General features: G+C 42.5%; 1 protein-coding gene across 2 annotated transcripts; it reads right to left on the reverse strand.

Moving 5' to 3' along the window:
- Positions 1-5,338: 5,338 nt before the first annotated feature.
- On the reverse strand, positions 5,339-31,240 carry OPRK1 (opioid receptor kappa 1). 2 transcript variants are annotated; one of them, XM_054985193.1, is made up of 3 exons: positions 30,969-31,240; positions 9,112-9,464; positions 5,339-5,865 (listed from the first exon to the last, which is right to left on the reverse strand). In XM_054985193.1, the coding sequence occupies exons 1-3, from the start codon at positions 31,238-31,240 to the stop codon at positions 5,339-5,341; spliced, it is 1,152 nt and encodes a 383-aa protein (XP_054841168.1). The 2 variants fall into 2 exon arrangements, with proteins under 2 accessions (XP_054841168.1, XP_054841167.1); XM_054985192.1 differs by having other exon boundaries at positions 5,339-5,861; positions 9,102-9,464.
- Between the last annotated feature and the right edge of the window lie 40,849 nt (positions 31,241-72,089).

Genomic DNA, 72,089 nt, shown 5'->3' on the forward strand with positions numbered 1-72,089 from the left:
GGGCTATTGTAACTGCCTACAATTTGTACCTGTTTTGAGGATCAGCAAATATAGTCCTGTAAGGGAGGTCAAATTCGGAGACAGTTTAACTTCCATTGACACTTTACCTATTGTACCAGTCTGTTCCATGGCACAGAGTGGTAAGCTGCAGTACTGCAGCCCAAGCTCTGCTAATGACCTGAGTTTGCTCTTGGTGGAAGCTGGGTTCAGGTAGCCAGCTCAAGGTTGACTCGAGCTTCCATCCTTCTGAGGTCGGTAAAATGAGTACCCAGTTTCCTGGGAGTAAAGTATAGATGGACTGGGGAAGGCAATGGCAAACCACCCCGTAAAAAGTCTGACAAGAAAACGTCATGATGTGATGTCCCCCTGTGAGTCACTAATGACTCGGTGCTTGCACAGGGGACTACCTTTACCTTTACTTTTACCAGTCAAAATTAATCTCTGTTTTTGTTTGCCTCTGTACATTGCCTTTGATTGAAACCTTGAGTTCTAATTAGCATTTGAATTACACCTAGCATTTGTATTTTTACATTTCCCCCCCTAGATATCAGCCCATCTCATTCCACTTTAGAAGAAAGATTAAACAAACTTAACTATTTCTTTGTAAATTGCTCTGAGTGTGGCATTAAGTCCTAAAAGGCAGTATATAAATCAAATATTATTATGTTATTATTTCATAGAAATATCTGTTAAAAGTTTTTCCCCCTTTCTAAAACCAATTTAGTATCCAAGAACCCACAATATATCTTCAAACTTACCTAGAAGAAACAGATTCTGGAGCAGGATCTGTTATATATTACAAAGGTAGGATGGTATAGTTGTAACATATCAGCTTTTTACACATCCGTTGTCCCTTAAAAGCTTAAACTGGGAAGATATCTAACTAGAATTTTTATTGTACTCATAATTTTTAATGCTACAATTTACCTAAAAATGAAAAATGAACATAACCAGAAATTCTTGAAATGTAATGTGAATAATTTGGCCTTCCCTCCAGGCAGCTTCAGCTGCTCGTGGAGGGGGCCGTTCATTGCCCTCCTGGAAGGAGGGGAGACGACGCAGCTTTCCCGGGCATCCGGGGACTTTCGCGGGTGGGCGGAGCCAGATGCCTTGTTAGGCGGCTCCGCTCACCCAGCACAGTTGCGAACAACGCTCAGCCCACCCTACTCACCCTCTTTTGGTGCAGGATTAGCCGGTTGCTGTATTCAGAACCAGGTAGGATTTTTTCCCCCCTATCCTCAATTGGACCTGGGATTGGGTTTTTTTCGCCTACCTTTCACCTTTACTTGAGTGGTGGAAATTGGCATGTGGTGGTGTCTGTTGAGTATGTCCTGGTGGGATAGTGTTGGTTTAGAAACAGCGGGCCGGTGAGCACCCTTGGCATTTCCCTAATGGTAGGGAGAGTGGTCTGCTAGGAGTGGCTGGTACTGCTTGTGACGGCTGCCAGCACATGTGGGCAGACTGCCTGGGGGAACCCCACGTGCAAGTCCTTCCCTCACTGCTGTATGGCTGAGGCTTAGGAGCTCATGGAGGGCTCACACCCGGGGCTTCGGGGCTCGCCCAGACAGGTCAAGGCGGAGGTCTAGGTAGGACCCCGTGTCTTGGCCTGTACCGCTTTACCCTTGCCGCAGTTATGGTTAATGTTGTCGTTGAGGTTATGTTAATAAAAGTGGCCCTTAGATCCAACACCTGTGTCTGTCTCTTCATTCCAACTAGGGGGGCAATGATTTTTGTGGAACATTTTTAGCCATGTTATATTCTGTGTTTATAAAAAGCAAGGGTTTTTCCCAAAAGTGATTGCTATGAACAAATGTTTCATTCTAATCAGGTACCAGCAATTGTATGCAATCATGCTACTAGTTTAGGTGGAATAAAAACTCAACAACAAAATTTGCAAGTCTCACAGTTAAAGAATGATTGCTAAAGTGGATGAAGCAAGCTAAATTGCCCACACATATTGTATACCAACATAGTTTCCATTCAGATAGTAAGATTTCCCTCCCATGACAGCCCCAAATGTTCCCCCTCCTCAGTCTTCCTGGGGGGAAAAGGAGAGCTGGTCTGAAACAAGTTGGGGGGGATCAACTACAATTGCCACCATTTCATCCATGGAAAACCTCCATGGTATCAACCCACAGAACACACCTCTGATATGGGCCTTAGATCAGAAGATAGAGCATATGACCAGTTATAGATAGCAGCTCCAAATACTACTTTCAGCAATGTTGAGTGCTACACTAACAAACACTGAAGTGCTTTGAGCACAGCCCTGAAGAGGTTGAAGGCACACAGAAGGGGAGGCCTCCCTGTGTTAAAAGAAAATTAAAATGAAGGGAAGACTCAGCACTACTTCATAATTAAACTCTGTATTCAGCAAACATACACAGGAGCCTGGTTATCCACTAGCTGTTCATGTGCTGTTCAGGATTTTAATACAGTGAGTAAACACACAGAAAAATATTAGTCTCTGTATTACTTCTGGTGGTTTACGGTAAAATTGATAGTTATATGACTCAAAGTAATGGGCTTAGAAGAGAGTAACTGTGCATCAGAGTGCACTGTTAAATGGAGATAAACATTTGGCTCTTTTAAACATTTATCTTAGTTGATGTCCCAATTAACTATGGGGCAATTCTACACACACAAGAATACTTAAACAATACTGTATAATGTATGGCATTGACAATAAAAACACTGATAAAATTTGGACTGTGTGTGTGATTAGTTATAAGACAACCCATCTGACTACTATGAGCTAAACAGGAGACAGTGATACTGTTCTATAGTTTCCTTTTAGCTCAAGATCAAACCATAGCAAAAGCAGTATCACAAGACGGAATGATGTCTTTGCAAGAGGGGAAATGCACCATATTCTCCTGTAGATGATTTGATATTTCTTTCTTAACATCTCTAAATCGTGAAAGTATTGCTGTTATGTTCACAATCATTAGGTGCAGATATTTCAGGACACAAAAAACTTAAGTCATTAAGATATATATTCTGATGTATTTTAAGTGCTGTTATAAAAAACAACATTGTGACACTTTTGTAATGAACAGATACTAGTACAAAAGTTATTCCAATAATCATGCTTCAACCAGAAAGCTCAGAGTACAGACAGACATAAAAGGACAGCCTACGTTACAGTCAGAAGATCCTAATTGGAATAAATTATACATTTTTGTACATTTAATTTTGGCTGAAAAATATGTGTGGCTTTTGAGTGTGTCAGCTGTGGAATTTGGTAAAGGAAAAAGTGAGATAGGAGGCTAAGGAAATTAGGAAACACTGTATCTCAGGACACTGAAAAGAAGTTTGGGTAATAAAATGAAAAGGGAGGATATTCTCATCTCAGCCATTTTAAAGCCACACCCAGATTTCTTCTGATTGCTCAGACTTCAGCAATAGCCCGTTTCCAAGCTTATTTTACAAACAGGAAAGATCATTGGTCTTTCCTGTTTGTAAAATATTGATCTTTTTTTTTTAATCTATGAGTCACACGCCTTCATTTTTGGTCTTGGCACTTTGGCGATGAAATTTCCAAAAGAAGACTACCAGAGTCAGAAATAGTAACAGCTAACAGTGGAATCCTAAGGACACTTTCCTAGGATCAAGTCCCGTTAAGTAGATCTGAATAGGATTCCAAGTTAGACGACTAAGAATGGCACTGTTGGAGTTGCATTCTATCACTTCCTAGTACTAAGCAAATAAGTTTTTCTGTGCCAAAACAAGGTTCCTCACTTAACAAAAAGGACTGGGAGAACAAACCAATGTTTAGTTGGGTAGAATTTTTTGTAAACATTAGTCATTTTTTTTTATAACCAACCCTTGTATTTTACTGCCTTTCAATGGTGCTTTGGGAGGGAAGGCAGCATGGGATAGCCCAACCTCATTAGATCTCAGAAGCTAAGCAGGATCAGTTCTTGGATGGGATATCATCAATGATGACTCTGCAGAGGAAGGCTATGGCAAACCACCTCTGCTTCACACTTGCCTTGAAAGTCCCTTGCTGGGGTTGCCAGTAGTTGGGTTTTGATTTGATAACACATGCATATGTTAAAATTCACTGAAAGATGATTATAGGATTCAAGTGAATGTTTGAAATCTGAGGAATCGGGGTTTGTGAATGTCAGAAAAATCACTGGCGAGAACAGAAATTAGCAAAATGCAATTTCAGCTTTCACTGGAATATGTCCAAAACAGTGAGGAAATCTCTTTCTCTCTCTGGATTTCCATGATTTTTCATCTGGGATTGCAGAATTCACATGTGAATGTCAACATTCACCAGCATTTAGACATTCATTTAAAACATATCTTCTTTTTTCCCTATTGCCTTGGCCTTCCTAGATTAGGGTTACCAGGCTGTGCAGAAGCAGGAACATGGGGGCGAGGGCACTGTCCAGGAAAACCAGAAGTGATGCCGCATTGCTCTAAGAATCCCTGGAAACTCTGTGGGTTTTCCCCAGAAGTGATGTCACATTGTGTGTGACAACATCATTTTTAAAAAAAATCTTTCAAGGGTTGCTGGTAAGTGGTCTCCTGTCATAGTGTGAGGCCTGGCAACTTTGTCCTAGATGGGAGCAAAAATTAGATATAAATTGTGAGAATCAATAAAATTCAGACATTCAATCATTATATAATTATTCTCTAGGAGGTTCCTTCAGCATTAATGGTTACTTGCAAATAATTGATGTTTCCTTTGACCAGCCTATGAAGTAATAGATACAATCCTCATGTAAAATACGATTGTGTGTTGTCTTTCAGGAGCTCCCAATTTAAATAACAGAAGGCTACTTGCCATAATCTGCTACATGATTCACGCCTATGTAAATTTTTGAAAATATACTTTGCATACATAGAGAGTAAGGAAAATATTGATTTTGCAATATTTGCAGGTTTACAAGCTCAGAACTGACACCTTCTTCTTATAATGTACAAACAAGATTCTTACTCTTCAACTAATTTTTTTACCAGCCACTAAAAGCCACACTATCATTTCTACCTAGAATCTAAATAACAGCAGAAAAGTAGTATAAGAAAAACAATTTCCCTTTCCTCAAAGACATGAGCATAATGAAGAGCTTTCTCTGTTTTGCCTATGAAAAATTGATATGCAACTATGTACAAAGATCCATTTTCAATATGACCCAAAAGCACAGTTGAAGAAACTCTTATTATTAGCAATAGTGATGTATCAGTTCAGACTCTAGGGTTTCTTACATGGTATCAAACTGGTCTATTATTGTCCATTTCACACTGCGGTAGTTATCTGAGTTAGTCCAAGGTCATTGGACTCATCTCTTCCTGGAGGACAGTAAGATGACATTTCCACGGCTAGTCATACTGGTTTGTTTGTCCCATCAGCCTCTTCTGTGTAAGTAGGGTCTCGGATGGTGTTTCTGACTCTATTGGTACTTTGTCTATCTGTCTTCATCTTAAAAGGAAAGCAGAAATCTTTAAAACAACGCTTGAAGTTTTCATCCAGAAAAGCATAAAGGATGGGATTGAGACTGCTATTGGTGTAGCCCAAAGCAATGCAGAAATAATAGCTGGAGATGGCTGCAGTATTGTGGGACACATCCCCCAGGGCTTCAACTAATACAAAAATGTGGATTGGAGTCCAACAGATGATAAAAACTGCAACTACAACAAGAACCAATCTGGTGATTCGGCGGAGGTTGCGGTCTTTTTCTCGAGAGCCAGAAAGAAGTCTCACACTCTTCAAGCGCAGAATCATCAGAGTATAGCAAACGACTATAATCAACACTGGGATAATAAATGCAAAAACGAAGACACAGATTTTCATAAAGATGTCCCACCAGACATAGTCATCATCTGGAAACTGCAGTGAACACTCAGTACTGCCTGTATCAACAAATGAAAGGCCAATAAGAACAACAACAACAAACATGGATAGATTACACAAACAGAATATAGCACAAGATCGTTCATATTTTATTGTATTTTTAAAAAATGCTGTTCCAAGCAGGGCCATCAGCTTTTTGCAGCAATGCTACTCCTGGTGCAATGATTTAATCCCTCCAACATATAAAAAACAGACGTTTAAATGTTTGGCAGTTCCATTTACGGGGCTTCTTTTTAGGAAGGGAAAAATAATTGGCGATATTTTTTACGTCCACCAAAAGTGGTTGTGCTCTGACCTCCACTCACCTGACCAACCACCCTCTTGTGCACTGTGAATCACAGGCTGTATTCCTGTAACGCTACCAAGTTCCAATTGGGGCCTGGAGTTCTCCTGGAATTACGACTGTTCTCCAGACAACAGAAATCAGGTGCCCTGGAGGAAATGGCCATTTCAGAAGGTGGACTGTATGGCATTACACACTTGCTGAGCTCCTTCCTTTCCCCAAACTCCACCTTTTCCACACAGGAATGTCCCCAGCTGTAATTGGCTACTCTAGCCATTAGGCATGGGTAGTTGCCAGCTCTGGGGTGGGAAATACCTGGAGATTTTGTGAGTGGAGCATGGGGAGGACAGGGTTTGGGAAGGGGATGGAGCTTACAATGCCATAAGAATCCACCCTCCAAAGCAGCCATTTTCCCCAAGAGAACTGATCTCTGTTGTCTGGAGATCGGTTGTAATTCCAAGAGATCTCCAGGACACAAATTAGGGTTGTCAGCCTCCAGGTAGTGGCTGGAGATCTCCTGGAATTACAATTGGTCTCCAGGCCACAGAGATCAGTTCACCTGGAGAAAATGGCTACTTTTGGGGGTGGACTCTGGAATTATGCCATGCCAAGGTCCTTTCCCTCCCCAAACCCCACTTTCTCCAGGTTTCTCCAGGTTTCACCCCTCAGATCTCCAGGAATTTCCCAACTTGGAGCTAGCAACCCTAACACAAATGCAGGCCATCAAATCAGAAAATGAACACTGTAGATCAGCATCCTCTTGGTCCTGGGCAGTAGATGATTAGGGAAACTTCATCCCACAGTACTGTCTGCTCTATTGCTCCAGATCTACTTCCTTCCCTCTTTCTGGAAACTCATTGCTGAGAGAGCTTCAGACTGCTTCTCTCCTGCTCTCCTTATAGGAAAGAAATTCAACCATCCTGCCTGATCTCTTATAGGACTTGCCTCCTATCAAGATGGGAAGGACTGGCCTTTGTCCATGTTGGATTGGAGTACCTTGTTAATGATGATTTTGGTTGTCCAGTATTAATCAAATCCATTACACATCAAGAGAAGCAGAATGGAATCAGAATTGCTGTAAATTGACCATGCAGGGAAAAAACCCCATGTTTTAAAACACTCAGATGTAGGGCGCTAAATTAATATGGAGTATTTTTACTTTATATAGTTTCTTCCTAGGCCGCAGACTCTTTCAGATAAGATGGGAATAATTAGTGAGATTGATGCTATTCAACTAATACAGCAATTTTTTTCTCAGCTTAGTGGTAACAAAAAAGCCATTTCTTCACATGAAATGGGTTATAAAAGCAAGGTGGCAGCACACATCTGCTGCCTTCAGGCTCTTTATGCAAGTGCAAAGTGCAGTGTGTGTGATGGGAAGAGGTAGGGGCTTCTTTCCCCAAGCCCCAATTTTTCACCCTCTTTATAGCCAACAATTCGTAAAATGTCTTACATCAAGTTTGATACCGTTGCTGATTTTAGTGAATGAACCCACCATGGCCTCGCAAATGCATTTTATTGCCTCTTTACCTGCACACAACGTTGTACTTCCCTAATGCACAGAAACAGTCACATTTTTAGAGGCTGGAAAGTGAAGAAGCAGCTTTTGGAGGGAACGCTCTGCTAGTAATGGGGAAGAACTGCTGACAGGGGAGATGCATGATTTACAAAAACGTGAAATTTATGGAGCAGGGGAAAATATTATATGGTACTATAATAACTCCAGCCCACTTGATTGAATCGGTGAGTTAACAGTCTTTCCTCCTCTGCAACAAATTGTGCATTTTGCTTTTTTGACATTAAATTGACAGTGAAAACACAGAAAACTTAGGGCTGCTTCAAATGTTATAGCTGCCACACAGCAGCTGCTTGGAAAACATTCATATGGTAGCTTCTCCATATATAGGTATAAAATGGGGACTAAATCATATGTGGAGCACTTCCGTTGTTTTGGAAATCTTCACATCCATCTCTGGATGGGTTCAGGCTTGGAAGCTCTTTACACAGTAGGGGGAATCTACATAGAAACACATGTTAGTTACTGCATGGAGCATGGAGCATTTTTCACAGGAAATGTGTTTCTAGAAATCTCTCATAGTAGCATGAATATCTATGATTTAGAGATAGCTAATGTGCCTTACAGGCTGACCTACTTAATGAGGTGTGACATGCCAGCCTAATGTTTATGCAGGAAGAAAAAGGGCTGTTGCTCTGCTGATTCACAGTTTTAAAAGATCCTAGTTTCTCCCTCAAAGAAGAAGTAGCTGAAGGAAGGATCCAAGCCCTAAAAAGCAAACAAGTTCTGCCCATGAAAAGGAGAACAGATACTTTGCATAGCAAGTAAGAATAATTTATATAGTTGTAAGATACGTATATAAGCTTTCCATTAGAGAGCTAAAATAAATAGATCTTTTATGTCAGCATCACCTCTGTCTGATCTTAAATTTAGAAAAACTGCTGAACCCAGGATGATTGTAAGGAATTTGAGATAATGTTTATGGAGAGCTATGAACACTCTAAAGTGCTACATAAATGCTAAGTACAGACAATAGCTACTTTCAAGGAGAAAGAACTTGAATCCATCTTTTTTCTTTTTGAAATTCTGCAGTTGTATTACAAAAATATACCTCTACAATTCTGAGATGTCTAGAATTTTTTTCCCATCAAGTCACTGCCAACCCCATAGGGTTTTAAAAGAAAGAGTCATACCTCTGCATAGGAACTCTGGATTCCTTTGGTGGTCTCCCACCCAAGTACAATCCAGAGCTGAGCCTACTTTGCTTCTGAGATCTGATGAGATCAGGCTAGCCTTGGATATTCGAACCAGTGCTGTCTACAGTGTACCTTTCTTTAAAAAAAATAAAAAGTGGGACTCTCAGGATCCTACTACGAAGCAGCAAAAAAAAAAAAAATCTTTCCCACCAAACAGCGATCCCATGCACAGAGCAGAGCCTAGACTCACCTTCCCTGACCTTGGTGCCTCCAAGAACAATGGCCGATATGCCCACTGATGAAGATAATAGCCAGATGCAGATATTGATGACCTTTGCCTTCAGAGGGGTACGGAAGTCCAGAGCCTTCACAGGATGACACACGGCAATGTATCGGTCGACACTCATCATGGTCAGCGTGAATATGCTAGTGAACATGTTATAGTAGTCAATGGAAATGACTATCTTACACAGCACATCCCCAAATGGCCATGAGTTCATTAAGTATTCTGTGCTTTGGAAAGGCATTGTAGTGGTAACTAAAGCATCAGCCAGAGCCAAGTTAAAAATATAAATATTGGTGGCTGTCTTCATCTTTGTGTACCTGCAGCACAAGAAAAAAAGAACCATGAATCTGACACTAGGAAGAGTATTCCAGAACATCAGAGATGAGCTAAAATGGCATGAGGGCTTTTCATCTCAGCTTTCAGCCCACATCTCCTTTTTCAGTGGTGACATTAAAAGTAAATGGTATAGAGCAGCACTGGGAAGCATAGTGGCTACAGACTTCCAGTAGGAAGCAAAATGAAAAGAGTAACTTGGGTTTTTCAGGGGGGATAATTTTTGCTCCCCAAAGCCTCTTGGATATTTGACACAACTCTAGACTACTTTGCTGGCATTTACAAGTCTTGGATTGTACTCCATTTTTCATTAAGTCCTTTAACTGATTTATTGACTCACTGCTTACCAATTAAGCATTACTTGCCAGAGGCAGAACTGGATTTATGAGCAATTGTAATTAAGATTATGCAAATTAGTCAAGTTATTGTAAATCTGATAAATTTATTGCCATCCATTAAGACCAAGCAACAATTAAATGATAGTATAATTTTGCTTGCTGATGTTCAGTTGAAACTGTACTATTTTTATTTTGCTTTATAGGAATGGTAGATTTTAAACTTAGTGGTTGCCATCCTCCTGTCACCACTGAAAACATTTTTTAAAAATCCAGTGATTACCTTTGTATAGCTGTATGCTCAATGGACCTGCAGTACAATCCTAAGGATGAGGGAGTGCTTTTTTGGATCCCAAAGTTTCTTTTGAAAATTGGAGAGAGGTACTCTTTTGGGTCCCCAAAATGTTTCATTATTTTTCCAATCTTCCCTCAACCCCCTTCCCCCAAGGAAGCAGAAGCAAGGAGGGAGGAAAGGAGGGAGGGAGAGGAAGCTGGTCCTACCAAACAGTTGTTAGTCAGTAAATGTTTCTTGCCCTTTAAATGTTAAAGGGACTAGATGCCCCACTTAATTGATGCAGACTAATATTTGATAGCAGCTCTGGTTGAGACATTATTTCCTATAAGTAGATCTGGCCTCTGTGGTACCCAGGCCTTAGGGCATGCTTCTAATCTCTTTAAAATGTAAAAGGATGAAGACACCAACTAATAGGTGTTTGGTAGCCAGCTTCCTTTCTCTCCCTCACCATTTTAGCACCTCTCTGAAATTGAAACACCCTTGAAATTCTGGGAGATACCGAAATTTGGGATATATTTTGGATATCCCCAGCAGACCCAAAACAGCTAATTTGGGGGTTAATTTTGGCTCAGATATATCTGAATGCATGCACACCCATATATACACATACTATGAAACAATTTTCCATTCTTTTCCAATGATTCCAGCTTTGATATTAAGCAGACTGTAATTCAGTAACCTTTCCCCCCCAATGTGCATTGATGAAACACTACTGTAACAACACAATGAGCTGCTTCATATAGGTGCCTTACCATGTATTGAATTTCAAAGAACTATTATATGGCCATGTCAGCTAGGCTTAGAGCAGGACCACAAGTGACGCCTAACACAGGTTGGACACTTGCCAGCTTCCCTCAAGTTTTGATGGGAAATGTAGGCAGCTTGGCGGAATGTTGGACAAGTGACAGTTGAAAAGTCCATTGGACAGCAGTCAGAGAGTCAAGCTGCAAGACCAGGATGCCTACATTTCCCATCAAAACTTGAGGGAAGCTGACTAGTGTCCAACCTGTGTCAGGCGTCACTTGTGGTCCCGCTCTTAGATAACATGTATTTCGTACATATTGTACCTGATAGGAACCATGCTTCACTGGATGTTGTGTTACCGTAATAATGTATTATTTCATGGAGAGAATCTATGAGACAAATAATTACTATTGCCCAATATCCAATCACCTGTGTTTCCAGTCCAATTGCACTGCAGAAAATCTAGTAAAGCATCAGCTGCTTAATCTGTTGGAGAAATCGAGAGACTCATCTACATACTAATTTTGAGCAATTTGGAGATAATGGGGTTTAGCACTGCTTAAAGTTGGAAAATCCCAAAACAAAACTGAACTCTAAGTAGAACTGCGTGTTAAACTAAAATGTAATACAGTTCCAGTGGTCACTATAAATGAACTTAATGAAGGGGGCTGAACTCCAAAAGTGATGTCCATTGTACATTCTGAACAACAGGATAAGGTTCAGATAGAAAAGACTTTGTTCTTGGTCTTCTATTGTGTCTACTTACAAGAAACTAACAATGGAATCCTAAGAACACTTTCCTGGGAGTAAGCCCCATGAAATAGGCCTGAGTAGGATTCTGAGTAAATTTACACTTACTGTTTGCAGGCAGAAGGGGCAAACACTGGGTATTTCATGAAAGCTGAAATATGCATCTAACAGAGCATGCCTTGAGGATCTGAAGATTCAGATTTTCAGCATATTGGATGTAAAGTGACCACTGATGTTCAATGTTGTCACAATGATTTAAGAATAGCAACTGAAACTTCAGCCACAAAGACTCACTGTCCATGTCCTGCTTGAATATGTCATGGTGACTCAGAACTGTCCTAGCTGCAGTGACCCAGAAGGAAGAAGCCTTTTTCAAATGCTCTTTAATGACAAATAGCAAAGGCAAGGGAAGTACCATAATCCCCTTTTCAACCTACCAATGAAACTCATCACAATTCGGCCACACCTCCAGGCAGCTTTGCTGCTCAAGGAGGGGGCCGTAGATTGCTCTCCTGGAAGGAGGAGAGCAGAGCAGCGTTCCCGGGCATCCGGGGCTTTCTCGGGTGGGCGGAGTCAGCAGCCGTTGCTGGCTGCTCCGCTCACCCAACGCCAGTCGCGTTTGTCGCTCGGCCCACCCTCCTCACCCTATTTGGTACAGGATTAGCCGGTTGCCGTATTCGGAGCCAGGTAGGAATTTTTTCCCCTTACCCTTTATTGGAGTCTTGGGTGAGGGGTTTTTCGCCTGCCTTGTACCAGATTTTGGGTGTTGGAAATTGGCTTTAGGTGGTGCTGTTTAGTGGTGTCATGGGCAGAATAGAGTTTGGTAAAAGCAGCGGGCCGGTGAGCACCCTTGGCGTTTCCCTATTGGTAGGGAGGAGGAGTCTGCTAGGAGCGGCTGGTACTGCTTGTGACGGCTGCCAGCGCGCGTGGGCAGACTGCCTGGGGAACCCCACGTGCAAGTCCTTCCCTCACTGCTGTACGGCTGAGGCTTAGGAGCTTGAAAGGGGGGAACCAATTTGCCAGGCCGGCCGGGTCTCCTAGCCATCCAGGTGGATGGCTCGCACCCGGGGCTTCGGGGCTCGCCCAGACAGGTCAAGGCGGAGGTCTAGGTTTGACCCCGTGGCTTGGCCTGTACCGCTTTCCCCTGCCGCAGTTATATTAATGTTGTGTTGAGGTTAATTAAATAAAGTGGCCCTTTAGATCCAATACCTGTGTCTGTCTCTTCATTCCGACTAGGGGGGCAATGGATCTTTCCATATAGGGAATTTGTCATAAAATATTTTATTTTCTTATTGATATCGATCTCTTTGGGATTGTGAAAGAAAAAGGTAGTATTCAACACTTATTTTCCACTGGAGGAGGATGTGGTGGTCCTCCCACTCCAGACTCCCATGTCATGTACATCATAAAATATATTAAGGTGGCAAGCAGGATGGAGGAGATTCCTTATTTGCTGGCCCTCTTTGCCATGGAGAAACAGCTGATATAGTCAAAACTTTTATTGAACAGCATCAGTGGAAATAATCTGAAAACAAAACGAAGGAATGGGGTTGTTCTGGAATGGTTATGCAGCCTTTGAAAGCTGCATGACAGACTGCTGAGTAGCTGCTTTCCCTATCCTGTATCTCCATATTGGGTGTGTCACTCCAGCAGAAAATCTTGTACTCAGGATTGTTCTGCTGCTTGTTTCCAAGTTCTTATCCTCCAGCTAATTATATCTGAGATGGTTACCCATCTCCTCAGTTCTGGCAACCCTGAAAGCAGTTAACAACATTCTAAACTCTCAAATTCAATGCTCTAGAAGACAGTAACAAAGAGAAAATGAGTAACATCACAGTAATGAAATGCTAAGACAAGAAGTGGTCCTGTCAAACAGATGAATGGAGAATGACAATGACTTCAGGAGGGACAAGATGTCCTCCTTTCCTCAAAGGAAAAGGATCCTTCACAATAAATATCCAATGGTCCATTCTCCCCCTGAGGTGTGTCCAGCGATGCTGTCCTTCTGTCCACCACCACCCCCAGCCCTGCAGCAGCAGACACCATCTTCAGGCCCTACAGTGCGGCCTCTGTCAGTATCTCAGCTGCAGGAGCCTCTACAGGCCCCCAGACCTCCCTCACCCTTAGGTCAGTCGCAGCCGACGCCCAGGCACAACTCTGAGGAACAGCCTGCAGCCACTCAGCAGACTCACCCTTCTCCTGCAGATGCCCAGATGGCTCCACCTCATCCAGGCCCCCAGGAGATTGCCATCAGCACAAGCCAGGCAGACACAAGCCCCAAGCTGCCAGGGGAGCCACTGGGGAGGGTTCAGAAGCAGCAGGGGTGATCCAGGCAGAGAGCAGACCAAATGCCCCACCCTAGGCTGGGATGGAGTGGGTGGGACCAGGAGACTGCAGAGTCTACCCAGCCCTCCTATCAGATAGGCTGGGAACAGGGCCAGTCAGGGAGACAGGGTGGAGATTGGGGGCAAAGCCAGGGAGGTGGGGCAAGGGGAGATCTTTAGATTCAGGTTCCTGTGAAGGCCGAGGGGGATTTTGCAGGGAGAGGCAGCTGGAGCATGCTGTGACTCCCAGGGCAGGAGAAGGAACAAGGTGGTGCAACCCCCTTCCCTGCCCATCTCAGGCCAGAGGACACCTGCCTGGAGAGCTGGTAGGATGGCAGGCTGTCAGGTGGGGGCGGCAGTGAGGGAGGAGCCTCACAAGGTAAAGGGCATCTTGGTGAAACCTCCTCAAGCAGTGTCCTCATTTTCCAGGTGAGTCATCATGCTCTGATAGTAAAATATGTTGTAACACTCTTCTGCCAAATGGTGCATCAACTGAGTTGTAGATGTTCATCTTGTAGTGTGTTACAAATGTGGATATTGACAATCAGGTGGCTGCCTTGCAGACCTCTTCAAATGTTGCATGTTTGGTGAAGGCTCCCTGGTTATGGCACTTTGAACTGAATGGGTGGTAATCCCACCCAGTATGTCAAATTTTGAACTTCTAAACTTTGATAATGCAAGCCTTAAAGGTACTGCTGATAGTCAATTTTGACATCCTTATTCCTTATTTGGTGGTGAGATGAAAATGAATAAGGAATCAGTTTTCCTAATATGCTCTGTTCTGCAGATGAAGGTTTTTAGCGCACATCTTACATTTAATATATGCCACAATCTTTCCTTAGGATGAGTGGAATTTGGGTGAAACGTACAACTCAGGATTGACTGACAATGCGCCTAGGTATCCACCTTGCTGATTTGACTGCAATAAGACACAGTGTTTTCATTCTCAGTCACTTAAGAGGGATTTCCTTAATAGGTTTGAAGGGATGTCTGGTAAGAGCCAATAGCACAGTGTGTAATTTCCATGTTGGAAATCTGTGTGTCTGTGTGTTTTAGAGTAGTACCCTTAAAAAAGTGATGTGGGTGGGCATGTCTGGATAGGTTCAGTCCCTAAAATCATGGTAACACGGTCATCAGAGCTGCAACCTATCATCTTAGTGTAGAAGACTTCTGCTAATGTGACCACCTTGCAGAACAGATAGAATAGATTTGATCTTAGGTTTCAAGGGGTTGACACCTTTTCTTCTGCTCCACCTAATGAAGGCCTTCCATGATGTGTTGTATATTCTGTTAGTAAAATGTTTCCTAGAAGCTAGTAAGATGTTGGTCACCTCCCTAGAATAACCTAGTTGTAAGAAGTTGTTCTGCTTAATCTCCTGGCGGTTAAATGTAGCCACTCTGGATGTTGATGCTAAACTGTTGAAGTATGTCCAGAGATAATGGAAGGTTTAGGGTTTGACATGTTGATTGCTGCTGAAGGGCAGGAAACCATGGATGCTAAGGCCAATATGGTGTTACTAATATGATGTCTGCCTTCTGTGCTTGATTTTCCTGATCAATTTTGGAAGAACCAGGATGGGGGGAAAGGCAAACAGAAGATTGCTTGGCATTGGGATGTCAAGGTGTCAGTTGCTTTGGCATTAGAATGGTAATACCTGGTGAAGTACCTGTTCACTTGATGGTTGGTTGGTGATACAAATAGATCCACCAGGGGAAGACCAATGTGTGCTGTGATTAGCTGAAACATATTTCTTCAGGGATCATTCCCTCTCCTGAATGATCTGTCTGCTGAGCCAATTCACCTGGATATTCATCAATCCCTTGATGTGTTCTGCCTTGATGGATGCCAGGTTCTTCTCTGCCCATGCTAAGACCTTGATTGCTTCCTTGTGCAAAACTGAGTATCTGAATCCTCCTTGTTTGTTGAGGTAAGTTTTGGCTGACATGTTGTCTGTTCTGCTTAGGATGTGTTGGTCTAATATTTGTGGGCTGAAGTGTAGTAGGGCTAGATAAATAGCCCAAAGCTCCAGTAGACTGATGAGAAGGTTTGTCCTCACTCTTGGACCATCAAGACTGCACCGGTGAACCTTCTAGTATTGCTCTGCATCCAGATAAACTGGCATCTGTGAAAATCTGTTTCATTACTGGCCTGTAGTATTGTGTTGCTTGCAGAAAGTTTGACATTCTTGTTCACCTTACGAGGTTGTTTTTTTTACTGCCAATGGGACCCAAATGGAAAGATCTTTCTTGCTTATAATTTGTAGTTGAAAAGGACTCAGCAGTTGCTGTAAGGATCTTGTATGTAGTTGACCTCACTGAATGGCATTGTTGCTCAAAATCAGCAGAATTTAAAGACGTGGATATACTTCCCAGGACATATGCTGCTGACCATAATCCCTTAATGGTGAAAATAGCAGATGTACCAAAAAAAATTAGATGGAGACTGGATGTACAGATATTGAAGAACAAATTTTTTTGAAAGAGGTTAAGGAAGAAAGTAAAGCATACTTTAGAGGACTGGCGATAAGATATGCAGCTAAACGAAAACGAGGGAAGCAACATCGCTACAAACAAATATTGGAAAGCTTAGAGAAGAAGAAAAAGATTTAAAAAGAGATCCTTCAAATATAACTTTAAAAAGTAACATTAAAGCACTCCAGAATCAAATAAATTTGTTATTGACAGAAGAAATAGCACAGAATATTAAATTTGCTAAACAAAATTATTTTGAACATGCAAATAAATCAGGGAGCTGGTTAGCCTATAAACTCAGAAAGGAAAAGGAGAAAAGACTTATTTATGGCCTATATGATGAGGCAAGAAAAGAAATGACACAAAAAGAAGAACTTAAGAAAATTGTGAAAACCTTGTACAAAAAAATTGTATGGTAAAGCTGGAGTACCAATAGAAAAGCAAATACAATATATACAAAAACATGACCTACCTAAGCTATCAGAAGAAAAGAAGAAGAAGCTGAACAAACCATTCACGGTAATGGAAATAATGGAAGCCATACAAAAGCAGAATAATGGGAAAGCACCAGGACCAGATGGGCTTCCAGCAGAATACTACAAAGCATTGGAAGGTGTGATTCTTTTGCCATTTACAAGTATGATCATCACAGCAGTGCAAAAAACATCTCTGCCTGAATTATGGATGGATGCAACAATATCATTAATACACAAAGGGGGGACAGATGGGAAGATATTAGGAACTATTGACCTATATCCCTTCTTAACTGTGACTACAAAATATTTGCTACACTATTAGCCACAAGACTGAAAAAAGTATTACCTGATATAATACACCAAGACCAGACGGGATTCCTCCCTAAAAGACAACTGCGAAATAACATTAGAATTGTCTTAAACCTGTTGGAATACTATGAAGTACATCCTGAAAAACAGATGGTCATGGTGTTTTTGGATGTCAAAAAAGCTTTTGACAACATTAATTGGCAATTTTTTATTCAACAAATGAAAGAGATGGAATTTGGAATGGAATTCATAGAAGCAAGTGAAGCTATATATAAGAAGCAAAAAGCAAAAGTAATCATTAATGATGATTGGACTGAAACAATTTGGACTGAAAAAGGAACAAGACAGGGCTGCCCCCTCTAATGTTTATCTTGATGTTGGAAATATTGATGAGAACTGTGAGGAGTGATTCGATAATTAAAGGAGCCACCGTCAAGGGCCATAAATATAAAGTACAAGCTTTTGCGGATGATCTATTATTCATACTAGAGGGGCCTTTAGAATCAATAGAGCAACTAATGCACCACCTTAAAGAATATGGCTCGATGACCAGAATGAAGATTAACTACCAGAAAACAAAAGTGATAACTAAAAATATGACAATGCCCCAAAATATGGAATTAATTAGACTGACAGGATTTCAGCTAGAGAAGAAAGTAAAATATTTAGGGGTGTACTTATCATCAAAATGTAGTTCGTTAATGAAAGATAACTATGGGAAGTTGCTTTAAGAGATCAAAAATGATCTAGAGAGATGGAAAGGACTGCACCTTTCACTACTGGGAAGAATTGCAACCATCAAAATGAATATATTGCCACGAATTATATTTCTGTAACAAACTATCCCAATATGTATTAACAAATCCTTTTTTGAAGAGATAAATAAGGCAGTGTCTAAATTTATTTGGCAAGGGAAAAAACCAAGAATTAAGTTGAAAACACTTCAAGATTTGAAAGAAAATGCAGGCTTTGCTTTACCGTACTGGAAAATGTATCATAAAGCGTGTTGCCTAGTATGGGAGAGAGAGTGGATACTCCTAGAAAATCAAAGACTTTTGGCACTAGAAGGCACGATCTACAGCTAGGATGGCATGTTTTTCTATGGTACAGGAAAATGAAGGGACATGAATATTTTAAGAACCATTGGATTAGAAAGTCCCTCATAACAGTATGGGAAAGAACTATTCCACTAATTTATTCTAAAACTCCACAATGAGTATCACCTTTAGAAGTGTTTTTGTAACCAAATGTATTCTCATTTGACAGGATGGTTAGATATAAAGATCTGTTAGATGATAAAGGAAGATTAAAAACAAAAGAGGAATTAAAGAAACAAGGCCTTAATTCAGATTGGTGGTCAAGGGCCCAGATAGACTCCAGATACAATAAAGATTAAAAAATTGGGAGGTTTCCATCTAGAACAGAATACTTTTGAAAACCTGTTACATGACTCTGATGAAAAACTGATTAAAAAGATGTATGTATTTCTAATGCAAATGAAGAAGAAAAATGAAGGGGTAGAAGAATATAAGAATAAATGGACACAAAATTTAGGATATAGTATTGATCCAATGCAATGGAACAAGATATGGAAAGTGAATGTTAAAATAACTAAGTCAGTGGCGTTTAAAGAGAATTTATATAAGATGTTCTATAGATGGTACTTAACACTAGATAGACTTGCTAAAATGTATAAAAATGTATCTAATATTTGTTGGAAGTGTGAGAAACATACAGGAACATTTTATCACATGTGGTGGTCTTGCAAAGAGGTACATAAGTTTTGGATAATGCTCCACAGACTCTTACAAACAATTTTACAGATTACAATTCCACTGAAACCTGAAATATTTTTGTTAAACTGTGTACCAGAAGACTTGGATAAAGATCAGAAACACTTTATTATACACATAGTGACAGTGGCAAGAATTTTACTAGCATTCTATTGGAGACAACCAGTAATACCCCAGCAGGAGGAGCTAATAGTGAAGATAATGGAAAATGCGGAACTAGACAAACTAAGGGCCAAGCTACACATGACGAATGACACTTGAATGGCAAGTGTATTTCTCCCTGTTCACTTGCCCTCCACTCAATCGACTTGCCGTTCAAGTGTCATTCGTCATGTGTAGCTTGGCCCTCACTTTACTAATGAAAGGACAAATGGAAGAAGACTTTGCTGCGCCATGGACCCCCTTTTACAACTGGATGAGAAACAAAAAGACTTGAATGTAGCAATTATGTGAAGGCAATATTGAAACTTCTTACTAGTAATCACAGTTGAGTGATTAGCAGTGTGAAAAATGTAGGTAAGTACTATGCCACTATCCAACATCTTGATGAATTCAGGGAAGCTTTGTAGAACCTATCTGATGGGACCAGGCTATACCATGCCACCTTCCTTCTTCACTTTCACTATCTGCATAAACTTCTGTTTCCCATTGAGAGTTATCCCTCTATAGATACAATTATAGAATGATCATCACATTGAAACTATAGTACTATTCTTTTTGTAAAAATGCCTTCCTGAACAATTTCCATTTGACACATTTTACAGCCTGACAGTCATGTGGGGGCCTCCCTGACCTCTTCAGGCAAGCCATTTCACCAAATGAGTGTCACAACAGAGAATCCTTGGCGACAGGCAGGGGACAGGGGACTTCAAAAAAACTTGTTTAGATAAATGAAATTGTAGCAGCGAAGCAGATCAAGAAATATTCTGTTATCACAGTTATTTTGATGCAACTAACTGTACACCTATGGGAATGGCAAGATGGGAGATGTTTCTGGACGACTCTAACCGCTCCTCCAATTTTCCTGTACCATATCCTTTAAACCCATCAAATTTCTTCTCCCCTATGCTTGTGCTTGGCAAAATAGTATCACTTGACTTTCGTGATTTCATTATACTATCATAATTATGGAATTGTACCAGCATAGGAACATAGTTTCTGTAAATCCAAGTCTTTTATCACCCCAGTGATGATACTCTTACTCTTGTCCAGACACTACAACTTGAATAGAGGATTGCACTGCTAGTCTAATTAAGTTCATGGATATTTGTTCCTCCTACATCTGTAACCACTTGGGCCCTGAATCAGATAAAACTAGTACATTTTTAGTGTGATCCTAAACAGAGTAACATCCTTCTAGTTTTAGAATCTGTTTAGGATTGCGCTATTACTAAATCCCATTGAAATCAAAGGCACTTCAGTTTGTCGCAACTCACATGGCTTATTGAATTCCAATGGATTTGTCTAATGAGCCTTCTCTGGATCTGTTCATCTGGCTTCAGTTATTGGCTCAAGTAGTTTACAAATTCATACTGCTATCCTGTAATATCATGCTGTAACTGGTAGTGCCAACTACCACAAAGTTGAATGATCTAGACTCGCAATCTAGATTCACAGGAATACACAACCTAACAGATGTTCCGCCAGACATATGGTTCTGGCTGAGGTGCGGGTGAGCCATCTAGCCGGTCTCCTGCTGAGAGAGGATGGGGACCCCCCTCACCCCGGTTTCTGCTGACTCACTTTAAATCCATCTCCAACCTCACAGGGATGTGCTTGTATGGGTTGGACAGTATGAATTGATGCATTGAAGATGTTACTTTCCGGAACTGAGATTCTAATGTATTTTATCTCATTAATGTGGTTTTATATTTATATACGTGTTATCTGCTCTGAGCCCATCAGAGGTAGGTCCTTTGACCAAGCCCTCATGATCCAGGGGCTCTGGGTCTAGAGGGGCCCAGTGGTGTTGAGTGTCCGTTGAGCCTCCTGGTCTTTCTTCAGAATAATTTCTGGTTCGTTCTGGTCTTCACCCGAGGAAAATACTTCTAAGTCTGGCTGATTCTTTTTTGCCTTTTAAATTTTTTTAAAACAATCATGTTGCAACTTGGTACTCTAAAACAAAGTATCTGGAGCTCAGAGCAGCCCCTGGTCTAAACTCAGGCCCCAAGGATGCCCCAGAAGCTTGGGACCCCAAGGTGCCAGGTAGCACCCCAGCCACCAAAGAGGGGGAAACTTACCGGGTAACAAGCCCCCCCCCCAGGGTGGCTTGAGGTGGCTGCACGACCGCAGCAGTGATGCTCAAGACTGCTTGAGATGTGGCATTAGAGGCAGAGGCAGTATCTTGTGGTTCCACACCAGGACAAGAAAGACCAGCTACAGCTGGAGCAGGCAGGGCGGATACAGATTAAGCGATGAGGGCCACAAGCTGCAAGGGAGGGCCATGGACCCCTCCCACTTCCAGGGCAGGGAAAGAGGGAGGCCTGCAGTTGCTGGGCCCTGCAGGGGCAGGGCTGCAGCCTGGGATAGTGAGGGCTGCAGAAGCGTGCCCAGGTTGAGCCTGGTGTTAGTGTGGATGTGGAAAGGACCCTTGTTTACTACTGTACAGGTAACAGTGTCCTAAGAGAACAAAATGTGCATCCACTTCTCTATGCATTCTGCCATACAAACTTAAACTAGGGTTGCAATTTACTCTGGGGTTATCCCAAGGTTAAAGCCCCAAACAGTTTGGGTGCACTCATCTCAGCTTGGCAACATCCGTACCCGCAAATTTCAGTGGGCAATATCTGGGAGGAACTGGGGGCAAGGCCTGGCTCACCAGCATCCAACTGGTGCACTCAGAGCCAAGCTACAAGTGACGAATGATACTTGCCTGGCAAGTGAACAGACTCACGTGTATTCCTCCCTGTTCAAGTGGAGAGCAAGTGAATGGCAAGTGAACAAGGAGGAATACGCGTGAGTCTGTTCACTTGCCAGGCAAGTGTCATTTGTCACTTGTAGCTTGGCTCTCAGATTACTTCCAGTAAAAGCTGTAAGTAACACCTTTAGATGTTCCTGGATTTACTACTATAGTCATATAGAGTGACCTCAAGTCATAGTTGGCTTATGGTAACCCCTGGTGGGATTTTCATGGCAAGAGACTAACAGAGGTGGTTTACCATTGCTTGCCTCTGCACCCCTGGTCTTCGTTGGAGGTCTCCTATCCAATTACAAACCAAGACTGACCCTTCTTAGCTTCTGGCTCATGTGGGCTATCCAAGTTAGGGCATGGTTTTACCATGGGATTTTTGCTACCGTGCCTCCATGTCACTCCCAGATTTTAGTTTGAGGTGCCAGCAAGCAACAAGGCTGGATTCCAGGAGGCTTCCCACTACAGCTACTAGAGCCCTGAGGTAGGTGGCCGTGCCTTCTCTGGGGAACCTGGCTTGTCTGAGGTAAATTGCTGGGAATTTTTGAAAGGGCCTTTTCAGCTGTTTCCCCTCAGGCTACAGAAATCCCTCCTGTAGGAGGTGATGCTGATACTGTCTTTCCAGCCTTTCCAGAGAAAGGTGAAGAGTTCCTGGTCAGGAAGGCCTTTGAACCATTTGATGATGCTATATAGGGCTGCCAACTCCAAGTTCAGAAATTCCTGGAGATTTGAGATTGGAGCATCGGGAGGATGGGGTTGGAGAGGGAAGGGACCTCAGTGGGGTGTGATGCCATAAAGTACACCTTCCAAAGCAGCCATTTTCTGCAGGGAAACTGATCTTTGTAGTCTGGAGTTCAGTTGTAATTCTGGGAGATATCCAGGCCCTACCTGGAGATTGGCAGACTTATCAATGCCATATTCTCTTTTGCTGTTTCCTGTGACAGGTTTTATGATAATAAAACATTAAACATATTAACATTGGTTTGTTTATAAGTTTTTGTATCTGACTTGTAGGTCTCTAAATGGCAGTGAAAAGTGGTACAGAAGTTAACTAAGTCCAAGTTAGGCACTATGGGGGATCTAACTGCATTGCAACGGTGAATGGGGAAATAAGTTCCTTTTCCCTGAAGTATCATTAGACACAACTGAGAAATAGACATAGTTTATTCCTTTCCACCTAACTATATGGATCTCCTTGTTAAATTCATTTTCCCTAGAAAATTATTCAAATCACAGGTGGCTTGCAAGATAATATGAAAAAGTGGCCATCTTTGTGCTTGATAATAGTCAGCAGTTCTTACATTTAAATGGCATCCTGGGGCATTGGAGACCAGATACACTCAATGAAGCCAGAATCATTGGATGAGTCACACTCTGTTGATGGCAGCTATTACTAGTTGCCAAAGGCATCACAACAGTATATCCAATAACACTTATGCTAAGTTTCCATTACAAGTTGAAATTAGACTCCATACTAAAAGAATTTCAAAAATTTCAAAACACATTCAGTGAAGAGTCCAAACGTAAAAAAGAATTGGTCCACACATATGCTAAAAAAGGAAAGATTTTCTCCATATATGCTTTTTCAGTTTTAGAAATACATTAGAAATGTTCCTGTAAATCTTTGTTGAGTATTCATTAAAAAGCCATGCAACTGTCTAGGCTAACTTCTGTCCCTTCACTTCTTACATGGAGAGATCAACTTAATATTTCTCTTTTGTTTGACCTCAGAAATTTACCATGCTCCTAGTCAGACATCGAACTCCTCCAAGATATCTTTCACAGTCAAAATACCCATGTTTTGTACTCTTATCCAGTTTATACTATACTAAGTACCCAACCATGGATTATTCTTTAAGTCAGATGCCTGGATCATGTGAGGTTCCTGTACATGAGTTGACCATCTGGTGGAATTCTGCTGCCCTGTTCACAAATTACAATGAATTTACGAACAGTACATATATAGTGTACACTTGATTGTGCTTTGTATGTGTGTCAAGTAATTCTTGTGTTACAGTCAACACATGTACCACTAAACATGTGATATAAACCAAAGCATTTATCCAGGTATTGGTCCGAGGTTTCATTTATAAAGTGAACGTGCATTGACTCATTTTTACTAACAGATGTATGCATGAACAGGCAGGATGTAAATGCATTCACTGGAACTTGTGTACAGGGCTTGCATCATACCCAGATCAGTGGTATTTAATTAGAAAACTATGAGCCAGTTACAAACAATGTGGCTGTGTTTTCCATGTGGCAACATTCTGTAAGGACTACAAAGCCAAAACAAATTTACTGGTTTTTAAATATGTGGGTTTTTTGAGCCACATGAAGGTCATGTATTTGTGATAAATATTCAGAGGGAACAGGGACAGATATGCAGTTGAAAATTTACCAATCAAGATATTATCCAGGGATAAAGAAGACAGATTTTTCTACAAACCTGAGAAAGCCCCAGGTTTGCTGAAAAATCTGAAATCTGAACAGAGCCAGTTTGGTGTAGTGGTTAAGAGCGTGGGACTCTAATCTGGAGAACTGGGTTTGATTCCCCACTCCTCCACTTGAAGCCAGCTGGGTGACCTTGGGCTAGTCACAGTTCTCTGGAGCTCTCTCAGCCACACCCACCTCATAGGGTGTTTTGTTGTGGAGATAATAATGGCATACTTTGTAAACCACTCTGAGTGGGCATTAAGTTGTCCTGCAGAGCGGTATATAAATCAAATGTTATTATTGTTATTATATAATCTTTTTAAAAATGAAGGGGGAAGGCATTAATCACCTCCAAAACAACATAAGCAGCACTTGTACCCTTATGAAATGAATGTTCTTCATGGCTGTTGCTAGGCAACTACACAATATTGCCAGCCTTTTAACCTTAGATTCTCCTAGTAAAAGGGAGCCGGGGCCTTTCCAGGGTTGTTTTGCCTTTCAAGGTGGACTCATCAGGACCAGGGCTGGTAGCAACCACTAGACAACTTGATACCACATGTTTTGCATGACTCCCCTAGGCATGGGCTGTTCAGTGTTCAATAGCAGCTATCTTATGAAAGTCAGTGTGGTATAGTGGCTAGAATTTCAGACTAGAATTGAGGAGAACAAAGTCTGAATCCCCATTCTGCCATGGAAGCTCACTGGGTGACATTGAATCAGTCACAAACATTCAGCCTAACCTTCCTCACAGGACTGGTGTAAAGATAAATGGAGGATAATGATGTAAACCCATAGCAGAGAAAGGAAGAGTATAAATAAAGTAAATAAATAATAAATATAGCTGAAGATGAGCGTAAGATAAAAAGTAGGTGGTTGGTTGGTGGAAAGGACAGAAGGGAGCATGGAAAGGTAAGGATATGGGAGATGCCAGGAAGAGGAAAACAGCAAATAGGTTGGAGAGGGGGATACAGGGAAAGTGAGTCTTCCCTCCCCACAAGATCTTGCAGGTTTTCCATCGCATAACTGGTCCCAGCCTGAATTTGTTTTTTAGATCTGTGCTTTAGGGGAGGTACCATGATTTCCAGATAGGACATTACTAGTTCAGGATCAAATCCATCCAGTTTTTCAGGTCCTAGAGTTTGGACCAGATGTGGAATGCATTTGAAGGTCTGGGACATTTACAATGATAATGGCACCAAATTTGTGCAGAACAGAGTTATCCCTCTTATCTAAAGATCTCTTAAGTTTCAAGTCGGGGTGTGCATAATGAAAAACAAGCCAGAATTACACATAGAACTTGCTCATTCGGCTTGTTAAAGTGGCTTCTGGAACTCTGAACCAAATCCTAGAAACAAAGCTGTAATGACCAAGCTTTTGTTTTGTTTCAGTACTTGCCACACAAAGGCTGTGCAGCATCTTGTTTTCCTTAATGGCAAGTCAGGATGAACATGCAATTAATTGGCTCCAAAGGAGAGAGACGAAGCCCTTAGCATTAACTCCAGTGAAGGGCAGGGGATGTGCACGGCATGTATGAGTGCTTTTCCCCCAGTGGTTCCTGGGCAATGGTATTGGCATAGAGATCAATGGTTTGCTTTGCACCCAGTCTGTATGATGCTATCGTGCCAGTGTTGCCCTCACCCTTGCCATCCCTTTCTGTGTGCTTTTATGCACAATGCAAGGGTTTGAGGAGGGAGGGGTTTCCTGAAGACTCTGAACCCCCAAGCTGCCATAAAGGCTCATGTTTTGTAGATTAGGGTGAAAATTGGAAAGTGAAAGCAATTATTAAAAGAGTGCCAGGAGCTCCCAGGCATGTGAAGCTGGTTCATGTCCATCCAGTGGCCTGCTGCTGCTGTCCATCACTTAAGTACCATAGGGCCAGGGTCACTTACATGTCTTAGGAAGTCCTCCGAAAATAGTGGGTTGAGGAACCCCGGGAGGAATTTCATTTTGCCCAGAAATGACGGGTCATCTTGCATAATGTCGGGACTCTGTAATTCACTTTCTTCTGTGAGCCCAGTTTCTCCTTTTTCCTTTTCATTCAACTCTGGGTTAATGGTTTTAGTTAGAAAGGGAGACTGGCAGCCAGCAACTTTTCCAGTCTCCAACTTTTACTAGAAAAAAGTAGGGGGGTGGGAGGGTCATCCTTCTTCTACTTCCTTCCCCTTGAAGGAAAAATCCTAGACCTCCCTTTCTGTGCGTTTTTATGCACAGTGTAAGAACAGGCCAGCAGCTGGAAGTTCCAGCCTGGGCTCCTGCAGCAGATTAGGGAGGAAGACTGGTCTGAATGGCCCCTCATCTTGGAAATGAAACTAAAAGACACAGTGAAACATGGCATAACAGCTGAACTCAAAGGTAAAATATATTGTCTTTGTATTTGGTGTGCTATGTTGGACTGGTTGGCCATGGAGCACTCTCCTGCTTAAGCACCATGCTGGTGCTGCTTGTTTCCCTCCATTGTGTGGGCTAGGGTTGCCAGCTCCCCCTGTCCTCCTGGCAGGAGGTGGGGGACCAGGCACCTACCTGCTTAGTTGTCTTTCATGTGCTCACGGGTCTGCATGATGATGTCACTTCCATGAAGTGATGTCATCTCATGGGCCATGGCCACGCTGGGAGTGCTCCTGTGCTCCGCAGGGGGGAGGAGTGAATCAGGCCAGATCAGGCCTGAATCGAGCCAGATTGGGCTCAAATTGGCCCAGAATGAGCTGCTGTGGAGCATAGGAATGCTCCTGCACTCTAAACGGCCCTATCCAGCCCTATCTGGGCTGATTCAGGCCCAATATGGGCTGTTTTAGGCCCAAATCCACCCAAATTGAGCTGCTGCAGAGTGCAGGAGCACTCCCCCACTCCACAGCAGCTGAATCTAGCCTGATCTGGGCCCATATCGGGCCCATGGGAGCACAGCATGCCACCCAGGAGTGCACCCCCAGGAGGCCCATGCCTCCCCCACCAGCCAGGTAAGCAGGGCAGGGGGTAGAGTTTTGGAAGCAGGGGATCCCCCACTCCCAGCAGGGGGCTGGCAACCCTAGTGTGGGCCCAGCCACCACCAACATGGGCCTTCTTGGGGGCCCTTTGTTTTCATGGGCTTGAGGAGAAACTCATTAGATTGACAGGTCTGGGGATATTGCAAAAAGAACAGTGTGTGCATGTGCACGCAGCTATCCACACTCACCTTGGTGCACACCTTCCCCAAGCATTTCTTGGGGTCCATAAATACAGAACCTCGTTGCATGGTCTCAAATGTGGTTGTTTGATTCTTTAGAAGGAGGACTGTGTTTTCTGTGTGATTTTGGTGCTGTTGCTTGCAAAAACAGCAGCCCCAGAGCCTTGCACCCTTAAAAAGAGGAGTGTGCATTTGCACATGCACAGCCAAGGCACACACAAGGGGCTGAAATTCATGAAATGAAAACAACCAAACAGATCAGGTTCGAGCCAGCACCACCTCAGCCAGAACAAACTGGTAATGAGACAGGATTTTTCCATAACCCCCAGAACCAAAACTGAAATGGAAACTTTCTAGATACACACCCCTTGTTTCAAGCAGATTGACCAAAAGGGGTTGATTTTACAGACTTCTAAAATATGTATGTCTATGTGCAGCTGCTAATTCCTAAAATACTGGCAGCCAAGTGATGTCCTAGCAGACAGCATCAGTGGACCACAGCATAAAAAAAACCTTGTCTATATTAATTTCATCTTCCTACTCTAATAATGGCTGACTGATAATGTTAAAAATTACATTTCTGTTGAAAACTCTACATTTGCCATCTTTCCTTCTCATGGTCTGTTGTTTGTTTCCTTTCATTAATTGAGGAGGGCTTCCTTTGCAGACCCCTCCCTGTCCTGTGGGGGAATTTGGGGGTGGCTGGAGTGACATTATCCAACCAAATGACACCAAAGATGCAGCAGAGCTAGTGCTGCCTGTGCACCAAAGAACTATCAAGTCTCAAGCAAATTGGACCAAGGGATCTAAATCTATGAACAAGGTGCCCTCATCCATCCTACTTATTGAGGAAAAAAGGGCCCCACCCCCACAAAGGAGGGAGAGGACGAGAAAAAGCTCTGTCTAGAACCACACCTAGCTTTTGCTGGTCAGAGCCTCATTTCCCTGGGACTGCCTGGAAAATCAGTAGAATAAAAGAAAAACAAGGTGCCTGCTACATTGCTGTCAGTACACTCAAACAAACATACACATACACAAACAACACGGATTTTGGAGGGATGGGGTTTCATAATTTCCAAGCATCCCAGATTTATTATATCATTCTGGAAAACCATAGTAATGGCTCGAAACAGCAATTTTTGTATATATTTTCAGATAGAGAATTTGCACTGCACACCCCTACCAATAATGTTCAACTGGGCCCAGTGTTTTCCCAAGGAGAAGATGCCAGAGAGAAAAGAAGGAGGGAAAACTGAAAGGGGGCAGATAAAGGTATGTTAGCTGGAGGATGGGAAGGAGGGAAGGAAGCAAAAGGAGATGGGGGGCAGCAGGAAAAGGTGAGAAGCTAGTGGGGCTTTTAGGGAAAAGAAAAAAGTAATGGAGAAATGACTTGCTCCCCACAAGCCCTTGTTCCCCATTTGAGTGTATGATAGTATAACATAATGTTTATATACTGCCTTTCAGGACAACTTAATGCCCAATCAGAGCAGTTTACAAAGTATGTTAATATTATTATAATAATATATTATAAGTATGTCATGATAATAAATTATTATAAATCCTGTGGTATAGGTTGTTCGATGTGCGTAACTGGGTGTATAGACAAGAAGAAGAGAAAAGGAGTATTGCATTACATTGGTAATAATATGTACAACATGTAAACGAACATTGCTATGTTACTTTCTGCAATGAAAATATTTAGACTTTGTTAGAATAACCAAGTAAGGTAAGATGAAGAGAGAAGACAGCATATTGAATGTGTGTGTGTATATGCTGTCAAGTCACAACTGACTTATGACAACCTCAGCAAAGGGCTTTCAAGGCAAGTGAGAAGCAGAGGTGGTTTGCCATTGACTTCTTCTGCAGAGTCTTCCTTTGTGGTTGCCCATCCAAGTATTGATCCTGCTTAGCTTTCAAAATCTGACAAGATCGGGCTATAGCATGCCATCTTCCCTCCCTCATGTTGAATAAAATATTCAAAATGAATTTAAAACATAATTTCACTGATTATCCACTTATTTATTATTTATAATTACATTGGGAAGGTGGGGGAATCCACATTCTGGAGGCATTATTATATTAGGAAACAGTTTCTTCTCTCTCCATAAAAGAACTGATAGTTTAAAAGGGCCAAATATTAATAAAAAATTCTATTGCAGAAAAATGATTATAGCCAGATAACAAAGTTAGTTTTTTGCAAGGAAAAATTATATTCATTTTATTATGCTGAACTATAGATCCTTTGAGGAATTGAAATAATATGTAAATGTTTCACAGCTTTAAAATTCTGAATGTTTAAAACTACTTTATACTTCTTTGTCCACCCCACATAGATGAGTGCACAGACAGTGATAGGAACCATGATGGTTAATAGGAAATCCATGTACCCCTCCCATACTCCCATTCAACCTTTCTTTATATTCAGTATAAATTTCCCATCTGTTCCATGAATAATTTGCATTGTAACCAAAGGAACCACTGGTCGTGATAAAATCCCTTTGTACTGTCTGTGATTGCTCCTGTGAGCCTATGTAGGTGAGGAAGGGAGAAAAAATTGGGATCCAATGAACCTATGGGAATCTTCCTTTCATATGTGAGCTTTCAATGGAATGAATCATAGTCTTAATTAAACCCTCCCCTGTCAATATATAGTACTTTTTAAATATGAAATCATTTTCTTTAAAAGACTAAGGAAAAAGAACAAATTATGTAGACTGGAAAAGTGTATGTGTTATATAATCTCTCTCTCTCTCTCTCTCTCTCTCTCTCAATCACATTAACTAGTTTTTATCCCTGGGAGGAGCTCTACCCACATCTTTCCAAAATTTCCAGATTTTGAACTACTCTACCACATCATCCGGCCACAAAATGTATAACTTTCAAGTCAATTTTCTGTTCCAAAATCATAGCATCAGGATCAAGAGGGGACATTCTCTGATACTTAAACAGCTCTGATACTTAAACAGCTGTGTCCAAAGGGATGTTTTCTCATGGTTCCTTAAGCAAAGTAATGCTAAACTGAAAGTATAGAGCAAGGTATCTCCAGGAAGAAATGCTACACCATGTGAGTTTTTTCACCAAAATTACTCTTTTTGTTTGTCATCCACAAAGATCCTGCTAGACACCACTTTGCTATCTAGATCTGAGTATCACTACCCAAGAAGCATCCTAGCCTAACATCCAAGAGGCTCAGTAACTATACATCTTTTCCTAAGTTTTCAAAGAGCTCACACATCCTTTCTCTTATTGTGTTGTTTCATGAATTTTCCATTATTAGGGCTGCAATCCATGCACATTTAGCTGAGGGCAAGCCCTACTGGATATAACAGAAGTCACTTCTGAGAAGTCCCACACAGGCTGTTAGTCTCTTAGTGCATGGTTCAACACCTTTCTAATGCCATTGCTGTTAATGGGTTTGGAAGGGTTTAATTGGCTAGGATTGCACTGTTTGGCACCCAAACAATACATAATAAACCTCCCTCTTACCTTATGATGACAAACATGACTAGAGAGTTGCCAACCAAGCCAACCACAAAGACCATGGAATAGACAGCAGTGATGATTATGGGAATAGCTGGAGAGATGTTGGTATGGTTCTGCTGTAAATCCTCATAAATGCCACTGCTACTGTTGCCATATTCGGGCCAGTCTAGGAGCCAGCTGCTGCTGCTGCTGCTGCTGCTGCTTGGAAGCGGGCATAGTCCTGGGGAGCAAGTGGGGCCTGGTTCCTCACGAAAAATGTACACTGGGGATTCCATGGAGGCAACTTCCAGCAAAGGTTCAAAAGAAGAAGCAAAAAAAGAAATGCTGGAAAGAGAGAAAAGCTGTCACAAAAGTGTATATTAGAGACACTACTGAAAATCCAAAAGATGTAATTGGAACTGTCCTGAGTACCTCTAGAAACATTGGTTTGTATACAGAATTAGAGTTCAGGATGGAAAATCCAATAGTAGTGGAAGGCACTCTTAAATCATAGGTAAAAGAACATCATTCTTTAACAAAACAATTACCTAATCCACATCCCAGCTGTGCCAAAGTGTGCTAATGGAAACTAATTTATATCTTAGATTTCATTGAAACAAAACTAGATTAAATCTCAGCCCTTCAGATAGTGGGTTCTGGAGCGGAGCACTGACAATTAAACAGTTTGAAACTCTTTTGGACTTTTAATAAAAGGATGGCACCAGAGGACTGATAACTTGTCTAGATAAAGTGAATACAATCATTTTGGGTCAAGTCCCTTCCCCCTTTCAACCTCATTCCCATTAATCCCTTAGTGTATGTATCCCAACAAAAAGTGATTAAGTATGGTGAGAAGGTATGCTTTTCAGTAATAGATAAATAAATTTCCATGAAATAAAATGAAAAGGAAAGCAAGAGATACATAACAATATTACCTTTTTAAAAATGCAGAGAAAGGTGCAAAGTCCACCAAGAGATTCACACATTCAAAAGCATCCTCTCTGTCTCTGTATCAGCCTTGGAAATGACGCTTCTGTTACCTTGGAATCTGTAGGGTTTGAACTCCTGAGGTGCAAAGAACAGACTGGATCTCAGGTGTGCGCTGCAAGACTACAAAAGCCCTGACTGCTGCCTGAACGTTACCTGTGTACCAAGCGATCTCTCACTCACTCATTCTCTCTGCTAGCTCTGCACTCTGGCAGTCCCTACTGCACACATTCTCCTGGAAGCTCACATGACTTTTCTCTAAACAGCAAAAGGAAGGCAAGTATTAGACAAGGAAAAGGCAGCCAGCCCTAAAGCACCTGGAAATTTTTAAAGACTAATGCAAGTTTCCTTCCCACTTTTACCCCAGCTATAAGGGGGTATTTTAACACATTTGGATTTTCTAACTAAACATCCTCACTGTTAATTAGCATTAAACAGACACACACTAAGAAATGTCAAAAAAAGCAAATTTCACTGCCTACATAATACATCTTGAATTTATTCAGGATTTATTTGTCATGCTGATATTTTGTCCGCTGTTTCATTAAAACCAGATTAAGGAAGCAAGGCAGAAAAGCCTTCCCTCTCCTATTATGCTGCAGAGAAAGAATTGCCGTTACACAAGAAGATAATAATTTTCTCTTTTTTTCTGTTACAGCTTCAGACAATTGCTTAAAGAGTACAAAACTTTCTTTTTTGATTTTAACTTTTAAGTACACCTACAAAGTTAGGAATATCCTTATAATCCAAAGATTTCCACCTGCTGCTGGAATGAATTTCCAGACGTTTAGGGGTGAAAATAGTTTGAACTTTACAGCTAGTGATGATCAACCACAACATTGGTCTGAGAGCCAGTGTAGCAAATTTTTGGATGCAATTATTTTTCTACTAGTGCCATTATTAGATTGTAGGAAATGTGGGGAGGGGGGGATTACTGATCAGGGCACATGCCGTGTGAAATGATCCAGACTAGCACTATTCCAGACCCTGTACAGATTTTAGTAAAATGATTGTGCAGGCATTTGCTCTAGGATGGTATTTAAATCTCATAAATCAATGCAACATTCACCACAGGGCTACTTATTTAGTTTAGTTGGCTCCATTAATAAGACAGGGTGACTCAAAATTATACCATTCTTTGAATCACACACATTTACAAAACTTAGAAAGTAGACAGGGTAGAATGAAAGTTGATGGGACATCATCTGTTTTCTAGCAGCAACTCCCTTTCGCCCAGGTGTCTGCTCCAAATAGTGTGTAGGGGTGTGTGCTTCACTTTAAGCTACTCCTTTGCCAGTGCTACATGTCACAGAGATATGACTGTTCTATGGGGAAAGTATCTACCTTGTCCTGTATCATTCAAGTCTGTTCACTGAGTCCTGCTTCCCACTTTTAGAACCAGCACCAGATTACCAATCAGGATGAACAATTAAATCTCTGTACTATTGGATATCAAGACAGAAGACATTATTCAGAAAGCTCTTCAGAAGCCATTTCTCCTATTGATACTGGCAAGATCCCTAAGATTAAATCACCTTTTACCAGTGTAGCAGTTTGACTTGGTGGTGGAAAGTGATGTCAAGTCATAGCAGAGTTTTGGTGATCCCTGCTGGGGTTTTCAAAGAAAGAGACTGACCGAGGTAGTTTGCCATTGCCTGTATTGCCTTTGTCTTCCTTGGTAGTCTCCCATCCAATTTCTAACCAAGGCCGACCCAGCTTAGATTCCAAGATCTAATGAGATCAGTCTTGCCTGAGCTATCCAGGTCAGGGTGTAGTTTAACTTACAATTGCAAAAAGTAGTGAGGTTTCCCTTTAATTGGTAACGTGGGAAAGAGTCCACTGCAAAGCATCTCTTTCCATCTATAGGGCTATGTATTGCATCCTCTTGAACCAACATTAATCAGCTAAATAAAGTCACATTTCTAGCATCAGGCTGCTTAATATTAACATAATGATTTCTTTATTCTGGTGAAGAAAGAGTTTGATAGATTTATTGATTCATTTTTAAAATGACAGAGTGAAGTTCTTGAACCTCAAGAAGTACAGAGGTAGGAAGCAACCTCTTTCACATGCGGGCCTTATGGAAAGATTCAGAAGTGAATGAAGGGGGCCTTTGTCTATCTCACCTCTTTGCTGTGAGAGGACAAGCTCATTTTAATGAGGAATTGTACTATTGCTGAGTCTTTTTGTAACAAGCAATTTTATTTGCTTCTGTTTCCATTTCTATTTATTTGCACATACTTCACATACAATATAATATTAGTAATAAAAAGGATGAAAATATTCTTATCAGTCGAGTTGCCAAGAACCTGAAGAAAAAATGTCCTGTACATTTAGAGTCTTAATGTGTGGAAATGGACAACTGAAGCTTCACATGGTAAATAACATCCCATTAAGCATCTGTTAAAGGACAAGACATTTTTCTACAGGCCTGTTAGCAACCCCACTTAACAGTTGTACATACCTAGTTTTAGGAAGAAATATGGAGCTTGACAAAGGCTTGTTGTCATTGACACCACCCACCATGTTTTATCTGTTGCTCAACATATTCTGCCATATGTTGCAAATGGACCACCAGATGCTGCTGTAGGCTCCTCATTGTCCTCCCTGATGGCTTTTTCATTGAGAACCAGGCTAAAACCAGGATGAAAAATCAAATCTCTAAATTACTACTTTCTGCAACGTTCCATCAAGATCTAATTTGGCACAACTTAGTTCACACACACACCCTTACAAGGGAGTATGTTCCTGTTTCAGGTCAGCTTGAGTATGCCTGAAATCAGCTTAAATATACCTGAACATTATGGGAGAGTCTGTAATTAATCTCCTGGAATTTCTGAGGTGTTTCAGATTTAGGAGCAGGGATGTAGAAAAGAAGAAGATGGCCCAGTAAACATCCGTTTGGTACTCCTGGTCCTTTTAAATGTTAAAGCGTTATTATTTAAATGAGAGAAGACCCTGGGCCAAGTCGACTCTCATAGAAAATAACTTCTTAAAATTTAAAAGAACCAAGTGTTGCCCAACAGTTGAGCTGACTGCTGATAACTGGCTCCTCAAACCAAAAGGAAGGAATAAACTAGGCATTACTCCTCTGGAGACTCAAGAGCTGCATTTTGGTCCTGCCTCTCAATCTCCAGTCCCCACCACCGGCACTGAAGGCAGCAGAGCATACCCTGATTGCCTGGAAAGAGCAGGCTCCACTGCTTTGCTGCCCTTGGCTGCCCTACCCAGAGTGGCTGGGCTCCAGGAGCCCACTTGCTGGATGGCCATGTTCTGCCACTTCTGATGCCAACAGCAGGACCTGGAAGTGAAGGGCAAGAACAAAAGCATGGCTCTGGAGTCACCATTTGAGCAATGCCAGGTAAATTCAGACCTGGGTCAGTCCAGTCCTTCCTTTTGTTTTAAAACATAAAGATATGGGGGAAGTTAAGTATCAGGTATCACCTCAGCTGTTTGGCAGTGACTTATCCCTTCAAATTTCATTTTTTTATGATAGTGGTACTGAAACCCCTCAAATTGGAATTTCAAAATGGTAAGGGCACCCTCCAAAATTCTGAGTAATAAAGCAAGTGTCCAATAATCTGAATCCAAAACAATAATGGATTTTTAAAGTGCTCACCCCTTTCCTCTTATCCTACTAATGGTCAGTATTTGTAAAATGCTAGATAACTGCCTGTTCTAAGATCATATATGGTATGAAACAAATTTCAGAGCAGTAGCCATGTTATTCTGATGCAGGAAAAAAAAGAGAGAGAGAGAGAGCCTTATGGCAACTTAAAGACGGACAGATTTATTGCAGCATAAGCACTCGTGCTAAAGTCCATTTCATTACTAATTGATTCTCAAAACATGAAACTAAATATGACAAAATTAATTTCTGTAAAAAAAATTGCACCACAGAACCAAACACTGTGATACAATTGATCATACAGGTCTAATGATCTCAACTATTTGCAGACTTCATCAAGAAACTTGCCATCCAGAAATTTGGTGAGAACATCAACAAGAAACATCTTCCTAGGACTAAAAAACAATGGAAAATATCAAAGGCATGTCTTCTAAGGACTGCTGTCTACAAATATAATTATATATATATATATATATATATATATATATATATATATATATATATATATATATATATATATATATATATATATATATATAGTATGTAATTATACACTAACCAGTTGGTTGCTTGGCACACCAACCGTCTAAGTATGTTAGTGGTATACATTTAGACCCTAGAGAAGTAAAAGTCATTTGCAAGGAGCAGACAGATGGTGCTCAAGATGTTGGTTAACCTTCATGGCCCTGTGCCACTGAGAACCTTGCTGTGTAGACAGATAGCAAACTTTTTAATCCTGCTCAAAATACCCTGTATAACTATAGTCACCAAGAGAGCTTTTAATTCATTAGAAGGCAATCTGTAATTAAGCATCTCTTCACATTTTTTAGCCCAGCAATGCATAATACTCTTACTAATTTGTTCCAAATAATATCTCTTGTGCAATCTGTGCTTCAATTTCAGCCAATACAGAAGAACTTTATAAATATAAAATCTAACTGAACAAACACCAGTGTCTATGTAAACCATTGTTGAGGAAGAACTATGTGGGACATGTTGAAAAATCTTCAACAAGGAGTTCTGAAGAATTTCAGTCTCAATGGTTATACTTTGCCTCACCCCAAACTGCAGCAGCAAAAATCAACCAATGGACCATTTTTCCCTCAAGAAAATTGAGTGCTTCTAAATTACTCCTCCTCCTCTTTGGACATAATTTAAAATAGCTGTAGGTATTTTAGAGCTTGACAGCTGGCTGTTTCACTGAAACTTTCTGGCTAGATTTTCATGCGATTGTACATTTAATGTCAATACTATTGTTTTTTAGCTAATGTGAATTTAACCGTTCCACAAAATATAACTTTGGAGCTGCCTGGCTAGAATGGGCCTGGATATATTATCCTACATTGGTTTTAATCATTCCTGAAAATCAGGTCCCAGAACGTATTGCTTAGGGGATTCCTTTCAAACCCTTGGACATTGTCCTATAGGGCTCCTTGATGTTTCTTCTTATCTCCCATGCTTTTATACATAAAAATGAATTACTTGTGAGGTATCATCCTCTTATTTGGACCACAGTATCATGAATATATAGAGAACACCCAATGTACTTCTCCTCTCTATCTAAATTCAGAGGGGCAGTGGAACTACTGAACCTGTACTTGGAGATAGTATGGAACTAGACTTTGACCTTTAAAGCCTTGTGTAGCTTGGGTCCTCTTCAATACCTGAAGGATTGTTTCATCGATCAACCTCCCAGAGCTTGAAATAGATGAGTGAAGCTTTCATGTGTGAGGCTTATCTGAGGTAAGATTTGTGGGGACTAGTGGGGAGATGCTTTCAACTGCTTCGCTCAGTTACAGAACTCCCTCCCACAGGATAGTAAAGTCTTGTGAAAAGGGATTAGACATATTTCTTTGTATATGCAAAACCTCCATATTCAAAGACAGTACACCTCTGAGGACCAATGATGAACAAAGGCAATATACCTTTGAAGACCAGTGATAAGAAACAGGGTATGTTTGATTTTCATGCCCTGATCATGGTGTTTCTGAGAGAAGTTCTTCACTACCATGAGAGATGGGACTCGGAACTAGATAGAGTTTAAATCTGATCCAACAGGCCTTTAAGCTCGTTATGCTCTTGAGCTCTCTCTCTCACAGTCCCTCACCTTTGAGAGAAGGATGGTACTGTGGGCTAATACATAAGAGTTAAAGCATTTTAGTGCTTTACTATTAATGAGAGGCCCAAGTTCTCTTCCAGTCTCCATGTTGCCAGCTTGGCAATTTCTTGGAGGAAGAGTAGGGTTTTTATTATTTATATAATATGTACACATTTAGCATAGCATAGTATCAAATGGGAGATTGGGGAAGCTGAGTTCATATTTCCTCTCAACCAGAAGGTTCACTGAGGGACACCGAACAAGTCATTCTGTTAGCAGATGACCGTCACCATTTTGTTGACTGATCTTAGCTGAAATATTTCAACATTTCCTTTACATAGAATAAACCTTCAAGGATCCCCCTGTAAATGTTGTAGGGCCTAGCTTTCTCCTTGAACTACCCTTTATCTACCAGCATTTTTTAATTTCTTGTTTGTCTGTATGGCCTATTGAAGTGAAAGTCCCCTACTTAGGAAATCCTTGTTGGACCTGTTTATTAGGCTGATCACTCTGAAACACCCAAAGATTCCTCCTCAAGCAGTGCTGCTTCATAACGATACCGACGAACTCCACAGAAGGGCCCATCCATTATTCTACTGACTCAAAGATAAAATGCCCATAACAGAAAAACGCGTATTTTGTTAAATACAAAGGCAACACAGCAATGAATCTCTGTGTTAGAAAAAAGTACCACATAATACAGAACTCAGATAAAAGAGCTCAGTCTACTGATATTACTCTTTGTATCAGCAAATTTCCTGAGGCTGGTTCACACATGAGTAATATCATAAGTCTGCAACATTTGATTTGCTTTACACTTTAGTGGGACTAGAGAGAACTGATTTGACTGGAAAGCCCTGCATTTGAAGTGATAAAATTATACAAAAGTTTTTTCCCCCATGGTGCCCATGATGATGCATTCACATAGGTACATCACTATCTCATGCTGCCACATCCTGAAGATGCATTTGTGAAATGGACCTGAATTAAAGACAAGTGCCAGGATACAAGCAACTATGTTAGGCATGCCCAGAAGATTTCTCTTTCTTTTAATAAGTTGACTCTTTACTATACTGCAGTGTGTTTTAAAACACAGCTCATTTTAAAAAGTGCCTGCACTATGGGGATGGCACTGCTTTTCAGAAAACAATATGGCACAACTCTAAGAGCCCCTTTTACATTTTTATTCATTCAAGAGAGCAACATCACTGTTGAAAAAAGAAACAGCAGAAAGTATTTTTGTTCCAGTTATAACTTTAAAGGCTATCTTTCCCTTGCTCTTTCTTCACCCCGAAATGTAGTCTCTCTGTCTCCTTTTTAATGTACTCATATCACACACATCTCCTTCACTCTCTCCACCATTGCTCTGCATCCCTATATTATTTATATATTTTCTTATTTATTTAGCTGGAAGATCTGTTTGCTGCTGCTCCAGGCCTGTTCATGCCCACAATAAAGTGGAAAAAAGCAAACAACTGTAAAAACAAATGTATCTCCACTACCTCTTGATTTCTCTGTTTCTTTAAGCCAGAGATCTCTGTCCATCATGTAGACTTTTTTCTCTGGCTTGGGAAAGTCCTGAAGATTTAAGGTTGGTGCTTGGAGGGGGTGAGATTTATGGATGGAAGGGAGCTCAGCAAGGATGTGACTCCATAGAATCCACTTCTCAAAGTTGTTATTTCCTTCAGGGGAACTGATCTCTGAATTCTGGAAGTCAATTGTAATTCTGGAAGAACTCCAAGTCCCACCTTGAAGTTAGTAACCAGGAGCCCCAGGATATTGAGCCAGGAATAGCCCTGTGGTGTTATATGGGCTGGTCAGTGGGTGGCTCAAAACATGCCTGCACCATGCCCAGGCCACCTGGCAACTTGGAGTACATGGGTTCAAGCCAACTGGCCAACAGGCAGCTCAGAGAGAGTATATATCCAAGTCAGCCAGCTAGGTAGGGCATTCCCAGGCCAACCTGTGGGAGGGGGGGTGCCTGGGCCAGCTGGTGTGTGATGCCAAAGGTCCTTGGACTGACCCTGTTGGTAACCCTATTTTATATCTACTTGTTTAATTCTGGACATTGGTTGAACTGTACCACTGAGAGTAATTGTAACATGTCCTCTTTGTGGAATAAATATGTGTTGGTTGGTTGGCTGGCTGGCTGGTATTCAACTATTTTTATCAACAGGAGCAAAAGCAGCCTGGTATGGCAATTTTATGAGAATGAAGTTTTAGGTGGTTATATGTAGACATGGGCACGAACAGCATTACGAATGCAAAAGAACCATGAACAGCCCATTCGGCAGTTCGCGAACAAGCTGTTCGTGAGACCCCATTCCAGACGAACAAGTGGTCATCACAAGCCTCGTTCGTTGCGTTCGTCTGCTGTTCGTGAAGCATGATAGTCAGGCACCTTCAATCAATTCCCTTGGCAACGGAGGCAGGGACTGCCTGAACTCTGTCTGCATTCTTTCTGTCGCCCTTAGCTTGATGGGCAGGTCTTCCTTCCAAGTATGGAGCTCCAAATTGGTTACAATTGGTTACATGGATCCAGAGACCAGGGGGGAGGGAGGGGGAGGAGTGGTGTTCTGTAGCCATAGGCACTCCAATCTCATCCCTGCAAACCCTGTTAGGCAGTTCTGACTGCCAGCCACAGACCTCCTGCTTTTCTCTATGAGACCTCTGGTTATAAAAGGAAGTGTGCTCCAAGCTCTGGCTTTTCAGTTTCAGCAGGCAGGGAAGTGGGACAGAGATGTTGCTAGCCTTTTGAGAGAGAGACAGGGAGAGTGCATTGAAGCTGGGATTTTTTGTGTGTGTGGTGGGATAGGGATCTATCCCCTCTGGTTCCAGGGCTGCCCCGGGGCTAAGCTCAATAGGCACCTCGGCTGAGAGCTCACACTGATTATTAGTGCCTGATCCAGTCAGGTATCTGGGAGTACTGAGCTAGGGCTCTATCCCCTCCCTCTGGTTCCAGGGCTGCTGCCAGGCTCTGGGGCCAAGCTCAGTGGGCACCTCGGCTGAGAGGTCACAGTGTTCTCTCCTTTTCTTTCCTCCTTAATTCTTGTTTGCTGGCACAATGAGGCTTTGGGCAGGGGCCAAGGGTCGTTATGGGGGGAAGTGCAAAGATTGTCTCGGTTGCCCTGCGGGAAGCAGTACTGGGCAGGGCTCTGCAGGAGCAGAGATTCCCGCTCCCCAAAAATCACCTGTGGGGGCTGTGGAGGAGGCTGAAGAGCTTTTGCCACCGAGGGAAGAGGAACTCTTTAAACTGTTTGAGGAGAAGGAGGCTGAGGGATCCATGGAGGAATGGTTGGGGTTTGACGAAACATCCATCCTGTCCCCATCCCAAACTACTGGTGCTGTCCTTGCCTGCAGTCCACCCCTCACTCTGTCTTCCATTGCCAGCTACACAGCACAGCCAGTAACCCTTCATTCTCCTTCCCCTGGAACAGTTAGTGGCCATGGTTCAAACTCACTGTATGGAAGAACTTTGGAGCCCTTCCAAATGACCACCATGTGGTGTGGTGCCATGTCTGTGATGGGCTGGTGTGCAGGGGCAATGACCCGAAGCACCTGTCATCGACGGTCCTGACTAGGCACCTGAATATGTGCCACCTGAGCCTCTGGTCTCCATTCTTAGCCAGAGAAACATCCAGTGGGGGGAGACAGAGGCCTACCAGCTCCTCTGATCTGGGATCAGTGGGAGGGTCACTGGAATCCACCCCACACAAGAAGCCTTGCTCTGAGGGTGCTGTGGGTGGGAGCAGAACAGTCAGGTAGGCCGCCCTTGGGGAAGTTGTTCCATTGGGGTCGGGGATAGTGCCATTGTAAAGGGTGAGGTCAAGGGCTCAGGAGGTGGGCATTTGTGTCATGGCAGAGATGATTGCCCTGCAAGGATTCCCCATATCTGTCGTGGAGGGTGTGGTCTTCCAAAGGCTGCTTCAGCACTTTCCCCCATGGTTCTCCATGCCATCAGGGCGCACCATTGGGCATCGAGTCCTGCCTGCCCTATACCAGTCCATGTGAGACATAGTGCTCAGGGAGCTGTCGGCCGCCAAATGCCATACAGTACACTTCCTGGCCAACCTCTGGAGCAGCTGCCATCAGCCGCCCTTGCCATCATTGCCCACTGGTGGCAACCAGAGAACCTCCGCCACCCAAGGCTAAGAACTGGCACCCAGAAAAAGGTGCCATACTTGACACAGGGCTACAGGGTAGTTCTTTTCCTAGGGGATGGACAAGGTCCATACTGGGAAGAACATCACCACCACCGTGAAGGTGGCTCTGAGGGAGTGGATGGCAGGGGTGGAAGAGTTTGTCCACGGCTTCATGGTGACAGACATGGGAAGCAACATGTTGGCAGCCCTGAAAGAGGCATCCCTCCTGGGCCTGGTGTGCATGGTGCACATGCTGCACCTGGTGATGAGGGACATGCTCGGGCTGGGGAGCAAGCCAAGGGACAGCTGGGGCAAGGAAACATTATGGACATGCAATCTGCTGGACAGTTGCCGCAGCATCATTTCCCACTTCTCCCACAGCATCAACTCTTCCCGCGAGCTGTTCCAGAGGCAGGGGGAGGGGGACCCTGAGCACCAACTCTTTCAGGACCTGCCCACCCACTGGAACTCCACCTACAATATGATATGTCATCTGGTGGAGCAGAAAGGCCCATTGCAGGACATCCTGTAATCTACGGACGTTCTGAGGAATGGAGAGAAGCTGAGCCTCAGCTCCATGGAATGGAGAATCCTTGCCCAGATGTCCCGGATGCTGAAACCCTTTAAGGAGACCACTGAGCACTTGTGCTCATATGAGGCCAGCCTGGGTCAGGTAATCCCCCTGATCCAAGGACTCGACCCGGCCAAGGAGCTCGAGCACAAGAAAGAGCTGCTCCCCAGGGTCCAGGACTTTGTGAGGAGGATCCAGGCATGCGTGGCCGAGAACTTGCATCCTCTGCACCACGAGGTGCCATACCAAATGGCCTCCCTCTGTGATCAAGGGCAGCATCGCCATGCGGGCGGGTCAGATGCAGCACTGGAAAAAAGAGCACTGCACAGCAGTGTTTCGTTTCCAGAAAGAGAAGGCAGGATGGAAGGAACTGGGCAGGGTCCAGGGACAGGTAGCAGAGAAGGAGGGGGAGGGGGAGGAGGGGGAAGAGAGCCACACCATTAGAGACCCACCCAAACAGCCCCACTTGATCTCTGGGCCTCGTCAGTGGGCTGTGTGGTTCGCCGCAGCACAATGGGCGTGTCTCTCTCAGAGGAGGACTCGGTGGGGGCTGTGGTGCGAGAGCACCTTGCAGAGCCCCCCAAGCTCCCCCATTCCAACTCCTTGGAGTATTGGGCAAGGAAATCTGCCATATGGCCGGACCTGTCCAGGCAACCAACATCCTGTACTGCCCTCTCACCAGCGTGCAGAGCGAGCGGGTGTTCTCCCACTTGGGAGACCTCCTCCATCCCCGCCACGCACATCTGCACCTGGAACTGGTGGACATGTTCACCTTTGTCAAGGTCAACCTCAACCTACTGGGTATCCCTCCGTACCCCAAGTCTACTGTTGTTCTAGACCAAGCTCCTCTGCAGTGGGCTCTAGCCCCCCTCAGTTCTCAGGGCTTCTTCCACAGCTGGTAACCCTTTGTCCTTTCCCAGACAAGTTCCCATTCCCTCTTTCAACCTCTCCATCTCTGGATGACACCAATTCAACCTTTCCCCACAACTTGTCCTGCCCATCGTGTTCTCTCCCTGACAAGTTTCCAGATGGTCCCTCTTTCGTCCTCACCCTCTGTGGATGGAACCAATAAGACCCTTCCCAATGACCTCTCCTGTCCTGCCCATCCCGTCCTTTCCGCAAAGGCAGGAAGGTGGGTGATGTCAGTTGCCGCCACTTTTGGCCACAAGGGACAGCTCTGCTGTTGCTGATAGAGCTGTACTGCACGGTGCCCCCCTTTCCATGGCACCTGCTGTCCCCTCTGAGCAAGGGGGAAGGGTCCCTCCCACCCTTTCCGTGAAGGCAGGAAGGTGGGTGCTGTCTGTTGCTGCTGCTTTGGGGCATGAGGGGCAGCTCAAAAGCTGTTGCTGATTCAGTGGTGCTGCATGGTGCCCCTCCCTCCAAGGCACCTGCTGTCCCCTCTGAGCAGGGAGGAATGGGTCCCGGCCGCAACACCCATCCTTTCCACGAAGGCAGGAAGGTAGGTGATGCTGTCAGCAGCCTGCCTGTACTGCCTGGACAGGTAAGCTGTCTCTGAGTGGTGCAGATTCTGTAGAACTGCCATCTTCTGTAGGGTAACCCTTTGCCCTCCTCTTCCAGCCAAGTTCCCCTTCCCTTTTTCAACCTTTTCCTCTCCAGATGGCGCCAAGATGACCCTTCCCCACAACTTGTCCTGCCCGTCACGTCCGCTCCCAGACAAGTTCCCAGTCCCTCTTTCAACCTCTCCCCCTCTGGATGGAACCAGTATGACCCTTTCCAATGACCGCTCCTGTCCTGCCCATCCTGTCCTTTCTGCAAAGGGAGGAAGGTGGGTGCTGTCAGCTACCACCACTTTTGGGCATGAAGGGCACCTCAAAAGCTTTTGCTGATACGGTCAACCTAACCCAACCCAAAGTCAATTAACTCAGCAGGTTTGAATGAGGAATCATACTAAGAAAAAATTATAATATTGGCCAAAAGAAGATGGGACTCGAAACGAGCCTGTAAATAGAAAAGCCCGCGTAGCTCATAGCCAGCCAGCAACTTGAAGAGCCACTTTCATTTTTACCCTCGGATGAGGACAGGTGGCTTGCTTTGACTGCATGACAGCTGCTAGCTACTTGAAGCTTTGCAGCAGCTTCTTGCAATAACTGAAGAGACACAAACCGAGAGACTTATAAAGAATAAGTTTATTTAATGATATGTGTAAAATATGGTCATATTGGAAACAGGACTGAGTGATTGATTGTAGATGTAAATCGGAATTGTCCGTGTAAAATAGAAGATTGAAATTGACATTTACATTTGTTTCATAGGGTGTTTCATTGTAATGCCTTTTGATCTCCTTGAGCTTTGGCTTCCTTGTTACCAGCATCCTGTCCTTTCTGCAAAGGCAGGAAGGAGGGTAATGCTGGCAGCACAGGTAAGGTGTCTCTGGGCCTCAATGGCCAGCACATGACCCTCCACTTCTACATGTTAGAGGCGGGCCCCACCTCCCACCCTGGTTCTTTCCTTCCAACTTTCTAATGACAGAATAATGCAGATATTTATGCAATCCACCTGTCTCTCCAATATCCCTGTACACAGTATCTATCTCTCCTGTCAATCCAATACAGGTATTCAATGTATCCACGCATTCCTCTATCCTATGCATCTAACCCATACAGCTATGCACCTGTCTATTGAGAAACCTCTCTATACCATATCTTTATACCGAGGCAGAAAATAGCCTCTGGGAGGCCTGGCAGGTGGGCACATGGGGGTCCCACTGGTGAGTGGCCACCCCCTGCCCCCTAGAGGGGAGGCAGCACACCACCGACTCCCTGAGCCTGCCAGGCCCGGTGGCCGCAAACATCACCCTCCTTCTGGTCTATGCCGGAAATATCAAGTTCTTTGAGGCCTGGCAGACGAGCACATGGGGGTACCGCTGGTGAGTAGCCACCCCACCCCCACCCCCTAGAGGGGAGGCGGCATGCCACCACCTCCCCAAGCCCACCAAGCCCAGCAGCCGCAAACATCACCCGCCTTCCGGCCTATGCTGGAAATATCAAGTTCTCTGAGGCCTGGTAGGCAGGCACATGGGGGGTGCTGCCGGCAAGCAGCCACACCCCCTGCCCCCTAGAGGGGAGGCAGCACACCACTGCCTCCCTGAGCCTGCCAGGCCCAGAGACCGCAGACTTCACCCTCCTTCTGGCCTATGCTGGAAATATCAAGTTCTCTAAGGCCTCACAGGTGGACACATTGGGGGTGCTGCTGGCGAGTAGCCACACAGCCCATCCCCTAGAGGGGAGGCAGCACACCACTGCCTCCCCCAACCCGTCAGGGCTGGTGACCACAAACATCACCCACCTCTGTACCAAGGTGGAAAGTAGCCTCTGGGAGGCCTGGCGGGTGGGCACATGGGGGGTGCCACCAGCGGGCAGCAACACCACCCACCCCCTAGAGGAGAGGCAGCCCTCCTTCGAGTCCACCGCTTGTACACGGGGCCAAAGTCAACAGGTGGGTCCAATTATATCGAATGGGAGTTTCCTGGGGTGTCAGATTTAGGAATGTATAACTCCAAGATCCATATTGCAATCTTGACCAAACTTGGGTGATGGCTGGAGGAGAGCCTGCTGATCACTCCCTGTGAATATGGGTTCTCTAAGTCCAATGGGGGCCGTTCTGGCCCCCAAGAACCATGAACACCAAACATGTTCGTTAACGAGACATGTTCGTTATTGTTCGTCTGTTTGTGTTTGTTGATGGCAACGAACTATGAACAGCATGTTCATTTTTTTCCCCGTTCGTGCCCATGTCTAATTATATGTTGGTCTCCAGTAGAACAGCAGGATTTGAGTCCAGTGGCACCTTAAAGATCAATAAGATTTTCAGGGTCTGAGTTCCCAAATGTCTGAAGAAGGCAATTCAGACTCTTGAAAGCTTATTCCCTGGAAATCTTGTTGGTCTCTAAGGTGCCACTGAACTCAAATCCTTTATGAGAGTGAAATGAGAAAAAATATTTTTAAATGATCACAAGCCTGCACAAAACATGCAGTTCTACTCTGCAGTTAATGGCTTTGTTACAAGAGGCTAGAAATCTGTTAGAAGAACCTCATACATGAATTCTGACCTTGCTCATAATTTCTTTTTTTAGCATATACACATTACATAGTAACACGAAGCCATATAGTTTTGTGCTTTGCCCTAACATTCTCTTTTCTCTTCCCTAACAAAAGATGCCTTTTCACATCCAGAAGATACAAACCTTTCCTCACACTCATCTGAGCTACAGTTATTACAATCATTTCTATAGTATGGCTTAGTTTTCTTTTCCTGTGTGCCAATAAGTTCTCAAATAAATGCATGCACGTATACATATAAACGTATTCTACATTTTAGGTACTACAAAAATTGGCTTTTTTTTTCAATGACCTACAATGAAAGAAAATATTCAGTAATGGAAGGAGATGTTTTAAGACCTTTCACATGCTTCTTGTTGCTAAGGGAACTCCATTTTTCTGCCTCTGTTTGCTAGTTGCTTATGGGGAATCTGGTTGTCATGCAATTCGTAGGGGAAAAGACAGAAAAAATCTTGTAAAACTCTACATAATTTGTCAATGTGATATTCATGTATTACACATAGTCACACATCAAGTGTTACTAATATTGTGTGCAGGGTTTAAAGTTCAATCCCAAATGTTCCTCTTTGCTTTGTCATGGAGAAAGTAAATTTTAAATCTGTGGTAATTAGTAAAAGTCCTTTTTAGGCCTTTTTGCATTGGCGATTTTTGCCATGTTTGGCTCCATACCTCTTTGGGGTTTTTTCCAAACTCCAAAAGATTAACTCCTCCTTCAGATTTCAATGTGGTGTTTCTAGGGTTCTCTTCTGAGTTTTCTCCCAGTGCAGAAAAAGCTCAGACAGAAGACTCAGAAGAGAACCCTTTGATCAGTCATACAAGAATATATGCTGGAATCTAAGTTGTGCTGGACGGCTGCAACACAGGCTTACTATCAGTCCTAGGGTGTCAGTTCCTGACAGTTAGATCCCCAAGTCCCTCACAGCAAGCAGGCAGGTGTATTGATTGAAGAAACTTTATTTAGAGATCTATTCAGTTCAGGTATGCACTCATAGGTAGAAGTTGGCAGAAGTGATTATTCAAACAATAGGACTACTAATTATAGGGGACATTCTCCCGCCTGCTAGCCCGTTTGCATTCAGGTGCGAAAACCCAAAAAGATACATGGGAACAAAGTAGTTTAGTCTAGACAGAATACAGAGTGGAATCATTCTCTCCTGTGAAAAGATATGTTTCAGTACACAGCTGCAGCTTTAGCCCAAGGCCACTCAGAAGTGAAAGCACATATTTCTTAGAGATAACAAAGGGGCCACTGGCTCCTTTGGAAATTAGTATTAGCAGTCCAGACACTCTCAGGTGACTTATGTAAAATGCATAAGCATCAGTATTCAACTTTGGCATTATATCAGTATGAGTTTAAGATGCATTATAAGATACAGAACACAACAATGGCATAGATGCTTATATCACTCTCAGTATAAAATGCAGAATACAACAATGGCATATAACATAACAATGGCATGGATACTGGCATACATGATATTTATGCCATAACATGTATGACAGAATACATGTTGTATTATGCTGGGTCATGGAGGAATCAACATTCCCTGGTGAGGTCTGTAGGATACGAGCCATAGAAGGCACCCCCATCTTTGAATCTCAGACCATTGCCACCTACTCCAGCATCCTGGGAAATACCCAGAGAGTCACATGTTGCTGCCAGTGTCCATTTACAGAGGACTAAGTAAGCATGCTAAGAGCATAACAGGAGAAACAGAGAGCCTCACACCCTTCTAAATCCTTCAAGTCACTGGATTTAGAAGGATGTAGCACCAACTAGGATTGTGCTGCAAGTCTATTTTTAAAAAGGAATGGAGCACATGTACCCTTTTTCTCTATCAGAGCCACACTATAGAAAATCTCTTTCTCTGAGTTTAGTAACTGCAAAGCAAGAATAGCAATGCAAAAACACACTCTGTCAGGGGTAGAGTGTTACTGCATACTCTGCTGGTGAGAAAAATACAAGGACAAGAATTAATCAGTGGTCTATGGTCTGATGGGCAATACAGCAGTCAAGGCAAGATTGCAGTCCTGCACAGAATGATAATTGGTGGAAAGCTCCTGTGCATAGAAAGGAAACCTATTGACACAATCTTCTTTCGTCTCAAGATGGATAACGGTTGGTCAACATATTCGTCTAGTACTCCTAGTTCCTGCTGACTCATTCTTTCTGCCTTCCTGCTGCCTCATGGCTTGCAGAACTCAAACAGAATTAGTAAATCAGTGCCAGAAAATATATAACAGATTAACAATATTCCTTTATTTCTTCTAAAAATAGTTATTTTTTATATCAGGATTAATTATTTTCTTCAACTATATTAACAAATGGAGTCTGTTCATGTTGGATTTTGATTAATTACCCAAATGCACAGACCTGGAGGCTATATAATTTATATCAGTTAAGAAAAATGACCAAGATAACCTCACAGAATATAATGCAGGAGAGGAAAACTCTTGAGAGATTGCTAGGCCATAAAATAATGTAGAACGTTCACTATTCAGTCCTGAAATATTAATGTTAGAAGTATGACTTCAATTAAACAGGTATATAAAAGCAAGCACTTTGCAAGGGATACATTCTACCAATGTATTCATTAAGATATAGGTGTAGCAGAGCATGATACAATAGCAAATGATGGAATATTGGAGGATAAAACAATTACATTGTAAATCACCTTGCATTTTTAAAAAAAGTACCATATACATCCTTAAATCATATAAGCAAAATGGATTCAGATTGAGAATAAAGATGTTAAATAGTATAATTAAGTAGGAGTGTGCACAAAAAAAATTAGTTTGATCCAGATCTGGGTATCAGGAATACCATAAAAAATCCGTATCTCTGAAGTTGGGGCCAGATTGCCTAATCTGGTATGGTAAGAGGATAGATCTGCTGCAATGACTTTTTGTCAAAGGACAGATCCTAAATCTATCCAGCTATTATTCCCTATGGGGGAAACTATAAAGGAGGCTGGGGGCGGCATTTTTTTTTTGCAGGAATCCAACTCCTTCCTGTCCACTAAACCCCACCAAGTTTCAGGAAGATTGGACCCAGAGGTCCAATTATATAGGGCCCTGAACAAGGTGCCCCCAGTCACTCTCCATTGTTTCCTGTGTGGGGAACCTTCCAAAGGTTTTCCTGGCAAACAGAACCCTTAAGCAAAGGCAACCTCTGGCCAAAAGCCAGTCTCAGTGCAAGTCCCACTTCTAATGCAAGCTGAACTAACAAAACTCAACATAACCAAACTACAGCAAGGGGAACAATGTCAAACCAGAGGATCCCAATGTCAAATCAGCCTAAATGTCAAACCAGAGAATCCCAAACTAAAGTCAGGAGGGGGTTTGCTGGAAAAGCTGTAGAGTTTAAAAGGTGTCTAGCAGCAGCTTGAAGGGCTCTTTTGAAGTCTGGGGGTGGAGACAGGATGGGAATCCATGGCCCTTGGAGAGAAAAGCCGGCAGTAGATGTGGAGCAGCAGCAAGAGGGCAGCATGAAGCGGCTCGAAGCTCAGCCGGAGAGGAGTGCGAGACCAGCAGGGGCAGGAGTCAGCAGGTGGAGAAGTTGAGAAAAAGCCAGCCAGGAGCATGGGGAGCTATGAGGGCACAGGCTGAGGGAGGTAGCCTTGCCTTCCTTTCCATGTCTGGGAAGAAAATAAAAAGCTTGGAGAAGCCAGACTGCAGAGTTTGCCAGATTAAACCAAATAAACTCAGTTTAATCTGGTCCATCAGTATGTGGCTTCCTGGATCTGATCCAGGATCCTCTAATTTGAACCAGCATAGTTGGATTATGCGGATTGGCATAAATCTGGCTATATAACCAGTATATGAATGTCAGATACCACACTCCTATGTGGTAGTATTTTAAGAAATTCTAGTATCATTAAGACTTCTATATTTATATTCAGTTGTAGCCTCCTGGATCTGTCCTTTGACAAAAAGACACTGCAGCAGATCCAAGGATCCATTAACCAAAGTGCTCTTCTGGAAATGCTTGTGCAAGAGGCTCTGAGACCCAGCATGAAGTAGTGGTTAAAGTATCAGACTAGGATCAGGGACAACTGGATTTGAATTCTGACTGTGCCATGAAAGCTTGCTAGGTAACCCTCAGTCTGTCACAATCTCTCAGCCTAACCTCCTTCTCCAGGTTGTTGTTGTGGGGACAAAGAGGAGGAGGGGGGAATGATGTGATAAATGGTACTGGATCCCAGTCATGGATAGAAGTGGGATACCAATAAAAATAGGAATAATAAATAATCCATAACAGAAGTTTCCACATTAAGTTCTTATGTTTTCCCAAGCACTGAAGTGTTTGCAACAAGAGGTTGTGAAAGCTCCTGAGCAAGCAGAACATCTTTGGATTTAGTTTCACTTTTATCACCTAAAGCTTTAGTATGAGACATTAACAGAGCCCTCCTAATCAAGGCTTCTCAGCATACTGCTCGAGTCTATTTAGTGAGGCTAGTAAAGTGTTCTTAGGATTGCATTGTGGGGCATTCATCTGAGAGCAGCTTTGGATGAAAACAGATAAAGTGAGTTAAAGGTGGTTTTTTTTAAGTAGAAAATATATGGCATACAAAAGCCAGTTTGAGGATAAAAAATTTGAAAACACAACTTGAATAAATTGTTCTTTATAATGGTCTCTACAGATATGTACATTTGCTACTTTTATTTTTTTTCTTTTAAAAATTAGTTTTAGTTTTGGAGACAGCCTGATAATGGAAGATAAACATAACAACCTAATAAACCGCTGTAATGAGTCCTGAATTCTGAAGTATGAAGAAAGTATGCAACCTATGAACTCGTCTCTGCATCAGTAGTACCTGCATGTTTCCCCAACAGAACAAATAGCAGCTCAGCAAAGCTGTTCCAGGTTGAGAGAAGAACATGAAGAAAAGGCTTTAACCTCACCCCTCTTCTCAGGCCAAGATCCCTATCCCAATTTTCCTACCCTCTATGTACCTGCTCTTTTTTAAAAAGTGAGGGAAGCTCTGGTCACAGAACTTACAGTCTAGAGTCCAGTTTGACCCTACTTTGAGGTTCAGGGCTCCTGGAATCAGGCAGTTCCTGACTGCAGTTTTTGCCCACAGATTCTGTAATCTGAAGACCATAGAAACAGTGTGAAATAGCCATAGCCTACTTTTTTATCAGTAGGAGTGAACCATAATATTGCATTTTTCTGTTAAAGATGCATTTTGCTGTATTATTGAAAATGGTGCAGGAATATTCTCAGTAACAATTGCCATCTGCAGATCGTTGCTTCCTTTCATACTTCAGCAACAACAGAATTTGACGTATTTGTTTCCTACAAAGTTCACATTCATCCTTCATTCTAGCATTTCGCTGTAATTTTAAAAGATTGTCAAAGGCTATTTTAGTCTTATAATGAACTTTTTAGAATGCTAGAAATGGGTCATGTTGAGTTACTTTCTTTTCCATAATAGCACGAAACCTTTTCAGCAACTGTGTGCTCTGATAAACTCCAGTTTGCCCTGCAGTAGCAAACCAAAAAGCACGCTGTCTTGCCCTGAACAGTTCACCATGGTGATTAATATGAAAGCTTGTTATGTGGATCTTTCACTTAGCATAGTTTGATTGACACTAGGATTATTTATTCATGGTTTGGTTTTATTTGTTAGCCAGTTCTTTTAAAGATTACACTACCTGAATCACTTATTGATCCTGTTAATCCTGACCAGATGTTATACATCTTTTAACTATAAAAACTATAACAGCATGCCAATCATAAGATGCTAAAAGATGAAACTATAATAGCCTGCAAGAACTAGAGACATGTGTTGTTAATATTTCAAGCTTCTTTCTTCAGGTGTGGTGTCTCGCCATGAGAGGCTTCAGATCCTCATCTGTGGGCACAGCATGATTTTTTGGGCAGCCCACCAAGCCAGGAGGACACTGATCGGGTCCCAGCTCGGGCTTAATAAATGGGCCATGGTCGATTGGCAGGGCCATAGAGGGCTTCGTTGGCCGGGGTTGCTTCCACTCCTCTTTGAGGGAAGGACCAGTCCCCCCCTCACATCTTAGTCATTCACCTAGGTGGAAATGTCCTTGGCTTGATGAAGGGTAAGGCCCTGTCTTTACAGGCATGGGAGGACCTGCTGTTTATAGGCAAGTCCTGGCCTGGTGTGCTGATCATGTGGTCAGTGATGCTTCCACGTCTGGTGTGGTGGGAAGCCATGCATCCTGCGAGGATGGAGCGGGCTAGGCATAAGGCCAAAAGAGCCCTGGAAAATCTCTTAGTGGGGATCTGGGGATCTACTTGCCACACCCCAGAATTCAGGCCGAGCATGACCTCTACTAAGGAGATGGGTCCACCTTTCGGTGGCTGGCAACAACTTATTTTTGGATGATCTATGGCAAGGGCTCAGGTTGGTCATAAGCCACCTGTGGGGCACAAGAGCCTAAGCAGAGGCTTGGCCCTAGCAATAGCAGGTTAGGATGGAAAATGAGTGGGCCAGTGAACCCCTTGGCACATCCTCATTGGTGAGGAATTAGGGATCTGTAAGGAGCGGCTGGTGGGCTCTACAGTAACCAGCTGCAAGGGCAGACTGCCGCGTGGCTTCCCTGTACAAGTAAGGCCTTCCTGCCATACTGCGAGGTGCTGCAGGTTTGGAGGTGGAACCATTTGCCTGGCCACCGGGTACAGCCATGCGTTAGTATGCTCACCCCTGGTGCAGTGGGAGTTGCCCAGACAGGTCAAGGCAGAGGTCCAGAGTGACCCCGTGGCTTGACCTGTACCACTAGTTAGTTAGATCCCTTGCTGTAGTGACAAGTTATGTTGCATACAATAAAGTGGCCCAATTTTATTCCCAAACTTTGTGTCTGCCTTTCATTTCAACTGGAGGGGGGCAAGTTGGCCGGAAGCAGAGCAGCTTGGTCAGGGGCCACATTTGCAGCCCTGTTAGAAGGAAAGACAGATTCTGCCTTTCCCGGGCATCTGGGGCTTTGCTGAGATGGAGGTTAGGGCATATAAGCCTGCTCTGCCCTCCCTTCAGCAGCAGTTGGAATATACACTCAGCCCACCAACCCTCCCTATTGCAGTGCAGGATTAGCTGGTCGCTGTTTATCAGGGCAGGTAGGAATTTTTTCTCTTCTCCCAATTGGCATTCAGGGAGTGGGGTTTTTCGCCTACCTTGCACTTCAGGGAGTATTTTATTAACTGGTTCGGTGGAGCTATAAATAGTTTGGCCACTGGCAGGTTAGGATGGAAAATGAACAGGCCAGTGACCCCTTTGGCACATCCTCATTGATGAGGAATTGGGGTCTGTTAGGAGAGGCTGGTGGGCTCTACGGTAGCCAGCTGCGAGGGCAGACTGCCACATGGCTTCCCTGTACAAGTAAGGCCTTCCTGCCATACGGCGAGGTGCTGCAGGTTTGGAGGTGGAACCATTTGCCTGGCCACCGGGTACAGCCATGCGTTAGTATGCTCACCCCTGGTGCAGTGGGAGTTGCCCAGACAGGTCAAGGCGGAGGTCCAGAGTGACCCCGTGGCTTGACCTGTACCACTAGTTAGTTAGTTCCCTTGCTGTAGTGACAAGTTATGTTGCATCCAATAAAGTGGCCCAATTTTATTCCCAAGCTTCATGTCTGCCTTTCATTTTGACTGGGGAGGGGGCGGGAATCATACCCCAAGTTAGTTGGGACATCTGAATGCAAATGGTCCAACAAATTGGGGTTTGTAGGTTCGCACCAAATCCAGATTTCCAGCTGAAGTTTATAGCTAGTTTGTTTATCCTCATTGTATTCATCGTGATTTGTTGTAATACTTGATTTCACAAATCAAAGTCTGTTGAGTGTTACTGCCTCTTGTGGTTACAAGACTACAGATATGGCTGTATAGGGGAAAAAATCCTCTCTGCTGGGAAGTGAAGGAGAAGACAAAGCAGGATTTACATACAAACTATGTTTTGTGTGATTTGCTATTTACAAGACTAACCTCTTCCAGCCTCTCATACTATCATAAAGCTGGCTAGCACTATGAGAGGCTTCACTTAGAACTTTTTCATAGCTCTAAGCTGCTCTTAGGAAGATACAATGATCTCCCGCAGAGCATAGTCAGTTCGAGGCACTTCATCAACCTGATTGTCTTGGATTGGAGAGGTTTATTTAAGCTTAGGTATCTGTTCTTCCTGGAAATATCCTGACAGTAGAGATTCTAAATTATGAAAAGGATATATCTTTTATTATGTGCATTTGCCAAATTCCTCTCACACTTTACCCTGCAGAAAACTTTAGATTTGCTGACATTTAAAGATAATTATTTGAGACCCAAACATTCAGAAATTACATTAAAATTAATTTTCCTGGAAGCAAGAGAGTCCTGGATATGTCACCTGGTACAAAAATCCATATAAGTTTGAATATGTGCAATGGGTTAGATCCCATGCACCACCATGCACCACCAGTAGAAGGTGCTGGCAAGCAAAAGTGGATCTCTACCACCTCTCACTTCTCTAGCAGCCCCTGGGCAATGCCAGGGTTGGTGGCTGCAATGAAGGAGAAATTTCCCCTCCTAACTCTTCTGCCAGTGCTGTTTTAACTTGAACAAGAAACTGTCTGATGCATAAGAGAAGCAATTTTCCCACTCCCCACAACTGCTATCCCCTGTGACTTGTCTTTTTGTCCATGCATATTCCCAACCCCCATTAATGCATTTTGTGTGATGCATAACACCCAACCCTGTGGAACAAAATTTCTGCTTAAGTGAGTTTCTCCATACGCATCAAATGCATAGCATCAGATCCATAGCAAACTCAGGATTAAAAGGAATTTGAAAGCCCATCTAAATGGAAGAGTACATTGGAGCTCAGAACACACTGTCTAGTTTCTAGGTTTACTAGATGTTGTCATCTTCCTTATCAGTAAGAAGAATGCAGAATAATATATTGTGTTTGGAACTAATCGGTTTTATGGAACAAGGCAGAGTTCGGGACTAATAAAATAAGCAGTGTTTGGGAAGATAAATGCTGTCCAAGCAGGGCAATCTTTGTATACAGGAAAATAAAAGGTATTTATAAGGCACTTTATCATATTGAGTTCACACTGGAAAAGCACGGTCATATTTCTGAGGTAACCAGTTTTGGTTGCCCTTTATAAACAATAAAATGGGTTGTTGCGTATTTATTTTAAATGCCAGGAACTCCTAAACAAATGGAATAACTATGATCTAGGTAGCACACGGGAGGACTGATACTGTAATTTCTTCTGAACATGATAGATTCTGCATGAATATATGGATCTCAAAGTTTTTGCTTCTAATTATTGGATGAGTTGACAGAATATCAGAGATATTGCCTCATTAAACTTGCAGATTTGGGCTCCAAGCAGTCTGTGTTAAGAGTGCATAAAAAGTGTTGTAGATTCTTAGACTGGATGTTATTCTAGGTTTATTGGTCACTTCAGCATTTGCCATAGAAAACCTTTGTTTTCTAAAGTGCACAGCCTCTAATTTATTTGCTTTGGAAAGGACCATACTCCAAAACTGTTTCTTGTACAGACCCTCCCAGCTGAGTAGCCTAATATCACATCATATACATAGTGAACAATATTAAGGTCAGGTCTTGTTTTGTATACAGAGACCATTTGATCAGTTCTACTTCTTGAACATCTTCTATAGCCCTACCCAACTTTAATGTTATGTTGCTTCCTGGGAATTGAGGCTGGAGGCACATTGTTCTTTGAGGCTGATTGCAAGGCTCTGTTTCCAATTCAAAGGAGAAAAATACTAAGGGAGTTGCAAGGGTGGGGTGGGGGGGTTGGAAGAGAATGCTTGGTACTTTTTGTAAATTCCCTCTGTCAGAGACTGCCAGCTTAGATCTCAAATAACTTCACTGATGAGTCCAAAGATGCATGAGTTAAAGCTTTTAATAATCCAAGAGTTCAGTACAGAAAGACTTTCTTGACAGGAATGGCCGTTCCCCTCCCTCTGTTAAGCCTTAAAATTTTCAGGCACTACCCACTTTACTACTGCCCATGCTACTCCCCCTGAAACTAAGATCTATGTTCATTCCTAATAAGCTGCAGAAAGAAAAAGAAACAAAGTTGGATCCTCTTTGTGTCCTGGTAACATTGATAACGGGCTTCTCTGCATTCCAGAGCTTCTCCCAAAGTATGCCAAAGATCCTAGTAATACTCCTAAAGAAGCCCTAAGAGGATCAGGCCAGCAGCACACCAGTGAATCCCAAACCCCCAGACTATGGCAGGGGCCAGGACCCTAACATCCTACCATAAAATCTCCAATGCTGCTTTCTGCGTAATACATTTGTTTTTCATTTCACAGAAAGTCCAGCCTGCTGAGTTAATGGATTCAAAATAATCAGAATTAACAACAACAACATTCGATTTATATACCACCCTTCAGGATGACTTAATACCCACTCAGAGCAGTTTACAAAGTATGTTATTATTATCCCCACAACAAAACACCCTGTGAGGTGGGTGGGGCTCAGAGAGTTAGAAGCTGTGACTGACCCAAAGTCACCCAACTGACTTCTAACGGAGGAGTGGGGAATCAAACCCGGTTCTCCAGATTAGAGTCCCGTGCTCTTAACCACTACACCAACTGGCTCTATTTTTTGGGTTCAACCATTGGAGTTCAACAAAGTTCAATCATATCCCCCCATGCTATTTAAAATTTATAAGAAGCCCCTGGGAGAGGTCATCAAGAGGTTTGGGCTGCAGTGTTACTGATGCGCAGATGGTACCCAGCCCTAACTTTCTTTCCCACCTAATTTCAAAGATGCTGTTTATGTTCTGAACCAGTGCTTGGAGTCAGTAATAAACTATATGAAGGTAAACAAACTAGAACTTAAATCCTGACAAGACAGAGGTTCTCTGAAGTAGAAAGGCAAACCAGGAATCTGAGATCTCTCCTGTCTTGAAGGGGGGCTATCCTTCCTTTGAAAAGCCAAGTTTGCAGCTTGACATAGCTGTTACTTTAGAAAACCAGGTGGCTACAGTGATTTGGAGTGCATTTACCCAGCTTTGACTGGTGCATCAGCTGTGCCTGTTCCTGGCTCAGTGAGATTTAGCCACAGTGATCCATGCCTTAGCTATGTCTAGACTGGACTACTATGGTATGTTCTACTGGAGTCTACCCTTGAACAGTGTTTAGAAGCTGCAGCTAGTGCATAATGCTGTGGCTGTTAGGGGCCACTAGAGGATCATGTAACCCTGATACTACAGCAATTACACTGGCTACCAATCTGCTCTCAAGTAAAATTCAAGGTAATGGTTTTGGCCTTTAAAGCCCTACATGGCTTGAGACTAGAATATCTGAAGGACCATCTTCTCTTGTATGTCCCTTCCCCAGAGTTAAGATCAGAGGGAAAGGCCGTCCTGAACGTCCCATCAGCTAAGAAGCTCATCTGGTGGGTACATGAGAGAGGGCCTTTTCAGTGGCAGTCCTATGATTATGGAATAGCATCCCCAGAAAAGTGCTCCTGGCCCCTTCACTATCAATCTGCAGGAAGCAGCTAAGGATATTTTTATTTAGGACTGCTTTTAATTAACTTCATTTTATGTTACTGGCAGGCCTAAACGGTTGTTTTTAAACTTTGCTTTTATCTGTGATCATTTTTATTTATATAGTAAGCCGCTTTGAGTTCCTGCATGGAAGAAAGGTGGCTTACAAGTATTTTATATATATGATAAATCAGCCTCCTGTCCAGTGTAACTTAGTAACAATGCTACTGTTACCTTAATAAAAAAAACTTTTTAGCTGATATTTTTGTAATGTAGATCTTCTCCAATGCTGCATTACATCCAGATTTTAAATTTCCATTAAACTTAATTTAGAACTGTCTAATGATCTGTATACAACAGTTCCTTTCACTCAGAAAGAAATTAAAGGAAGTTATCTCACTTTAGCAGATGTTTCTACAGGCATCCATCACTGTATACCATGCATGAGAATGAAGAAAAACATATTCGGAATGAATGCATATTGCATCAGTCATATGTTCACTCTTTTGAAATTGAACAATGTTAAATTCAGTGGAGTTTATTTCAGAGCTAACATGCTTCAAGTCATGGTGACAATGCTGAACATAGTTTGCTTCCAGATTTGGGGGGGGGTCAAAAATGCACCCCGCTGTGGCAACAACCACAAGCAGGACAGAATGGTCACACAGCCATTCTGTGACCATTTGGCTTCTTACCAACGTGCCTGAGATGCCAGAATTATGGGAAGGATTGATGTGAGCAACTGGTCTGGGCAAATTCTAGCCTCCTGAGACCAACAAACTTAGCTGGGGGAAAAAGCAACGGTTCCTTTTTGGTTTGGTTTTTTTAGTTCCATGGCCAAATATGGAAAAATATAGAAGGGCTTCATAGGTGAGCATTACCTTAAGGAATACTAATACTTGGGGAAGCAAACAGGTGACAACTTGCCTAAAATGCCACCAGCTGAGTGACAAAAGTATGAAAAAAGCAAATACCCTCTAAATCAGTCTGGGTGTTAGATAGCTAAGGGTAAGCAGCTTCTCTTTCTTGTTTTATGGAGTTTGTTTTGTGCACATGATTATGCATTCATCCTATATTTTTTTTTTTTTGCAACCTTGGGAGTTGCTTAAGTCTACAGATGAAGATCTGTCTACAAACTTGGACAACTCCCAAGGTTGCAAAAAAAAAAAAATTAAACGCTGAAACAATCAATAGGGGATTTTTTTAAAAAAAAAATTAAACTGTGAAGATCTCACAGAATTTGATCATGAGATCTTGGTAGCCATTTTGGATTACCTAGACAATTCTGGTAATGCAAAATGAACACTGAAGCTTCAATGGTTGTTGTGGGTTTTCTGGGCTGTATTGCCGTGGTCTTGGCATTGTAGTTCCTGACGTTTCGCCAGCAGCTATGGCTGGCATCTTCAGAGGTGTAGCACCAAAAGACAGAGATCTCTCAGTGTCACTTAATTTAGTGTTGTGGTGGTGACACTGTTGTTGTGGTGACACTGAGAGATCTCTGTCTTTTGGTGCTACACCTCTGAAGATGCCAGCCACAGCTGCTGGCGAAACGTCAGGAACTACAATGCCAAGACCACGGCAATACAGCCCGGAAAACCCACAACGACCATCGTTCTCCAGCTGGGAAAGCCTTTGACAATACACTGAAGCTTCACTTCAACATGTAAGAAGAATTGGGGAAATATGGAGTAGGCAGGCAGACAAGACAAGCAAGACAGAAGATGGTGGTGGATAGGAGAAAAAATGGAGCAAGAGAGGGAAATGGAGACTGGAGGGACATAAAAAAGCAGGAAAAACAGAATGGCTGAATGAGGGGGAAAGAAACAATAGGAAGTCAAGTGACAGATGGGGGATGGCAAAGATAAGTGGGAGGGAGGGAACCAAAAAAAAGAAGCAAAGCTGCGATGGGGAAGGAAGGGAGGCAAAAGGAGATGGGTTGAGGAGAATGATCAGCTGAGGAATCAACATGGGTCCCCCACTTGCAACTTTAAAATAATAAAAGCATCTTTCAGTTTCAAACATAATAAAATATACACATATTTTACAAAAATATACCATGTCCATGACATTTCAGGTGGAAGATTCTAAATACTTGAGATCTAGTTCCCCTGAATCAAATGGTAAAGAATATACTTATTAGCAGTTCTACAACTGTAAGATTTAAGTTACAAGAGCCGCCCTTCTTTGTTGTTTCTCAGTCCTGTCCCTCCAATGTACTGCTCCTGCATAAAGAATCACTACCCTTCATTAAACAGCAGCGCTAATAGTTTCTGATTTTTCTACAGTCCCCAGTGTTGTATGAAGACCGTTGTTAGCAGTCATACCCCTTCTCCTTACTAGGGCAGTTTTTGAATATGGAATATCATAAACCCCTTTTGCTCATGTGACTTAAGCACAAAACACTGCCTGGCCAGGCAGAACAGATACCAACCCCGGCTGGAGTTGGAAAATTACCAGAAAGTGTGTCAGATTGACTAATTGCCCCTCCACATCTTGGAGAAGCACTTCAGTGAAACAAAAAGGTCTTCCAGGAGTTCCTCCTTTATCTCATCAACACCATTCCATACCTTCCCTCCCCCACCTTCTCAAGCAGGACTATTCAGGGACCTGATAAGCCCTTCCCATTCAGCAATCATGGGACATCAAGCACCCTTCTCGCCTATTGTTCCTCCCAGATATGTATAATCAAGCCTTTCCCAATGTATTGTTTCACCTCCGGACAAGTCATTAAGCTATGTGCTGTCTCTGTGTTCCTTGGATTCATATGCACAACCTTAGACACATGTCTGAGCCTTCTTCTTCTTGCCACAAAGCACTGGTTGCTCATGCTGCTGCCTCAATGGACATCCTCCCTCTCCTAGACTGGTAAATATTGCCCTACGCTGAACCTCTCTCCCTCTTCCTCCCTGATTTTCTAGTAAGCCCAGTGAGTATGCTGTGTGTCATTTTTATTGCTCTGTTAATAAAGAAATCTTTCCTTTAGAACATCTGCCTGTTCATTCAAGAGTTTCTCTAGGGAAACAATCTTGGTATACATCGGTGGTGATCCCAGTTACCCCCTCTCGCTGTGTCTCCTTGAATGCTAATTCCTCCAACTCACAAGAACCCCTCCCCTTTAGGATAACACTGTAGTAAAATGGCAATGAGGATCAAGTGCCAAGGGCCTATGGAAAGATTATATTTAATATAAACAATGCTTATATTATTATTACTACTGTAATAATACTTTATTAAACTGTAAAACAAAATGTACAATTATGTTTTTTATTACCTTTTTGGTCTTTCTTGCACTTTTTGTCATATTCTGTTGTTCTGTTGCTATATGCATTTAATATATTACTTGAATAAGTATAAAAATTGGGGAAAGAGAATAAACCAACAATGAGGGGACATTACTGACCTTGTTCAGATTGCCACCTCTTCATGGCAAGCCACACAAATGGAGCCACACAGCCATCCATGAAGATGTGCCAATGCCAATGCGATTCAATTTGTGGTAGCAACTTGAGTTTAAGATGAAATTCTGAATGCATTATGGTGAAACAAGGAAAATATACACTATTTTCCTTCTAAGGCTATCACAGTAATTTATGATCATTTATTACATCACTTAATAGGAGATAGGTTGGGAAGCTTAATCCTGACAAGACAGAAATACAACTGGTGAGTAGAAGTTCTGACCCAGGATTTAAGGTGTCACTGTTCTGGATGGAGTTGCACTCCTCTTGAAGGAGCAGGTCCATAGTCTGCAGGTACTCTTGGACCCAAGCCAACTTCTGGATAAGCAAGTGGTAGCTGTGGTCAGGAGTGCCTTTTACTAGCTTCAGCTGGTTAGCAAGTAGTGGCCTTTCCTAGGCATAAAAGATCTGGCCACTGTGATTCTTCCCCTGTTTACATCTAGATTAGATTACTGCAATGGACTCTACATGGGGTTGTCCTTGAAAAGTGTTCAGAAATTTCAGTTAGCATAGCATGCTGCAGCTAGGAGGATCCTGACTGGAATGCATCATAGGGACCATATCATTCCAGTCTTGGCCTATCTACAATAGCTCCCAATCTGTTTCCAGACACAAGGTGCAGGTGTTGGCCTTTTAAAGCCCTACATGGTTTGGGACCAACATACCTGAAGGACTGCCTACTCCCTTATACATCTTTGGAGGCCCTGCTTTGGGTGCCTCTGCCTTCTGAAATTAAGCAAGTGGCAACCCAGGAGAGGGCCTTCTCGGTTATGGCTCAAAAACTCTAGAACTCTTTCCAAGGAGATTTGTCTGTCCCTATCTGTTGCTACCTTCCTTCTGTGAGTGAAGAATTTTTTGTTGCATTTGGCATTCCCTTAGTTACCCCCTCCTTCTTGCCCAATGTTTTAATTGATGGGTTTCGATATCTGTATGTATTCAAGCTGTAGTTTTAAATGTTTTAATGATGCTTCCCTTTTGGGGTTTAATTATTGTGTCTGGAGCAGGCACTACAGCACAGCCCAGACAAAGCAGCAACTGAGCCATGCCAGTCCACTCCCTCTTGCATGCCCCTACCAGGATCCCTGGAGGCACTCACCAGGCTCTTGTGGGGGAGTGCAGCATCCAAGAGAGCACCTAGAGCTGCAAAATCACTGTTGAAATAAGCACCAAGGCAAAGGACTCCAGCAGCAGCAGAGGGGCCACTGCCGAGATGAACTGCGATCTGTAGGGCCACCATCACCAGCAGTAGATGGCCTCTGCTCACTCCAAAGGCACAGCTGGCCCTGGAACACCCAACCACAACATCATCAACTGGTGCCACAGGACAGCCAGTGGCAGAAGCCCAGGGGTGGGACTCGCTCCCAACGCCAGTGAGGAAGCCATGGCAATCTCTGACCTGGCTCATGCTAGGTAGGGCCAGAGGCAGAAGCCTAACAAGGAAGAGGGGTCAGGCCAGGTGAGGCTGTCCGGAAGGTACAGAGGCAGGGGCTGGGGTGAGGCTCTGTTATAGCCCCTGGCTCAGATGTTTAGCCTCACACATGGGACAGGTACATGGGAGCAGAGTTGGGCCTTCCCTAGGAATGGAGAGGGATAAAAGAAGAGCCCAGACCTCAGCCAAGGAGGACATGGGAGGGCTGTCTCTGAATGACAAGAGCAGCTTCCAGGACTCAGAGGGGCTCCTGGGGGTAACATAACCCCAGCCCCTCCCTTGTCCACATCTGAGGCCAGAGGGTGAAAGCAGGTGTGATGATGGCTGGAAGCTGGCCAATTAAAGGAGGGGCATCCCTGGAACTAGGCAGACCATAGAGTCACCATTGCAGAAGGTCAGGTGGTAGACACTCCCACCCCAGGAACCTCACAGGTTTTTTAGATGTAATTTTATTATGTATGTTTTAATCTGTTAGGTATCTTGCTGGCTCACCCAACAAAACTTTGACATTCCCTCCCTATGCAGCTTTATCTATCATTGTCTTTCTCCAGTGGGTGAAGACCCTTTTGTTTTGTTTTTCCTTACTAACACTTATTAGCCCTCCTCCTCGTTTGTGTGCCTATGTGTTTGTGTTTTAACTGTTTTAAACATTTTATATACATTCCAGCAGTTCCCCAATTACTAATAACTTATTAAATAACTCCAGTGGAATCATAAGCATGTAGATTCAGAAGTAAGGTCCACTGAAATCAGTGAGGCTTACCTCCTAGTAAGTGTACTTAGTTTATTTCTTAATAACTTCTGCTCATGTAAAGTATCCATTAGTGAACAGAAACAAAATTCCTTCTTTCAGTCAAATAGTATGTTTTCAGAGCAAATAATATCTATACGGTAAAGCTATACTGAGTCACTGGAGTTAAATTACATATGACATACAATCCAAAACAAACCCCTGATATATTGAAATGTTTTAGAAAGACTCACATCTATCCCACGTTGATTTAATAGACTGAAAATGCTTTAAACCCTGGATATAATATTGTTAGAAAAGATAAGCTACTACAACTGCTTATTATTGTGGGCAATTATAACATTTTATGTTGTCGTCTTACTTATTGGCATAGAATACTTTTGACAAGTATTTTGTCAGCAAGCAGATAATTAAGATTGAACAACAAAGCTATTTTAAAAAAGAAAGTAGAATAAAATGCATGATCTTTTCTAGGAAGGACAATATAGCACAAAATTTATATTTTCAAGCACTTTTCTCATGTGAGGTAAATAAAAAGCAAACAGTAGATATGATCCAGTTGAAGTCTGAAGCTGTGAAGAGCCATTTTTTAAACTAGAGAGCTCGAAAAACTTACTTAATTCTCCCATTTAAATAAATCAAAGCAATATGGAAAATACTTTCCTGACAGAATCCATTTTTTAAAAATGAGACAATGACATAATGTGAAAAAACAAGACAATTATAAAATGTTCCAAATGTGTAGCTAATACCATAAAAATGAAGAGAATTATTTTGTGTTCTGCAGGCTAAGATTTGTCAAAAGTTGCAAGCAGTGGGGTTTTCTTTTTGCGGACTTTTGTCTATATTGGGCCCCCAACTAGCCATAGCTAATCAGGCCTAATTTACTGCAGCTCTCTACTACCAGGTACTATTGGTTCATCTAGTTCAGAATGTCTGTTCTGATGAGCACCAATTCTACATAGTCTTAGAAGGATCTCTCCTAACACCTGTTAGATCCTTTCACTAGAGGTACCAGCAGGGCCGGCGCGCCCATAGAGGCCAGGTAGGCAGTGGCCTCAGGCATGAGGGCACTGGAGAGGCGCCAGAGGGGGTGTCAGGGGCAGAAGTGTGCGCTGCAGAGCTGGAGTGGCTGGCCCACAGCTGCTGCAGCCAGCCAGCCCCGTGCCGCCGCCGCCACACGCCCCCAGCCGGACACAGCAGCCATGAGCCGCTGCCGGGATGGCGTGCGAAGCACGGAGCAGCCTCCGCCCACCACCCCAGCCATCCGCCGGCGAATGCCCCCGGCTTGCGCTGCGCAATGACGTAATTGTGCGATGACATCATCGAGCAGTCCGTGGTGCGCGCGTGCGCTATGTGCACGCTGGGGGGGGGGGTTGCTGCAGGCGTTGGAAACCCTGGCGCTGGCAGTGGGTACCAGCCAGCAGAGACAGAACCGGAACTATTCAAATGTTAAATAAATGCTGTTCCACAGAGCTGTGGCCTGTTTCCCACTGCCTTTTAATAAGATTTCTTGACATGAGTAATATTGACAGGATCAAGGGTTATACTTTCAGCAGAGATTCTGTTGATTGTTCATTTTAAACAGTTTGCTACCTACCCCAAATCCTCAGGAGAGGATGGAACAGGAGCTCAAATACTTAAAGTATCACCATCTAACGAGTGAACATTTTTATGGCCATGATTCACTGAAATTATTTTCATTGATTCCAGTGGACCTTGGATCATTCTGTCATTAATCATGCCTCTAGATCCTCATGAGCTTAAAGGTGTTTCCCAATCCTGACTGTATTTTTTTGACAGATAAGAAATAAAAGCAAAGAACAGCAATCTGCCCAAGGTCATCCTCTGAGTCTGTGGCTCAGCTGAGTTTTAATTCTGCATAATCTGAGTGCCCAAACCAACTCTGAAAAAGGTTACAGAATCCATAAGAATGGGAGAAAGGATCCCAAACTCAGATATATTCTTTTGTCACAAATATTCACCTTACATGAAAACTGAAAGCAAAAGAAATGCAGTCATTAAAAAATACATTTGCACAATCCACCCACTGAATACTGCAAGTACACCTAGGAGCTATAGCACTGTGCATTCACAGATCCTTTTATTCTATAGTAAATGAAACCCTGCTGCTTGCTAAGTTCAGTGAGTCAGTATTTACCACCACTAGGTTAGATTCAAAAGTCTTCTAATTGGGCCTTTCTCCAAGGCAAAGAGGTTTCCACTCATTCAGCTCACCTCTTATGTAGGAACAAAGCTCCTTGCACTAGAAGAAGGCTCCACTGTTCACAAAATGGACCCTATGGATCCAGAAAAAAAATGGGAGTTTTAAATAGATGCCATTCTCCTTTACCTATTTAGGAAGAGTAAAAGTAAGAGCCAGTTTGGTGTAGTGGTTAAGAGAGCAGGACTCTAATCTGGAGAACCGAGTTTGATTCCCCACTCCTCCACTTGGCCAGCTGGATGACGTTGGACTAGTCACAGCTTTTAGGACCTCTATCAGCCCCACCCACCTCACAGGGTGTTTTGTTGTGGCGATAATAATAACATAGTATTGTCGAAGGCTTTCACGGCCGGAGAACGATGGCTGTTGTGGGTTTTCCGGGCTGTATTGCCGTGGTCTTGGCATTGCAGTTCCTGACGTTTCGCCAGCAGCTGTGGCTGGCATCTTCAGAGGTGTAGCACCAAAAGACAGAGATCTCTCAGTGTCACAGTGTGGAAAAGATACAAATGACCTACATCTTTTCCACACTGTGACACTGAGAGATCTGTCTTTTGGTGCTACACCTCTGAAGATGCCAGCCACAGCTGCTGGCGAAACGTCAGGAACTACAATGCCAAGACCACGGCAATACAGCCCGGAAAACCCACAACAGCCATCAATAATAACATACTTTGTAAATTGCTCTAAGTGGGTATTAAGTTGTCCTGAAGAGCGGTATGTAAATTGAATGTTGTTGTTAAAAGCTATTAAACACCATTTCAGTGCAGCTCTGGATCTGTTTTTTAAAAATCTCTTGTTTTTTAAAATCTCTCCTTCATATGCACTCACAAGCTGGGAACTGTAATTTCTAGCCTTGGAACTGTAACTGAGGTGTGACATTTGTTCCATCTAGTTTTGCAGCACTATCTGCCTGCCAGCATGTGCATAAAAAAACTTTTCTTCCATCTCCTGTAACTTGTATAGAATCAGGAAGCTTTCCCCAACCCAGTGAGATGGTACATTGATTGATGGGAAGTAAGCATGCTGTACAGAAATGAAATTGGTATGATCCTTTTTGGCAGGGGAATCAGCAAATTATTGTGGTTGGATAACATCCCCCTATGGCACACATCTACAGAGCTGCTGTGTTCCCTCAGTACCCATTTTTCTTTATGTTAAATGTAGAAAAGGAACTATACATTGAGGTACCAAAATAATTCCCATGGTTTAAGTCTGATCTGAGTTACTCAACTTCTGAATGTATAGTCCTAATTCACAGTATGTTGTGTAAGTCAGCCATACTGTCTCTACCTAATCTATCTCACAAAGTTCTTGCAAGGGCAAAATGAAGGCAGGGAGACCAATGTACATCATCCTGAGCTCCTTGGAAGAAAGGCAGGATAAAAATGTAGTTGATAAGTTCATACATACCTGGTGGGATTCAGATCTATACTGTTGGTGAGACTCAGTGTTTTATTTGTTTGTTTGTTTATATTCAACTTATATATCACCCTCCCCACCTCAGCAGACTCAGGGCGGATTACAACAAAGTTTAAAATTACATTTCACAGTTTAAAACTTAAATACCTTAGATTAAAATCTTAAATACCATAGGTTAAAATAGCATATATGTATAAATATAAACACAGCAGCACATAATCTGGACGACCACCTTTTTTGTCATTTCCAGAGCATTTTAACAGGGAGACATGTGAGAGATGGAAGGTGTCACTAGAAGGGAGGGCACATGCTTTACTCCCCCGGCTAGGAGCCACCGCCTCACACCAACCATGTGCCTGGCAGAACAGCTCTGTCTTGCAGGCCTGGCGAAAAGCTAGCAAATCTTGCCGGGCCCTGTTCTCATTAGACAGAGTGTTCTACCAGGCTGGGGCCAGGACTGAAAAAGCTCTGGCCCTGGTTGATGCCAGGTCGGCCTCCCTAGGGCCAGGGATCTTTAATAGATGTTTATCACTCGAGTGAAGAGTCCTCTGGGGTTCATATGGGGAGAGGCGGTCCCACAGATACGCCGGTCCCAGTCTGTATAGGGCTTTGTAGGTTTAATGACCATTGTGTCTGATAGAGGTGTGCAAATTAAAAAAAATTGGATTGGTTCGGTAATACCAAACTGGAGAAAAAAATTCGGTATTCCACTAATTTCCTCTTGATGGCAACAGCAATCTTCTCCACCGTGTGTGCCTTGTTGAGAACCTCAGCATGGAGAAAAGCATTGCAGCAGCCAGCCCAGCAGTTTCCTATCTGGGCCTGCCTGATGCTGGTTGTCCCACCCCCACCCTGAAGGTCATCAGGTTGCCACCAGTGCATAGTAAGCGAGGTACGCATGCTGCTACTGAGACCAGATTCAGATGTCCTATGTGAACTTGTAGCCACCGCACTAGGCCCATTCTATATTACAATCTGCCTCGGCAAAGACAGGAATACACTTGCCATCTCCTGGCCAGGAGACTTGAAAAATACTGAACTATAGGTCATGGGAACAGTGGGCTAACAGCCCCACAGCTCCCTAGAGTTTGTGTAAAATCTACAGATCAAAGAAGTGGATCCCCCCTCTTATCTGACACTATATACACTAGCAAGCTTCAAGAATCAAGCAACCCCTGAACCCAGTAGTCTCTACAGGTTAGCATATGACAACCCCCCAAACTACTACTTTTTTTTTTTAATAAAATTTTTATTGGAATTAGAATCATTTGATTTCACATTACAATCAATTCCCGTTTCCCAATTTCTAACCCCCTCCCTTTCCCCCCTCTTTTGTAGACTTCCAACAGTTTTCCAACCCTTTGTCCCTTTTCCCTTACTCATTTTAAATTCATCTATCTAACAAACATATACTTTCCCTTTAATCTAAGCAATAATTCTTTAACTATTTTTAACACTCTGTACCCTATCTTTAAGTCCCTTCTTCCGTATTAGACAAACAATTTGTCCTTTTCCATAATTTCAAAATTTCCTGGTTTCAAATATTTCTATAAACCATATACCATATAATCCATGCGTTCATATAAGTCAACCAATTTAATTTATATTCTGTATATTACTTTTTCTACATATCTTGTCTTCATTCTACTTTAGTTATATTTAATTATATTATTAATTTCCTCTTTCTTTAATTATACATCTATATAACTATCATCAAAAGTTATCAATCAATTTGATCCATATGTTTCTTCAGATAGACTTATTCAGTTTAACATGTTACACGTTTATACCAGAAACAGTATTAATTAGTCGGTCCTTATAATTAGTTATTTTCTATCCATATTCTATATATTTTTCTATATATAACAATCTAACAAGATAACTGCTTAGACATTTTCATTTTTCTCTCTACCCTCCGGTAAAGTCACCCCCCTCTACATTTTGTCATGTTTCAATAGTTCTCAAACTGCCACAGTTCTCCTCCCACCTCCCATTTCTTCAACACATATTGCTTCAGCTTCTCCCAGTCTGTGTTGAACTGTCCTGGGTCCAGATTTCTCAATTTTCTTGTCATTTTGTCCATTTCGGCCATATACAGCAATTTATAAGTCCAGTCCTCAATAGTTGGCACTTCTTGTACTTTCCATTTTTGCGCATACAAAAGTCTGGCCGCTGCTGTCATGTAAAATAGCAATGTTCTATATTGGGCTGGAATGTTCTCCATTCCCAAGTTCAGTAGCAGGAGTTCTGGGTTCTTATTGATTTGAAATTGTAGAATCTCACTTATTACTTTTATTATTTCTCCCCAGTACTGCCTAGCTACCTCACACGTCCACCACATATGGTACAGAGAGCCCTCATGTTTTTTACATTTCCAGCATTTATTAGAAGTGTTCGAATTCCCTAGCGCAATCTTCTTTGGTGTCATGTACCAACGATAGATCATTTTGTAAATGTTCTCTTTAATATTAGTACACGTTGTAGTCTTCATTGTGTTTTTCCACAAGTGTTCCCATGCCTCCATTGTTATTTCTTTGTTAAAATTTATGGCCCACTTCACCATTTGTACTTTAACTATTTCATCTTCAGTATACCATTTCAACAGTACTTGGTATACCTTGGAAATTTCCTTCTTATCCTCTTTTAAAAGTGTCTGCTCTAGTTCCGAATTTTCTGTTCTTATGCCTCCCTTTGCACAGTCCGAGTTATAGAGATCTCTGATCTGCCTATACTGAAACCAGTCATAGTTGGGTGATAACTCGTCCTGTGTCTTTATTTTAAGTTTGGAAGATTCTATTCGGGTTATCTCCTTATATGTTAAACACTGTTGCTCAGTATCGACAGCTCTCAGATCTATTACTTCATATGGAACCACCCACATGGGGGTTCCTTCTTGTAGAAAGTCTCTGTACTTCTTCCAAGTTGCAAATAGGCTTTTCCGTATGTAATGATGTAAGAACATAGAGTTCACTTTCACTTTATCGTACCATAGGTATGCATGCCATCCGAATATTTTTTTATATCCCTCTAGGGCCAATAATTTCTTATTCTTCAGCGTCATCCAGTCTTTCAGCCACACTAGGCAGATTGCATCATAGTAAAGTCTTAGATTGGGCAGTTGCATTCCGCCTCTTTCCTTTGCATCTTGTAAAACTTTCATTTTCACTCAAGGCTTCTTGCCTGCCCAAACAAAGTCTGATATTTTCCTCTGCCATTTTTCAAACTGCTTAGAGTCTCGGATAATTGGTATTGTCTGTAACAAAAACATTACTCTTGGTAACACGTTCATCTTAACTGCTGCAATCCTTCCCAACCATGACAAATTCAATCTATTCCATTTGATCAAATCTTGCTCAATCTGAGTCCATAATTTTTCATAGTTATTTTTGAATAGATCTATATATTCTTTGCAGTCAGTTCAACTCCCAAATATTTCACCTTAGTTGTTACTTCACAGTCCGTTATTTCCATTAACAGATGTTGTTTTTGCTTAGTCATATTTTTGCATAGTATCTTTGACTTCTTTTTGTTAATATAAAACCCTGCCAAATCTCCGAACTCCTTGATCTTCTCTATCACTTTTGGCATATTTTCCATTGGGTCTTCCACAATTAACATTATATCGTCCGCAAATGCTCTGACCTTATAAGAAAAGTCTTTTATTTTTATTCCGCGGATTTCTTCATCTTGTCGTATTTGTATCATCAGTATCTCCAATACCAAAATGAATAACAGCGGAGACAACGGGCAACCTTGTCTTGTTCCTTTACTTATAGTCAATTTCTTAGTAGTCTCATCATTCACCACAATTGCTGCATTCTGGTCTCTGTAGATTTCTTTAACTGCTCTTATAAATCTTTCTCCCATTTGTAGCTTTTCCATAGTGGCAAACATAAAGTCCCAGTTCAAATTGTCAAACGCTTTTTTAGCATCAACAAAGAAGAAACCAACCTCTTTGTCACAACGCTTATCATAATACTCAATAGCACTGATCACTGTCCTTAAATTGTCTCTGATTTGTCTACCAGGTAAAAAACCTGTTTGTTCCTCCTCAATAACTTCCGAAAGCCATCCCTTCACTCTCTCTGCCAGTATCTTCGCAAAGATTTTATAGTCATTATTAAGTAAGGATATGGGTCTGTAATTTTTCACATTAGTCAGATCTTGGCCCTCTTTGGGGATCAATGAAATGTTAGCTTCCTTCCAGGTATCTGGAATCCGTTGATCCTTTAATACTCCATTGATCACTTCTTTTAGGAATGGTACCAGTTCGTTGGCCATTGTCTTATAAAATTTGGCTGTAAGTCCATCTGGCCCTGGCGCCTTTCCCAAATTTGTTGATTGTATTGCCATTTTTATTTCCTCATCCGTTACTTCGTTGTTCAGTCTGTCTCTCCACGCTTCCGAGATTACTGGGAGCTTCATTTTCTCCAAATATGTCGCTATTGATTCTTTATTCACCTCTTTCTTATTATACAATTTAGCATAAAATTTATAGAAGGCTCTACTAATTGATGTCTGTTCCAAATACGTTTTGTTATCTTCACATATTTTGTTTATTATTTTCTTTTCCTTTCTCTTTTTCAATTGCCATGCCAAATATTTCCCAGGTTTGTTTGCACCTTCAAACCCTTTTTGATTCAGTCTTTTAAGATTCCACTCCAATTCTTTATTATTCATTGCTGTCAGCTGTTCTTGTAATATTTTAATGTCCTGATAAATTTTCTTTTTCCCTGGTTTCTTCTTTAACTGGTCTCTTCAATTCAAAAAACAACTTTGGTAGCAATCCTCTCTTCTTTTGTGCAGTTGATGATTTTTTGTCTAAATCCAAATTTGTCACTCCATTGAAGTCTCCAGCAAGTATTATCTGGTCATATGAAAGTT

This window comes from Eublepharis macularius, chromosome 7 (assembly GCF_028583425.1).
Source record: "Eublepharis macularius isolate TG4126 chromosome 7, MPM_Emac_v1.0, whole genome shotgun sequence".
Taxonomy (NCBI): domain Eukaryota; kingdom Metazoa; phylum Chordata; class Lepidosauria; order Squamata; family Eublepharidae; genus Eublepharis; species Eublepharis macularius.

Bases quoted from the DNA above. Each gene is read 5' to 3' on its own strand.
- OPRK1 (XM_054985192.1), bottom strand. From the start codon at position 31,240: ATGGAATCCCCAGTGTACATTTTTCGTGAGGAACCAGGCCCCACTTGC. The intron at 9,465-30,968 runs GTAAGAGGGAGG...CTTGTGCTGCAG, and splicing joins GTCATGTTTGTCATCATAAG to GTACACAAAGATGAAGACAG. The intron at 5,862-9,101 runs GCTCTGCTCTGT...TGATACAGGCAG, and splicing joins GTCAGGGAAGGTGAGTCTAG to TACTGAGTGTTCACTGCAGT.